General features: G+C 38.2%; 1 protein-coding gene across 1 annotated transcript; it reads left to right on the forward strand.

The window, feature by feature from the left end:
• Positions 1 to 782: 782 nt before the first annotated feature.
• LOC102235707 (E3 ubiquitin-protein ligase Midline-1-like) lies at positions 783 to 33,281 on the forward strand. Its single transcript, XM_023329935.1, has 10 exons — positions 783 to 1,091; positions 13,356 to 14,143; positions 18,789 to 18,884; positions 23,973 to 24,080; positions 26,007 to 26,155; positions 26,435 to 26,562; positions 27,566 to 27,709; positions 30,540 to 30,701; positions 30,781 to 30,988; positions 31,062 to 33,281. The coding sequence occupies exons 2-10, from the start codon at positions 13,424 to 13,426 to the stop codon at positions 31,408 to 31,410; spliced, it is 2,064 nt and encodes a 687-aa protein (XP_023185703.1). The 5' UTR covers positions 783 to 1,091; positions 13,356 to 13,423; the 3' UTR covers positions 31,411 to 33,281.
• The last annotated feature ends 38,808 nt before the right edge of the window (positions 33,282 to 72,089 follow it).

The raw sequence follows: 72,089 nt of genomic DNA on the forward strand, positions 1-72,089 counted from the left end.
TAATGTATGCAAGACTTATGTAAAAATCAAATAATGTAGAAATTAAAATGTAAAAGTAAAGTGTAATATCGCAATTGCCGTATGTATTTAAAATCTGTTCAACAATCTCTTTACCCCAACTGATGGACTTTTGATGCATTTTATACCCATGACTGACATACGTTTTAGTGACCAAGATTTGTATTATGGACAATGTGATGACATTAAAATGGCTTGGTTTAAGAAGACAGAAGGCTATATGCAATCAATATAATCATCCTGTTTTAAAAATAAAGACTGAGTTTATGTTATGTTATGTTTATGTTTCTCTAATATTATCCAGTTCACAATTAAAGAGGCCTGAGTGTGTCATGTTTCGATTTGACAGCTAAGGAGTAAACATTTTGAAGGCTTGCAAAAGTTAGCATCTCTCTAGAATCCAGTTTGTTCTTAATTTAGAGTGTCCTATTTATCCATTGACTTTTCGTCCAAAGTCAGACCAACGTCATTGGTCTGTACCTGGCTTTCAAGAGTGCCTAAATGTGCTACAGTCGCATATCCACATGAGTTTCCATGCAAGCAGACATATTGAAAAAATGAAATAAAATCGGCAGGCAGGCACATTATGTCGCAAGCACATCGCCAGATCAGAGTCCACCTCTCTGTGGCCAGTGATTGGCCTACTTAAAGGCAGGGCAGCTCACTGGCACATTTGAATACAGTGAAACAGGGAGCAAGGAATGAACAGACTGAGGGGGGAGAGAGGAGGGGGAACAGTGAGGGGGCGGTGCACTAGTTTGTCCCGTCTCTCTCTCTCTCTCTCTCTGCTGGGTCTGGATGGAAAAGCTTACACAGGCAGAGGAGGAAACATGTCATGAGAGGTGATGACACAGCCACGGAGACGTACTCACATCCTCACTGCCTCCTGGGATTTCTCCTCGCTGCTGTTTCAGCCGCCACCGTCAACCTTCCTGCATCCCACAGAGAAGAGAGAGAGGAGAGAGAGAGCGTGAGATAGAGCGAAAGAGAGCTGCCAGTCTCCCTATACAGCTCTCCATCTTCCCGTCTTTTTCACTTTGTTTTTGGATGATGGGATTTTAATCATGTGGAAGGTAAGAGCAGAAGAAGTTGTGTGGGTTTTTTCACAATGGGCAGTTTGTGATCTTTTGCTGAAGTTTGGGAGTCCCTGGGGGGTTTCCCGCATGCTATAACCCTCCCGACTGCATTCTCAGTGAAACCCAGGAGATGTGGCAGGTTTACAAGAATGATAATAACAGAGTGCTGGCTTTAGAACTCAACCATTCAGCTTTGTAGACCAGGAGAAACTTCTACAGAAACAGTTGCTGAACATATGTACAACACAAAGTCTGCTTTCATCACAGGAGGTGTGAGTCATTTATCTCGACTCTATACGGCTCCGCAGTCTGTAGGCGTCTTGACAACTTAATTCAACCCCGATTATCCAATTTCTTGTGATACTTTTGATTTTGGGGTGGAGTTTGATTCTGGGTTTTGTGACCCACTTTCATCTGTGTGGTCTCTCAAAACTCAGAACACACATCTGCAGAAGGAAGGGTTATGTATACTGTTTGTGCTTAAACTCTGGTTTTGCAAATTAGTTTTTCTTTTTTTTACCTGGCAAGTCTTTGAATTTTTTTTTCCGAATTTAAATGCAACTTTAGACTGAGTGCATCTGTTCATGTGAATATGTATATGTGTGATTATTTATATTACATTTATGTAGAGTACAGCCCACTTGATTGTGCATTATATTAGCCTCAAAGAAACTCGGACGCTCTGTGCTGAGGCGTGTTTGGTACGCCTCGCTGCACGCGTGTCTTCTGTGTTGAGTGTGTCACAGCTGGGCAACACAAGCTCGATGCTACCACTCATCAGTCTCACCTGCAACGGATCAGAGAGATCGAGAAAATTGTTGCTTTTGAGAATGTCTCAATGAACAACGACTAAATCCAAGAAAAAAAAAAAAAAGCTTAGTGGGATGTTTGGTTTGAAACGGTCAGAACGCCGACCAATATAGCAACGACAGTAGTGTTCCTGTTTCTTTTCCTGTTTCCACAAACATGTCTCAGTGAGACATTGTCAGCCTGGGCGACCTTCAGAAAGAAGCAGAGCGGCACTCAGATCCGTCTCTTCCCCCTCCCTGCCCCACCTGGATATGGACCGTGGGAACTTTGCAGACAATTATCTCAAACAGCCTTTTAAACTTGCTTCTATTCCTTACGGGACTCTTCATGCAGTTTATGTAAACTTATCTAAAGGCTAAGTTACTCTATCTTATTTAGAATCAAGGCTGTAACTTTGATCATTGCTGCTTTGATAATGAGGAAAAAACGGCATATTGCTGATAGCATTTCTACCAAAAATATCTCTTTATCTCACCAATGTGTGGCTAACGTGATAAACAGGGAGGTAAAACTAATGGAATGCTTATCACTCTAAATGCTTATTTTGATCTTCAAAGTCGAACATCTAGTTCACGCTGGAGGGACGCAGAACTGCTAATTGCTATCTAAACATTCCTGAAATGGGAAATACATTTTTTTTTTTAGTTTCATTCCTCTCCAATTCACTTCATTTTATCCACTCCAGTGGGTTTTTTTAATCACCAACCAAGTAAAATGAGTGATGTTGTCATGGTAACTTCCAGAAGTGTGACAATGGGTGCAACTGGTTTATTCAGTAGTCCTGTGGTGGGGATAAGTGGGTCCTTCAGCTTTTTATTCTAAAGTTGGAAGAACTCTCCACAGTAAGTTGCAGAGCAGTGTATACAATACTGCATAATATGCGTTACAACAAATGGCTGCCTTACTAGATTGGCCTTTTGTTTGTCCATTTTGAATAAAGGCCAAGAGAAGTGGACTTCTGTTTTTCACAACACAGTCATACACAATTGAAACAACTTATAATTTACTTGGCAAGTAGAAGCAAAAAAAAAAAAAAAAGCACGTAAAATGTTTTAAAGAAATTTTCTAAGAGTGCCAATAGATGTTGGAAATACATGAATATTCAGTTTATTCATTCACACACAATTCAGTTTATATTCAGAGATTAAAACTTTTCTTTCTTTTTGTGCCATTGCAATAAAAGAGGGTCTGTAAGGTTTTTAAACATATTTATAGGGTGATTTATATAATGTAAGATGTGCTATTGAATTTGAGATCAAGAAATTCAACAGTGAAAATAAAAAAATAAAAAGTCTGAATTTTAAAAAATTAAAAAAAACGTCTAATGACAAACTAGATCTGGTGGAGAAACTGTATGCATCAGCAAATCCCGTCACAGTGCATATGTGTGGTATAAGCATCGTCTAAGTGCTAAGGAATTTTTCTTACATACCCAAATAAAGCTGTGGCAGCTTTATGGGGCTTATGTGGTGATCAAATGATTCATTCTGCAGTGTTCAGTTGAAGGAAAGGCAAGGCTGAGTGCTATTTACTTAATGTTGTGTATTCTCCTTGAGATGCAACAAAGTTATGGTGGTATTACCAGCAGCCAATGTTTCCAAGGTCAATGAGAATAATCACCATAAAATTATGGAAACCTTTTGAATTGTAGACCAATAATCTGTTGTTTTAGGCCCAATTGAGTCCTTAGAATTTAAAGTGCTCAACATTTCACTATGTACAAAAGGTAGTAAACAATTCAGTGAGAGAAAGGCAAGATGCTATTTCCTGAACAATAAGTTTATAGACATTTGCAGAAGAAAACAAAATAAACTTCAAAGTATAAACATGAACAAAATTATGACCAAATTCAAAAGTTCCAATTAATAAACAGCTGCTTTTAAAAAGCATCTCGTTCTTCTTGCAACTGGTAGTAAAGAACTGGTTGGTTCAGGCCTTTTCTGCTATGAATCACTAAATACTCTAAGAAGAGACACACCAACAACTGCAAGCCTGCAAAAAACCTGATGTGCAGCAAAAAAAATCAAAATCCTTGGCCAAAAGAAGCTGCTTGTGCACACTTGGGCTGCTCTGATGCTAAAAAACCCAACTCAAACTTTTGTTAGTTTGTTCAAGACATACATTTATTCTCCTCCATTCAAGTCACACTGTATGTTTTTGACAAGTGGAAATGATGCTGTAGTGCAGTAAAATCAATAGCTGAGAGAGGAAATGTGAAAATGTATAAATTTAACCTTGCTCTACTCAGAGGTGTGAGACTGAGTATCATGGTGTTGACAAACCCAGATTTAGAAAATTATAGCGTTAGCTTCAAGCTCAGTTCTCACAATTTGTGTTTAAAACTTGTATGATATAAAATACAAAGTAGTTATTCTCTGTTGTGTTGACAGAGGTCACTCACCTGAAATATACTTTTATGTCAAAGTCTAAGGAGCAAAACCTGGTAGCTAAGCTAAGGGGCACTAAGGAAAACAAGCAAAGAGTGCAGTAGCCTCAACAGGTTTGGACAAACAAGCTAAACTTGCAAGATTAATATAACTCTGTTTCAACTAACTATTTTCAGACTGCATTTTGGGACCCAAACTGTTCTGTGCAGAGATTACCAAAATAAGTCCAAATTCATTCAAACCAGTCAGATTCCCAACTTTAGTCAGTTGCACCTTAAGTTGCATCAATGTAAAAAATATAGTCTCAAAGACTTTTATGTTTGGGGTTTTAATCTAGTTTCACTTCATACTAGTCTGGCTACATTTGACACTTTTAAATTTTTTTCTCATAAGGAACATTATGAGAAAAAAAAAAAAAAAACAACTATCAACTTTGAAGAACAGTCCAGTTCTTCAAAGTTGGTAGAATACACTCTGTTCTTGGCCTTCTTCTAAAAATCTACTCTAGCCGAGATCAGAAACAGAACCCCACCAAGATTTACCACATCCTGGAAGAACCAAACTTCACTTGATGTAATGCCACACAAATTTCACTTAGTAGCAGAGATCACTGCTTCACTCTCATTCACCCTGAATAGTTTACATCAAATGTATGTTGCGTGGTACGAGCCACATGCGCTGGCCTCATCCCCTTCCAGCACCCTGCTCATGCATACCCATGCCACACAGATCTTTCACAACATTTTATTAGCCAATCAAAGCAGCCAAGATAACTTTCTGGGAATGAGTGCTACATTATCACTTTCATCAAAGCATTACTAAGTAATTGTGGTGATGGAAGGAAACTTCAGCCAACTTTTAAAAGTGTGCGGTGAGGTTTCTGTTCTGTTTGTTTCTCTCCTATTGCCTAAACGCAGTTTATCTCATGTTAAATACAAGCAGGACAGAGTGAATCCCAAAGCTGGATTGTGACACAAGTAGAGTGTTAGGCAAAGAAACGTCTCAATACATATTTTCAGAACAAGACACCATCATTTCCACAATACAGCTCTACTGAATATGGTTAAACCCCTACTGCAAATTTTGGTTTATTGGCTAAATTAAAAACTGTTCAGGTGTATACAATGAACAAGATATGCCAGAATAGTTCAAATTCAACTCAAAATTCTAGTTTAAGGAGTGTAATTTCTCTATACATTGGTCAACTCTCCAGATTGGCCTTAAGAGCATACATTTGCAAATCAGTTGTGCTCTCAGGCACAAGTGATCCAAGAAATCATTGGTTACATTTGTGTACTTGAGATAGAACACTGTAAATACCTGGACTGTCATTTTATTGGATGTTTTTTATCTATCAAGTCAAGAGAAATTCCAAGAGAATACAATGAAATCCAAGGCCCTGAATGTTCCTACAGGTATAATTTCAAGCAGAGTTCACAATTGACAGTTAAAGGAATTGTGGCTGCACCACCTGGTGGGACATAGAGGAATCTGTCATCTGCTGTCATCAGACTGCGAAGGAGACAGGTGGCTACATCAATTGACTGCAAATAAGATCCAGAAAGACTTTTTGGCAGAATATACATAAGGCAAATACTGAACGCTAAAGGGCTCAATGCTTACACTCAAGAAATGCACCACTACAGACCCAAAAGCACAAGAACTGTCAGTTCCAATTTGCTCACCGCAAAATAAGAAAAACGAAAAAGGTTTTGGGGTTCTGTTCCGTGAAGCGATTAATCAAAACTGAAAGAAAATAGAATGGAAACTTTGTGAACTGGCATCTCTGAGGGAAAAGAAAGCAACTCAGTGATGCTCTGGGCCAGCTTTAGAGTCTTTTGGCACTGAAAACCTGCAGGAGGCGGAGGACAAAATTTATTCAATCAAGTACTTGGCAATCTTAGGTGGAACTCTCACACCCTCTGTGAGGAACCGGACCTTTAGAGTGGATGTTATTCCAAAGTGTTGTTATAGAAGTAATCCTAATATTCTTTCCTAAAGCATATGGCTTAATATTTATGAAGTGTCCAAAACCAACATGTTTACTTTATTGCCTCGTGAGTCTTTTTGTCAATGCCATTGAACGTCGAACACCCCAATCAAACATACTGTCAACACCAGACTTGTTTCATGTCCCCTATAATCTCCTGCCCCACAAACATCGCATTGATTTTTTTAGCTGTACCACTGAGGCCAATCTGGGTCATACAAGCAAGATTCCAGACAGACCTTGCCACGCACAAACAATCACAAACGTCTCCCTCCATTATCATCACTAATAGCCTCTGCATCCCAGACTATGACCAACCAATCCTGTTAAAGTGTGACTGCCCACTTCTGACCATGAAAGGCCTGGATTGGTCACAGCCGGTGTGGCAGGAAGCGGATTAGGGATAAAAACGTGGCAGGGTTTCTGAGAACTGAAAACACAAATGTTAGTGTAGCATTTGACTATTTTTAGTGTTGGTAACGTTATAAGACCTGGAAATGAAGAATCATACAACACAGGGAAAGCAAAGGGAGGCCAAGATGGAGAGGAAAAAAGGTGGAAGAGATGAAAGACCTCGAATTCTCTTCTGAGTTTGACATCTAAAGCTAAAAGCTTTTGATCCCTCATCTAAAACTCCAGTTTGGACCTCGTTAGCTTTTGCTCTGGGCATGTTCCTTGCCAAAATACATTTCCTCATCCTGTGTCCCAATTGTACTTATATTACAATATATGCAAGGAAGACTGCAAACTGTATAGAAACAAGTTCTTCTAGCCTATACAGCAAGAAATGCCACCAACATTCTATAAGAAATGCGTTGGGGGGGAAAAACATAGCATCAGGCTTTCCATGTGTTTACAAGTGTTTTTAGAATAAATCCTTTCCTGTAGAAATCAATTAGTATGGCACATTTTTTGTAGCTTGGGTCCGGATTGCACGACCTCTTGTAAAGCCAACTAGTTCTCAACCATGAAGCGGGGTCAAGGGTTAATCTGGCATTAGCCACCCATTGCTTCTATGGAGGCAGATTATGTTATTTCCCTCCCACCCCTCCGATTTCCTCCACAAATCCAGTAAACAGTTGTGGGATCTATTGAGTTCTTCGAGAGATTGATGCAAACAAGGTGTCGAAAGGGTGAAAGGTTGGAAGAGACGGAAGAGTAAAGTTGACTCAACGATGCACATCAAGAGCTGAATTATTTGGTATTTAGGAACAGAAACGTAAATTATTTAGTGACAGTTCTTTTAGTGCATCTTCATTCTGGAAGTAGGTTACATTTAGGGGCAAGTGGTGCGCTTAACAACCCAACACTAAAATCTTTACTTTTCTTTGCAAGGAAGTGCTAATGCATTTGTGTACAGTTAAATCTATCCCATCGGTTTTCACTGGGCAAGGTTTGTTTTAGTCCTGAGACATGACATTATGAACGTTGACAGCCAGATATGTTTATCCTCTGAATTAGATGCCTTTGCCCTCTTCTATCGTTATGCCGTGTGCTCTGCTATATTTTTCCGCCTCCTCCGAGCTGAGCGAGATGGAGAGAGAATTGGAACGCTGAGATCATGAAGTGACACACACAGTGTACACTGATTATGTGAGCCAGGTCAATGGGAATGACCTACTTCTTGTATCTACATCGTGGACTGCCACAGTTGTTCGCATCAAATCAGAAAATGGATCTCTGCACACATGTTTTTTTTAAATTCATACCAAGGTTATGTGGCTTTAGAGTATTCACTGTAATTACTGCCAAGATTTGGGTTTTCCACTCAGTTTACCTTGACAATTGTGAAAAAATATCATAAAAGGCTAAAAGTCCCACTTTCCGCAAGTTAATAGCAATTAAACATGCAAGTCACATTAAATCAACAATATGTAAGCATTTATTATGTGCATTGTAAAACCATGCCAGGCATTCCCTTTTAACAAACACAAGCTCAGTCCCACCTCTGTTTTTGCCCACATTGTGCTTCTGTCAAATCAGTTTTTAGAAAATAAAAGGGTACCCATTAAAATTTTATTCCGGCCTAAACTGTGAGTGGAAGGGAAAGCCGCTACTTTCCCGGATCCACATTTAATGAAAGATTTAAGAAGTGGGGCCCAGACTTTGTGGAGGGAGACGGCCCAGATGTAAACTGGAAGTGAGAACAAAAGTTGAAAGGGGCTTTAATTTCTGAAAAGCTCCGTGGTTCTGTTGTTCTAGTGAACATTTGTTTGTCAGGTAACTTGTGGATTACAAGCAAAATGACAAATGGAAGGTGATGTAGTACATTACACCAAAGGTTGTGTTGGAATTTATAGATAAGAGGTTTTATATATTTCTTTCAAAGTAACTATGGCAACGGCAACAGATTTTCCATTTCTATAAAGACAAAGGTACAGACTTAGAAACTGACAGGTTAATATGTCTCAGTTTTAACCCTGTGGTTGAAATTGAGACATTTTAGCATTTTATTCTGCCATCTCTAAGAAAGACGATAATGGACTTGATACTTTAGTGTAAGAAAAAAATATTTTTTTTTTTTTTTGCTGAAGTTGAAATTCAAGTGATCAATCAAGTGATACAACTGGATTTAAATCAGACATTCTAATTGTCCTGTATTTATTTGAATTAACCTATGGGACTGTATATAGTCATAGACTGGATATAATTGTAAAGTCCCAACAGATATAATTTATGGCAGATATGCTCTGTTTGAATAAACTAAAATTTTAAAAACCTATGTTAAAAAAATACTAAAATAAGTTGTTTCACCAATTTTTACATGAATTTCTGTAATCAAAATTCCCACTTGCAAAGATGATGGTCCCCAACCTAGTCTAAGTTTAAATTCAATATGGTTACTTTCTATGTAAAATATTGCACAAAGTGGAAAAAACAAATTAACCATTCATTTGAACTTTTATTGTTTCCATAAATGCAAAGTATTACACATAGTACTTTACATTTATACTCAAAATTTGTGAAAATGTTTCATTTTTTGTTTCTTGAATAATTGAAAATGCTGAGAAAAGCCTTGTTTTGGTTTGTATTACTATAGTAAGCAAGAAATTCTAACACCAAATCTTAGCTAGCAGTGGCTTTATGGCACAGAAATAAAATGATTTCTACCTTAACATTTTAAAATTGAAATTTTATTGTTACTTTTATGTTTCAAAAAACATGCTGCATTTAAAGCAGCAATCCAGTTTTATTTGACAACACAAATGGCGCAAATCTAACATTAAGAAAGTTTTACTCCATTTAAGGTGGCTTTGTTTGGCCTTTACCAGCAAGTTGCTAGTGGATTTAAGCCCACAGAGTGTACCATTTATACATGGAAATTTAATTTTTCCAGTACCAGGTCATAAAAATGCAGTTAAATGCTCCCTGAAGTAGGAATTACAATCCTGGGTCCCTGTAAATTGAAATCCAGAATTTTTTGAAGTGGGAGAAATAAAATGCTTACTCATCCTGCTTATAGTTTGTTTTATTAAATCAGCCTCACAGGGCACATTCAAGCATATATTTGTGATCTTTTTTTCCCCCCACTGTTGCAACTAGAGCAGAGAAAGTGGGGCGTGAGGTTATTCCCAGATTTAGCTTGCAACAAAACTTTTAAGCTGTGTTCCAAACACAAGCATGGAGACACTGACATCAAAAAAAGGCTAGAAACATTGATTTATGCTTGTGAAAACAAGTTTTTCATTAAGCTCTTGCCTAAACTGGTGTAGTCAGGTTGAAGCAAATTCATTCTCAGGAAAGTAAGCATGGTAGGGGGCTAAGAAGAATATTTCATACATTATTTACATTATGCCTGTCAAGGGATGCATGCTGGGTAATATCATATTAATGTATAAATAGGTATGAAAACAACATGCTAGAAATATTAGCTTGTGATTGGTTATAGAGATAATTTCTGCTTATAGGCAGAAACTGCAGTGAAGAGGAGGTGGAACAACACTAAAGCATTCCTCTAATCAGTTTTGTATTGCCCCCCACTGAAGACTATTGGTACTGACATTGCTGAGGTGCCAGCATGACAGACTAGTCATTTACATACTGTGACAGCTCTGGCAGTCCAGAGGCACAAAGTGATGATGGAAAAAGTAAACAACTTAGACTTTTGTAAAATCATATACATTTATCCCCCCAGCATCCCCACGTTTTTTTCCTCCTTCCCCCCCCGTCTCTCTTCTTTTGCTTTGTACTCAGTCACCTCCCTGCACGGTTCAACAGTGTCACCTACGGTATGGTTAGAGGCATTTCACCCTCTCTCGGCTGCCTGTTTCAATTTGTGTGAGTCTGTGAATGCATAAGAACAAACAGATTGGTTTAAAGTGTTTTCATCTGAATTCAGTCAATCTATTCTCTTTGGTCAATAATGCCTTCAGGATCCCTCAGTGTCAAGCCCAAACTAATCACAGCTCTATAAATTTTTACCATTCCAGGCTTTGTTTGAAAGATTTTTTTAAGCCTTACTTCTGCTTTCTTTCCTTCAATAAAGCTGTTGGCGGTTGATATTACTTGACTGACTGCTGAGTGAACAAAGTGACTGCATCAAAATGTCGCGGGACATTTTCAGCCAATATTTACTTCATTACTGAAGCCCTATTTACTTTGGATTTTGTCAATTTCTGCACAACATTCCCTGCTTCAGTTGTACATATAGCTACTTTAAAATTAAATACATGAAATCAACTTGATGGCTATTCATTGCTCTGTGGAGAAAATGTACTTGTTGTAAATATCTTGTTTTTTACAATTAAGTACAAGAGAATAAAAAATAGAAAAAAATCTGTAAAGGTGGAAACATTCTTTTATGGCATTAAACATTAAATATTTCTTGCAGAAATATATTTTAGTTCCTTTCTGCCTTTTTTTAATCAACACAAAACTGTTATCCGCCTTCACATGGCCTCAAAAATGCTAGCACTGCAAAACTCTCAAGTGGGGTACAATTTATCTGCAGCACTTTTCCCCCTTCTTTTAGATCAGAGGAAACCATGCATGGGAATGAGAGAGATACTCTGAGCTCTTTGCATCCTATTGTCTGACGCACCAATGCTTTAATCTCAGCCGACAGTGACATCTGCTGAAAATCCTGCTTGTTGAGATAAGACTGGACACATTTCCTGCATCAGAAATGCATGCATTATATCACAGAACTGCACTTATCCTGTTACCTCTCTCGTGCTTTATGGAAGTTTGACTTCTGAATAGAAGCAACGTTCACAAAATTGATGTTATCCGACATTTTTGAAATTGCCAGAGGACAGTTTAATACGGCAAATGTCCAAGCATTGTTGATGCTCTGTGCACAACACTGGCACTCTCCAGGTTTGATGTTATCAGTGTTTACTGTTGCTTCTCAATGCAATTTGACCAAAGTCTATCTACACATCCATTTGTGTTGAAATACACTTTTAGAAACAAACAGCATTGTCGATTTAAAACCAGTGTTGCACAAGTTCTCCGGAAAGCTAATTCAGTTTTATACACACAAAAAACGAGAAATGGTTGCAACACTTCAATTCTTCCATAAGAAACAACTTGCATATTATGTTCCTCTACATATGCTTACTTTGTATTGGTATAATTTCTCAGAATTTCTGTATGCCTACATCCTGGAAGAGAAAGACACACTGCCTTAGGTTGAGGAGATAATACAGAATTATAAAAAAAACAACTAAATCAGGAAACATCTATCCAAGCCAAAACTTTACAGCATACAAAACAGGCCAAATCTCTCCCACAAGCTAAAAATGAAAGCCTCACAAAAAACCTTGAGAAATGAAGATACAAAAATCCATAATTTCAAAAAAGGATGTAGAACTATATGTATAGAAATCTGTCCACGCTAGCTGCTGCACTACCATACTCTGTACATCCGTCACCACTTTTATTAGCTGTGCAAGACAACACCGACTCTTACAAGTCTTACAAAATCAACTGATTTCTACCACATTTTGAACAAACTGGGTCAAGAGTTCAAAGAAACAGTCAGACATGCCAAATATTTTACCAATTCTTTCAATTTTAGAGCTTTGCTTCCAGCCAACATAATTTTATTAAACACTTAGCCGTATTGTTTTCTATCTGTCTGTGAATAAACATATTTGAGATGTTTCAGTGGAAACCATGGTTATTGGGAAAGGTGGGGGCGCAATATCAGCACAAACATTAACTAAAACCACCTGACGGCGACAACACGCTGAAATCAAGAGCCAGCTTCTCTGCAGGAGGAGAAAGTCGACACATGCGCTAATTACTAACTGGCTACAGCTGTAGCAGCAGCAGCTGCTGGCACTGCTGCACCTCAAATGAAAAACATCCTTCCTGCTGACATGTTAATGCTGATAAGGAAATCCTTTTCAATTTTATTAAAATAGATTCAAATTTAAGTGTACTCCAAGATTAAAAATGACTTCCAAAGTACCGTTTTGCAGCCACACATTGCAGTGAATTATAAACCAGCGCTGAATGCTAATGAGCAACAGCAGCAGCTTGTGCTCCAAAGAAAATAAATAAATAAATAACTTGCTGCATCATAAATCATTTAAACATAGCTTAGGTTGGCTTTGAGGTTTGTTGTGATGCAGTTTTAAGCACCTTCCAGCCCAACAAACTCTCCTTGCAGCTCTAATGTAATGGGAAAGTAACACACTCTAGTCTGCTGCCAGATGATAATTTTGGTTTAGCTAAACCTAAAGTGTTGGTGCTGGAAAACACAACAAGGATCTTTAAAGAATAAACAGACCAAAAAAGATGTGAGCATTTTCCAATTGTTAATGACATTGCACAGCTTCTGGCTAAGATGATCCAGAGTTCTGCCTATTTTGTAGGTCTGTTTCTTCATTTGTTGTTTGTTGATGGGTTTGGCAGAATCTACAGTTAACTTTTTACAGGCTGAAAAGGAAAAACTCAGCACTGCAATTATTTAGCAGTTGTCAGCTCCATTGAGATATAAGCCCTCCCAAGAAAGCTGTGGAAAATAAGCTGTTTCACACAATTTAATCTCAAATCCCTCTGCTCTTTTTCCCTCTGTTCCCCTTTCTGTTCTCCTGGCGCTATCTCTTTGTCTCTGGCCTCCAGACATCTGAGCGGCTCTTCTGGATTTTGATGACGCTGCACCCAGTCCCGCCTGGCCTCTTCTGAGCAGGATGGACACTCTGGAGTCAGAGCTGACCTGTCCAATCTGCCTGGAGCTCTTTGAAGACCCGCTGCTGCTCCCTTGTGCCCACAGCCTGTGCTTCGGCTGTGCCCACCGCATCCTCGTCTCCCACTGCGCCACCAACGAGTCCGTCCAGAGCATTGGCGCTTTTCAGTGCCCCACTTGTAGGTATGTCATTTCCCTGAGTCCGGAGCGTGGATTAGAAGGACTCAAGAGAAACGTGACCTTGCAGAACATTATCGATAGAGTTCAACGGGCCTCATCCTCGGCTGGCCTCCCTCTGCCGTTGGCTGGTCCCCACAGTGGGCCCAACTCTCCCATTGAGGAAGGGAGCAACCGGCTGGCTCTGGTTCCCGTCAGTGCCGCCATGTCCAGCCCAGAAACTCCGCCGGAACCAGTCCAATGCCAGTTCTGCGAGCAGGACCCACCCCAGGATGCCGTTAAGACGTGCGTGACATGCGAAGTGTCGTACTGCGAGGAGTGCCTCAGGGCAACTCACCCGAACAAGAAACCATTCACAGGTCACCGGCTCATTGAGCCAATGCCTGATTCTCACCTCAGAGGGCTCCAGTGCCTGGAGCATGAGGAGGAGAAGGTGAACATGTACTGCGTCACTGACGACCAGCTGATCTGCTCACTGTGCAAACTGGTTGGGAGGCACAGGGATCATCAAGTGGCAGCCCTAAGCGACCGCTACGAAAAATTAAAGGTATGTGCCTGTTGGCTTATATGGTCTATAAAAAAGAAAAAAAAAAAAAAACTTTCTGCTGTTTTCAGTGTTTTACTTAGTCTAATTATAGATAAGTATAAAAACCCTCCAATGCCCTTTATCGTCTTACACATATAATGAATTTCAAACTTTAATTTCATTCTCCTCTGAAGTATGAAATTTCCTGATATCCTCAGTCAGGTATCTAATTTGATTATCAAGAGAGATTTCATCATTTCATGCTGATTTATAATCTCTCCTGAATAATTAAGCAATTAGCATAATGACTGCGCCACACCAGGAAGCCAGGGAGGTATTCAGAGGCAGTGAATTAGGGGTATGTCTTTAACAAGGCATGGTGATTTTGCAAGGTTGCAGGTTAACAAGCTGGGTGCAGGTTGGCTTAACTGAGAACTGACTTGTGCGTCATAGTGCTAATGGCCGCAGGGGCAGGTTTTTTTTGCGTTGTGCATCCCAAGTATGATGGATTTTGTAATAGCAAACACTGCAACGGTCATCACCTTTACTCTTTTGCTTAGAGTTACATTTCCATCATTTCACTGTCATTGATTTGTGACCCTGCCTTAAGGGTAGTGACCAACACCCTGTATTACCTGACTTTTAAGATACAATGTAATTTTAGCTGATGCTAGAGTGTAACACTACAAAATGGATTTTGTCTAAGAAGTCAGTTTTTTGAGTTTACTGAACACTTTAACTTCTATTTAAAATCTTTTAAAGTATACAAAATACACCATTGTATTGGTACTGGTACTTTTAAGAGTGACAACTTAATTAAATCTTACTAGCAGTCTCACATCCCCCACCCTAATCTCAGATTTTGACATGCTTTAGCTGTTCTTCTGCCATATTTTCCTGGGACATTTCATTATTATCACTTTTTGCCAATCTGCTGAATACAAGATACTTCCACTCTTCACAAAATGGGACAAAAAAAGTAGTAGATTATTGGAATAGTTTCTTTTTTCTCTCTGAGTCTGTTGGTGTGCTTCTGATAAGAACCATGGAGGTTATTGTGGGAACACCCATCCTTTTTTCAGAGATAAAATTACCCCTGTCACAGGAAATTGACAGAGGAGGGTGCTGGAAATGGCTTTTAAAATCCTTAGCTCAGGGTCTTCCGAGTAAAACCCTTCAGGATAAAAGATAGGAGCAGCTGTTTGTATGTGTCAGCCTTGGTACTAAATCACTGGTTTGGTGTTCCCCTTTCTCTGTTTAAGTTGGAACAGTTTGGTATTCTTAAGAGCAGTTTAATATAAAACAATTTGGGGGATTTTTTAGACTACGCATACATAAACATGTTACATTTCACAAATCATCTATTTATTAGAATTCCTTTCCCTGATAGATGGTCACAGAATTATAAACTGGACTAGCTGTGAAGTCTGTTACTCTTGAAAGGGTGAAAAGTGTACTCCATAGTAATTGTTGATGGTGGGTCCTCACACTCCATCCCAGTGGGTGTAGTCCAAGGTGAAAAAACAAGATTTTCAGGAGGTGTTAAATGCCAAGTTTGTGCACATCAGCTATCTGTCTGTGAAAGGTGGTTTTAACTTCCCATAGTTTATTTGATTCTATTTAATGACTGTAGAAAATGTTGAAAAGTGTTAATGGAACACCAACACTTTACTGCTGTTTTTGTGATGCTCCTCTTTCTTATTTGTAAGATGTTAAGTTTGTGTTTTGTGGGTGTGTGTGTGTTTTGACTGAAATACCTTAAGCTTTTTCTCATCGTACTTGTGCTGGCGTATCTAAAATGTGTTTTGCTTTAGGTTGAAGGAGAAAATGAATGAACCCCTTTTTAATGCTTGTTGCTTTTGAGCCAACATTTACTGTAGTGCATGGGTCTCAAACTCGCGGCCCGCGGGCCAACTGCGGCCCTCAGGACGATAGTTTGTGGCCCCCGCCTTAATATGAAAGTTTAATGTTAGTGCGGCCCGCGAGTTTGATATAATTGGCACTTTCAGTGTTGTGTGCGGAGCTGAACGAACTTACCAATCACGGTGGAGTATATTGCTCTCGGGGGCGGGACATCGGCCGGGCCTATTTGCATTTTCTATTTGTCATTATTTGCATGCAGTACATGCGCAATTTCCGCGGCCGCTCCCGCTTCACGTGCTTCAGCATCCAGTCTAGACCCGGAAGTTGCTGATCAGTGTAACATAATTAAGGTTAGGCGCTGTAACGCTTGGGTTGTGTTTAAGGGAGGAGAGGAGGCGGCAGATTCGTCAGGACGGTCAAAAACTCACAACCACACTGGTGCTGGGAATTCCACAGTGTTGTCCTTTAATAAATACGCTCTTCACCAACCTTACAAAGCCCGGTTGAAAGGCTGCTATATTATCAGACATGAAAATTGAGCAGCGTCCAAACAACCCGTAACTAAAAAGTTAGGGAGCTAACATGTTCGTCCAGCACGTTTCTCCCACGCTCTCTACAGAGAAGCCGTGGCGCATACTTCTGACATCATTAGCAATACTAGAGTATCTTAAAGAGACACTACACAATTACGGCTGTTACAGCGCCTGACTACGGCCAAATGTGGTAATAGGCAATCAGAAAGGTTCGGCTGAGGAGACCGTGTGTGTGAATGAGGCCCAGCCTCACCCAGACTTTACCTCCAGCGGCCCCCGGGTAAATTGAGTTTGAGACCCCTGCTGTAGTGTGCTAACATTTTCAGCATGCTTCTGAGCAAGAACGTTAAGTTACTTCTGCTGTTATTTAATCCATAGAAAGTGAATTGCTGACTCCCTGGGGAAGAAAGTTCAAATCTCTGTACACCATTTATGAGCACTGGAACCTTTGACCAAGTAATAATGTGATGGACCTTTTGGTTCTATTAAATTCTGTAAAGAGCATAAAAACTCCTTCTGATTTAAGGTAAAACCTATTCAATAAACAACAAAACAGGCCCAGTATCATTCCCATCTCTCACTCAGGATTGCAGGAATCTAGATGCAGTAAAGACAACTTGCTTGAGTTCAAACTGGGCATCAAATTGGGGAAGAAAGGTGATTAAAGTGGCCTTGAATATGGTCTGGTTGTTTGTGCCAGAAGAGCTTGACTGAGTATTTCAATAATTGCTGATTTAGCATTTTTACATACCACCCTCTCTTGGTATGCAGCCAACTCTAAATCAAGATGCCCATCTTTAACCTGTCAGAAATTCTCTCTTTAGAGTAGAGTAGGCTAGCTGAAATGTTTTAAAATCTTCTCATGGCTTGAAATACAGAAATACATAAACATTAAATGAAACAAACGCGACATCTTTTTTCTAACTAGTTAACTCCTGTCATTTTGCATCCTTGGGTTTTCTATTAGAATAATCCCAGTCCACTGCCTCACGGCACTTTGAAAATTCATTTAACTAAGCAGAGATTAACTGTGCAGTACAACACAGACTTTTTTCTCCCAAAATCTAGCTCAGAGTGGAGGCAGAAAAAAAGGGGGTGGGCTGATAAAAAGAGACAGATTACGCTGCAGGATGATTGACGAGTGATCAAACTGATGGGGGCTGGAAGGCGCTCCAGCTCCAACAAATAGATACAAGCTGGCAACAAGGACATATAATAGGCTTAAATCCCTTTTCTTTATGTTTATGTCGTGGCATATTGCATTGAAGTTCAATACACAGAGGATGGCTTATTGTTGCAATTCTTGTCCTCCTTTGAGAGATCAGCTTTTCCCCCTCTGTTACTAACAGGGTCATATTCCTGTTACAGCAGACCCTTATGTCACTTCTGTGTGCCATCTGCGTATTAAGGTCATCCATTAAGCCCCCCGTGGCACTACATCACACTTGCAAAGGAAAAAAAAAAAAAAAAGAGGCACCATGTCCACCTCTGTGGACGAGTCAGAGCTTTTCTGACACCACAAAAAAACTGTTGATATTTAAAACGTGGCTGAAGAGGTACAAAGCATATTCTATAACTTCATACTTCGGTCATTTTCACTTTCAGCTTTGAAACCATGAAGAACATCTTAAAACTTTGAAAAGAGGAAAAGTGACAACGATGCATCAGAACAGCTTAATCATGCCTGATTTGGCAATTATGTGAAACATGGCAGCAAACAAAACAGCCTGGCTCTGGCATTTAAAAAAAAAAAAAAAAAAAAGCTATGTAAAAAATACAGAAGGATGAATAGAAAGGAGGGGAAAAAGTGAAGGGAGGAGCATCGAGGGGCGGCACTGACGCGCTTGTCACCTGTTTGCCGCTTCGTTTGCCGGGAGCGCTGCTCTCATAGGGAAAGCTTTTTGAAGCCCTGATTTATCGCTTGGCTGGGTTTGCGCATGGCTTGGTGCTCAGTGGAGTGACTGTCCCAGTCACATCCACGGCTAGAACTAGGATCTGCTGTCTGAGGCTTCGGACGGGGCAGGATGAGGAGGCAGTGCAGGGATGAGGGGTACTACCCACGGTCAGAGGTACGCCACCTTCAAAACTTTACAAATTTAGAAATTGATCAGGTTAAAGAACTGCACAATTTTCATGTCGTTTTATTTTAGAAGGTTTCTTCTTGTTTAGTTGATTTGATGCGTCGGCTTAAGCTTTGTTTCCATTTCTATCGTCTTGCATCTGTGTGACATTTCTATTTTTTTAGCATCTCTCATTCTTGTTTCCAACAGCAAGCTCTTGACTCCAACCTGAGCAACTTGATCAAGAGGAACAATGAGCTAGAGTCGCTGATGGGGAAGCTGATCCAGACTTGTCAACATGTCGAGGTGAGTCTCAATGGCCCTGCCGGGGTCTCCAATGACCTAATTTGTCTAGCAATTCAAGTGGTGTCGTTCTGTGTGAAAGAAACTGCTGATGTTTGGTTATTTTTGCCCAAGAGTAAAAATGTGAAGGCGACAAATTTAGAAACTAGACAATTCTCTAAAAATCAGGCCACATCTTGCGATTGCAGTTGTCATTAAAGATTAAGCTCAATATCTGATATAAGGACTGTGAAGACATTCTGGACTCAAAAATAACTGGTTTACTCTAATGCTTCATTTTATGAGCGACTTTGTAATTTATAAATTATTTTAAGAAAAACCACAAGCTGTATGAAATTGTCACTTTCTGTATAAATAATGCGAACATCTATGTTTGTAGCTTGACATTCCTTTATTCCCCTGGTTTAAGTCTAAACTATAATTCATTGCACAGTGATTATCTGCATCTACTCAAATTCTGCATGGAAATTTTGCAATAAATGTACAATAATCGCATTTACATTCTCATACCGTTTTTTAAAAACAATGCTTAAGCAGATTTTCACATTTTTCTGTCATTTGGTTTGGTTTACCATATTTATTCCTGCATTAACAGATTTGTGTTCATGTTTGCATGCATGCAGTCTCCTTTGAAAGCAGTTCTGTGCCAAGCCTGCCCATTCGCATCACATTGCACCACTAAGATGCTTTAAATAAAGCAATGCCACAGGGTTTTAGAAAATATGGAGGGCAGCGTCGCAGCCTGCCAAGACCTTTTGCAAAGTAGAGGAATGTAAAGGATTAGGCAGTTTAATATTTTCAGAAGATTAAATTACAGTTGTGTGCTTGTTTTGCATGCATATCAAAGTGCAGTTTATACAAGATAAAGGGAATTTTAATGAATAAAGGATAGAAAGAAATGGCGGTTCTGTGATCACAAAAGCACAACTTTGAGAAAACTGTAATGAAAATACAGCTACAATAATTATATATATATATATATATATATATATATATATATATATATATATATATATATATATATATATATATATATAATTATCGTATATTTGCTCCATAAGTGGATAATTTGTAGAAAGTACAAGTTTCACCTAATTTATAAACCACTATTTCTTTTTTAAAATTTCCTTTCATTAATATGCATTAGATGAAAGCATATTAATATTGAGCATGTCCCTCAAAATGAGAGAAAAATGAGATGGGATAATGTTCAGCGATGGTGTGCAACATAAATACAAGAAGGAACATAAGTCAGACATATAAAAATACAAAAATAAATTGTAGTTATGAAGATCAAGGAGACTCTGCTTGCATGCCACTAATGAGCTTTCTGAATATTTCACATCAGATTATCCCAAAACAGCTGCAAAGACATGTCTTGAAAAAGATTGCCAACTCGCATCCTGTTCCTCTGACTCACCAGCTCAGCTGCACCCATAATTTTGCATTCCTGCTGCACACTAGATGCGTCTGCCTTTTCAGCTGGCATCTTGTTTATAGCTTTTCCATGTTAGAACCAACACCAACCCACACTCCAAGCACGCTCGGGCACTTATCACATGTTGAAAAATGGGGACACAGTCTAGGGGTTGCTCTGGGAGAGTGGAGTGAATTAATTTAACACTGTTTAATAAATATGCATAGACTCACAAGGGTCATTTTAGTTTTCTTTTTTAAATACAGTACAATAAAGGATTTTACACAAAATCCTTAAGAACATTAAGTCATGATTCATAATAATTATGTCAAAATTCACAGTTGAATAGATATTTTTTCCCCCCACAACAACATACGTTATTAATCCTCATACACTATTTACGTTACATTAGTGAGGCTTGAGTTACTAGACTGATGAAGACCCCCTTTTAGGACTCAATCACAGATGGGTAAACGTCAAGAGAGGTGCTAATCCTAATCTACACAGGCAGATGAAACAGACTTGACACAAATATGTGCATTTTAGCAAATGTAAAGATACTCAGTTTGAAACTTTGTTTGCACATATTTAACTGTAGCTGATATGTTTTTGAATAAACTCAACAGAAAATGTGTATTTTGTCATACCATGATGCATTAAAATAACAAGGCCTTTCTAAAGTTTTTATTTCTCAGATTTTCTCTTATTGATTACAAACATTAGGTTTTATTGGGATTAGGCCAACACAAATTAGCACGTACTGGTGAAAATTTATTTTTTTTAAATTGAAATCTGGTCCTCAAATCCTTAATTAAAAATATAGTCTTAACTATTGCCTTCATAAGTCACCCAACAAGAAAAGAGTCCACCATTGTGTGTTATAATTTCAGTACAAAAGCAGCTGTTCTGTGAAGGCCTCAGGTTTGTTAGAGAATATAATAATAATAATAATAATAATAATAATAATAATAATAATAAAACAGAGAGAATCACAGAAGTGTCATCAATTGAGAGACTTCTGCTCTGCTTTGTCAGTATAGTTTTGAATTCTTCTTTGGGTTTATTTCACATCTCACTTGATTCTTTTGGTTCTCTAATATTATGCTTAATGATTATTCATTCATTTATTCATTCGTGTACTTATCTTCAGTTATTTTTCCCTGTTGTTCCTCTGTTGTGTTTACATAGTCTGTCATTTTGAGTCGTTCTCCCTCAGTGCCACAGTTCACAACTACAGCTCATGTAATTGATTAAACTCACTTGTTTTTCCCCCCCACTAATCACACCTCCCGGTATACATGTTCCTCCAGTTTTTACTACTTGCTGGATTCAATTCTCCAGTTCATCATATTTCCTTCGTGGTTCAGTGCCATTTGGCTGACTGTGTTATTTTGGCACCTTAGTTTTCCAGCGTGTATGTTTTTTGGACTTTGTCTAAGCTACACTTTTCTCAGGATATTGCTTGCATCCTGCCTGTGTTTGGGTCCTCATTTAGCACAGGTTAGGCTATAAAACAACTATTCCAAACTTTGTGCTTCTTATGGAACTTTGTTCATCTGATCTTCTGAACACAGAAAGAGTTTCTCACAAACCTGCCAACATGGAATGAACTAACACAGGGCAAATATTAGAAATATCTGTTACGCTGTGAAATACTTTGCCAAGCACTGCAGCAGCAGAATTAATCCAACAGTAAAGTGATGGTGTCTCTTTGTAGAAGAGTTCTTCCACATGCTCCAGGCTAAGATAATTTAAGACGCTTTGTGTTTAAATGAAACACTTAATGTTTCTTATAGCCGACAATCTGTCACACTGAATATATCCTCCATGGGGCTTTGGCTTGCAGTAGATACTTTACATCTGTACAAGACATGATGAATTTGGTCACAACTGGAGCACTGACATATTTTAGGCTGCAACATGGCCTCCTGAATATTAACGGATGTTGTCTTAATAGAATGTGGAATGTTTAAATCTTCTCAAAGAAAGAGTTAGCAAGAGTTCAACCATAAGTTACACCTAACCTTCAATAGTTGCAGTTTCTGGTTAATGTGTGGCATTTATATATATATATATATATATATATATATATACACCCACATGATTTTGAGTACCAAATCCAAGGTGCAAGCATTTCACAAAGTGCAAAGCTTTACATTGGTGTCAAAGAAACCAATTAGCAAAGTTGTAGCAGCAGCTGCTGAGGCTTCCTCGCTGGGCAAAGGAACCGTGGTATTTGCTCAGCATGTTTCACATTAACACAGATGTACTCCAGGTGGCAAATTGTTGCTTTTGGCAACACAAACCAGGAAAAAATTATATAAACGCAGTAAGGAAGGACTGAATACTTTGAGACTTTCAGTCAAAGTCCTTTACAAGCGCGTTTGGCTCAGTGTAGGAAATAAAAATTACTTCCCATGATGTAATTATTAAAACTTTTGTCAGCACACAGAGAGACTAAGTTTGAATGAATAACTGCACTTTAATAATCACTTGGTAACTCTCGCAACAGACTTCCCTTTTATGGCTCCCTGCGCCATCACTTGGTTGCAGCAAGAAAACTTTACAAGGTGCTTAAAGGACCACTAGGAAATTACTACAATAGGAAACTGTGAGTTATGCCAAGTCCAGCAACCTTATAAATGGACGAACAGGTTTCACAGCCTGCTCAGTGTGTCAAGCTACCTGTGAAGGGAATCAAATGCTGGAGAGAAGTACGCCAAATGCTTGTTGTCTTTGGTGGAAACGACACACAATTGCTCTGAATGGTAATTATCTGAATTTGCAAAATACCTCCAACTAAATTAAACAATTTCTCTCCTCTAATTTCTATCATTTTGATCTGGATTCATAAAGAAGAATACAAATCCCACAGACAGTTCTTCTTAAAATATTCACTCCTCAATCTTTGTCAAATCTCAAATGTTTATGTACAGAAAGGAATCTGGATCCCCGTTTCAGTCTGTTGACTTATAAAATGCAACAAAATAACATCTGGACAACAAATAACTCCTCCTGTTGCATATGTCATTCTTTGAAGTTGATCAAATTTCCTTTGAGCTAATTTTTTACATAGAAAGTATAGAAAATCACTAAGTCATCAGTTACTAAAGAAGAAATTAAACACTGCTGGTACGAACCAAACTGAACTAGAACTTGAATGATACCAAGTTTTAGCCGGTAAATGGCAAAATCATGAATATTACAAGTAACAGAGGATTTAAATATATTAATCTTAGCGTAATTAAATTTTATAATACAAAATAAGTGCCAAAAATCTGAATCTTTTCCCCTAATATTCCAATTGTCTGAGATACTCCCATTTTCAACCAGGAGAAACACTGGAATTATTTATTGCAAAAACAGCTCAATCTTAGCACAAGGTCCCATGTAAGTCCTAGAACGGTGAAATCCACACACATGCAGACGCCCACACATATTTGTGCTGTTAAGATAACACGGGTAGTTTTGTTTTATCACTCAAGGCAGAAGCAAAATATTAAAAAAAGCCTAATTATTCACCAAGTTCTTGCTTTAGTATAAGATGGATGAAGAAAAATGTTTTCTTGGTACAACATATCACACCACAATATAAATGTACACACTCTGTAAACTTTCCATGTTTCCCCGTCTCGTCTTTGTCAATTTGATGCCATCTGTGAATTGATTTTCAGGTAAATGCATCACGCCAGGAGGGCAAGCTCCTGGAGGAGTGCGACGTCCTGATTGACATCATCCAGCAGAGGAGGCAGATCATTGGCAGCAAGATTAAAGAGGGGAAGGTGAAGTGAAAAAGTAGAACGGTGTGACCTCAAATAGCACACAGTGTTTTTATTCTGTCCTTAAACTGTTTAAAATTTCAAAAGTATAACAAAAAAAACATGAAAATCTTAAATTATTGAAAAGCCCTTGTTAAGAAGGGCTTGTATGAATTCTGCTTGTATTTAAACAAGCAGAATTTGTGAGTAACTAACAAAAGCTGAAAAAAAGAATACAAAAGAAATCCTGGAATACATGGAAGGTTTTGAAAGACCTGTGGATTATCGCCTTACAGTTTAACCAGAGTGTGATTGGGTTTAAGATCCTGTAATGATGGCCTAGCACACTACCGCACAATGTTCTGGGAGAGATAATTGTACTAAATACTTAGTTTTTCTTTTAAGGCTCAGACTGGTTTTGATAAATTTGTTCCTCAAAGAAAGAAAGTGGCTTTTTGTTTTTACTCAGGTTGTCTTTTGAAAGCATACACATTTGTTGTTTCACTTCAAATATTACAGTATGAAAACCCCCCCAAAAGAAATCATTAAGGGGGCAAACTCTTTCACAGCGATGTATGTTTACACGATCCTTTAACTGCCAGCAGATGGCAAACTACTTAGATGCCTGAGATTCAAACCCTTCTGAACAGACGGGAGGCGGCAGATTGGCCAAAGAAACATCCCACAGCATATGGAGAAGATGTTTGCTTGTACTCTCAACCCAAATGATAATTTAAGCTCCATGTAATGAGACTTGGTGTGCTTCAGAGTTGTTGTTTTTTTCCCCAACCATCTAACTTCAACAATCTCAACATTTAGCACTGAATGAGAAAGAATGTGCATAGACGCTTGGCATTTTTGTCATGAACTGGATCCAGAGGTTATGGCTATGGTGTAATCTTTCCTGGGATACAGTTTCTGTTCCGTGTTTATTTTGGTACAAGCCAAACTGCTGATGAAATGTCGTTTGACCTCAATCTAACCAGTGACCTAAATCTGCCTCTTAAAAAGCAAAGAGAATGAAACTGGACAGCAAACGAGAGAAGCTGAAGTCTCAGATTTGCATGCAACAAAAATCACCAACATGGCTGATTTAAAAAAATGTTAAGAAAGTTTGGGATTTCACCATAAAAAGATTGCTTCATTACATTTTGCACCAGTTTATTTGTACGTTTTCCTCACAAATCTTGCTCTTATAATCCCCTAAAACCTTGGTTGATAACACAATGTAAACTAAAGAAACCAAATAATTTGTTTGGTCCTTCACTGACAAACTTGAATAAATGTGATTTCTTGGTTTTGATACAAAACAAATTTTTTTTTCCATCTTGTCATAATGAGGTAATTGTGTGTAGAATTTTGAGAGCAGAGATTAAATTAATATAATTTGGAATAAAACGTAACAAACTGTGGAAAAACTGAATCACTATAAATAGTTTCAGGCTGCAGGGTATGTTTGGCTTCTCTACACATGGTAGAGTAGCCAAACAGTTCTGTCAACAAATGAGATATTGATAGGATTTGTTTCTAACCAGTAGAATTTTGTATTATGGATATCATATTTGGAAAAAAAAGAAGATTTGAAATGCCTTGGTCTCATTGTTTACATGACAAAATTTGGCAGTCAGCAGGTGCTTGTACACTGTGTGTTTACAGAGTACTTTACAGGTTCACAACTCTAGAGACAAGAAGGTTAAAACCAATCTACTCCAAGTCAGTGTAAATTTAGCTAAAAAAAGATTGATGTTCTTGAACTTGTACCATTTTCTACCTGCTCTTATACTGATATAAATGAGAAAACATCAAGAAATACAGAATGTCCTAGTCTTGACCTTTTGTGCAAATGTCAACATTAGTCTCCATGTAGCCACATAAAGAGCTGCAGTCTTGCCATTTTCCATTCGTCTTAAAAGCCAATCTGCTGAAAGTTCTCCATTTCAATGATTTCAGGCTCAAAGGCTTCGGAAGCTTGCCCAGCAGATTTCCAACTGCAAGCAGTGCATCGAGAGATCCTCGGCCCTCATCACACAGGCCGATCAGACACTGAAGGAAACGGATCACGCTCGCTTCCTGCAGACGGCCAAGAGCATCAATGAAAGGTCAGGCTGCCTGGCAGAGATTTCAACTTGAGCCTCACCAGCTACAAAGTATTGAGTCCCAATCGAGCGTTTTGTGGACCGATTTCAACAAGTTGGGCTTGTGTGCTAAATTAATTTTCCTACTGCTAAATTCAGGAACTCTTGTGAATCTGATTTTCATATCTGAAGTCTATTCACAACACGTGGTCCATGCTTTACATTCTGACCAAAGAGTGAATATTAGCACGGATGAAACATAAGGTGTAAAATCCTTTTCCATTTCTATTTATAATAATCTAGGGTTTCCATGGCAACAGCATCAACCCAGGTGCTGATTCCAGAGATCCACCTGACAGACACGTTTGACACGTTTGCTCTGGATTTCACCAGAGAGAAGAAGTTGCTGGAGAATCTGGATTACCTCACAGGTTAGAGACATTTTACATCAAGAATGTATTCACAGCCAAAAGGAAAATCTGATTTTTTTCTGAATTCATTAACCCTTGTGAAACTTAGACTTTACAGAGAACTAATAAAGTTTCTTTCAAGTTTTAGTTTAATTTTCCTTAATTTAATTTCATTCAAGTCTGTCTTTAAGTATTGCTTTAGTAGTTATACTTCATCCAATTAACTCCTAAATTAATGTCAAACATTACCTTCCCCATCTTTCATTTGCTTGGAAGTATCAAAATGTCACTGTTAATTGATCGGCACACTAGGGACAGAAGAAAAAAAAAAAGAACGATGGGGTTTGTTGTGGATTTGAAGCCTGGTGAAAATGGTTGGCTCATATTTATTCTCTGCGACGCATGAGGGCTTCGCTGGAGGGTATTTCACTCAGTGAATCAGCCTGAATCACTCCACTATGTGCAGCCACTCATGACAGAATGCTTGGGAGTGGGGAGCAAGTGACAGGCACAAAAAGAGATAAGAAGTGACTTTACAATCATTTCAAGCTGGGCTTTTGTATCTTTGTTTTTCTACCTCGCTCTGTTCTCCTCCTGCAAGAAGCTCAATGGACTTAACACAAAAGGAGTCATTTCCAACTAAATTCCCATAACATTTGTTTTCCCTACGAATCAATGCGTCAGTGAAATAGAGCCAGCAGTTTCTGTGATTATACACTAAGTGACTAAGATTTTGTGTTTCTAATGAGGTTGTGCTATGTTCTGTTCCCGCTGCGTTAATGTGATTTGGAGATTTATTTCTATTGCCATTATTATTGAACCTGTAACGCTTGCATCTCAAAATGAGTTTCAACCCCCCCATAAAAGTCCTAAATTAGATTCTTGTGCAGATAAGGGAGGTTTATTAGACTGAATTTTATTGGAACTACTAAAAACTGGTGAATCACCAGCTTGGGACTTCTCTCATGCAATCTCTTGCATCTGGGGGTGCAAAGATAATGTTCCTGCTTTCGGTTCTCTACAGCTCCAAGCGCTCCATGCATAAGGGAAGAGTTGTGCACAGCTTCCTATGACACAATCAGTGTCCACTGGACATCTGATGATGAATTCACAGTTGTGTCCTATGAGCTGCAGTACGCCATCTTCACCGGACAGTCCAACATCGCCAGTAAGTGCATTATGGACATCAGGTCCACATTATGTTCATTCTAACTGTAGTACAACTGTAAGTATTTTATTTCCATATTGCCAGAATTCATGTCCAATTATACAACGAAGGAAGAAAAATGCCTTTTTACTACGAGAATCTAAGGCCCTATTTACATGACATCAGGGCAGTAAATTGTCAACATTTTGGCCACTTGTTTACACGGTTTTTGGCTGGACAAAACTGCAAATGTTTGACAATGGCCTCCATACGGAGACATTTTTAGAAATGTAATATGAATCATGTCTGTGTAAACATAGATGGAAAATATTTGGAAACAATGAGGCTTGAGCACTCAGGCCTCGTTTTCACATGCACAACAGCAGACATCCAACTTCTGTTCGTCTCGCTGCAACTCTTCAGATTATCTGACAAGTTAAAGCAATAGCTAACAAAAAATATTGGTACAAATATTTACCCTACATGATATTTTTTTCACATTTTACAAGCACAATGTATTTTATTTAGGTTTTATTCAGATTCTGTGCAACAAACCAACCCAAGGTAGCAGAAACATGGCTTGCAATGTCTTTTAAATAAAAACCTCAAATGTGGGGCAAACGTATGCATTCACCTTTACTCAAAAAAATATACACTGAAAACATTTGAAAGTCATGGATCATCTTCCATCATTTTCAAAATCAAATGTCGAATTACTTTGAGCTGACAGATTGTATGTGCGCCATCTGTGCAGGTAAAGGATTACAAATCACATCTCACATGTATAAAGAAAGACTGTTTTCTTTAGCAAAACATTCTGCTATCTGGATATGAAAAGCAGTTTTGTTTTATTTTCCTGTGCAAGAACAGACGAAACCAAGAGGATGGAGGCATTTTTGTCACGATGACAGCTAAGAGAAAAAAATAATCTAGTATCAGTCACTTAAAACGGAGAACATTTTATGGAACAATTACCTTGTAGTGTATACTTACATACACATCAGTCAAACACCCACAGACCTTAGAAATCTTGAGTACGGCTGAGTGAGCAACAACTACATGGAGGAAAATGGGGTCAAGGCACCTGAAGACAAGCTCCCCTGCTGCCTTTCAATCAAACCACCTCATCTCTGTCTTTCATCTGCTCCAGATTTGAAGTATTTTAAAGATTCAAAGACTTCTCAGGAAAAGTTTCCATTTCTTTAGTGCTTCATTTTCTTGTTTTATATTCTTGACAGTTATCTAATAAAGCATTCCTTTATAAGGTGGTCTCTTTTTCCATTACAACCCTCATTATTTTAATGCTTAAAGAATATTAAAAAAAACAATATTTATCACAGTAATGTGACTCTTCATTTCCTTATTGCTGTCGCATCCCAGTCTCTTTTTTTTCAATAATATGTTATGTTTACCGCACTCACTCTTATCACATTCACTAATGACAGAGGTGTTGCTTTCAAAGTCGGGGTCAAGTGGCAGATAATATAATAATTATAATATATAATTATAATTATATATATGTAATTCTCCCTGGACCCACCAAGCAGGAAGTTGAAGTCTTGTAAATATAAACTATTTGCTTCTTTATTACAGTTTGAGAATGTTTAAACTGATGTGTTTACCCACATTTGAAGGTAGCTGCAATCCGCAGTCAAACAAATCAGGTTTTACTTTAAGGAGGTCATCGGCTCGATTTTCATGCAAATGTGCCGAAATATAAATTGTTTTGCATTACATTCCAGTTTATTCTAGCTAATGATATCCTTTTAATCAAATGCATATGTTGATTTATTAGTCAACTAATAGATGAGATTGTAGCCAATCTGTAGTTTTTCAAACCAACTCAAGACAAAATTAATGGTCTTAAAGTTTGCTGTTGTCTTCAACTGTTCATATGTTCAGTAAAGATAAAAAAAAACCCCTAAAAACTAAATGTGTTAATTTAAACTTGAACTTGTCAAAGCTGCTAGCTTAACCTTAGCTTTTTATTTGTTGTGATTGGAAGATGGTGTCCATCTTACAATGGTGCAGTTGCACTGGGACTGGTCAAACATTTTACCTCAAGTCAGAAAATATCTTATTACCAGGCTCGTCAAACAGTGAAACATCTTTACCCTGGTGTAAACAGTGTAAAAAATTATATAGTTTACATAATATACTTTAGTTTTTCACCCAATGCAGACTTTGTGATAAAATTTGTTATGGCTTTTTAATAACAGGAATGCTGTCAAACAATTCATTTAGCACACAATTTAAGCTTAATCGCAAGGCCAGCATAAGCATGCTATTTTTAGTTCAATTTTCTATTCAACTTTATAAATCACATTGTAAATATGACAGGAAGTTTGCTCTTGTGGTCTTTGAACACATTAAACGAACCATGAGGAGCATGTTTTGACTATTTTCACTTCCGAGTGCCTAGCAAGGAAGTGAAAATGAAAAAAAAAAACAACCATGTCAATCTCTCAGGAAAAGAAGAAAAATGACATGAGGAGTATATGTACGCTCACAAAAACACTTTGGCCTTGGAGGCACTGTGGAAAAGCAGAGGTACCATTAAATAAACCCACACTGAAAACACTCGCAGCAGAAAGTATTGTGCTGGTATGAAGCCAACGAGGTGTGAATTGTTTCCTCTTGTGCCTTTTCTTACCCTCTTACCTGCTCCCACAGCCAAGGGCTTGCACATCCTTTTCAATTTAGCACACTATGCTGTCACATAGCAGTACATTGATCTTCTGCTGGCTTTTTTTTTAAAGGAAATTGTTTTGTGGACTAAAAGTATGCCTTCAGTAGTAAGTGTTAGGAAAGTTTCTTGTTACTTTATAACTGCTTTCCCTCTTCCACCTAGGTCTATGTAACTCATTAGAAAGTTGGATGATTGTTCCAAACATCAAGCAAAACCACTACACAGTTCATGGTTTGCAGAGCGGCACCAAGTACATTTTCGTTGTCAAGGCCATTAATCAAGCAGGAAGCAGAAGCAGTGAGCCGGGGACTCTAAAAACCAACAGTAAGAAATCAAACATTTTCCTCTGTATGCAACAATAAAGTTCAACTCTTAAAATAGTCAAAATGTCTTTCATAACCAGGCCAGCCATTCAAACTGGATCCGAAATCTGCTCACAAGAAGCTCAAGGTTTCCCATGATAACCTCACAGTGGAGCGGGATGAAACCACGTCCAAGAAAGGCCACAGTCAGGATCGGTTCACCAGCCAGAGCAGCTACGGCGTGGTGGGAAATGTCTACATCGACAGCGGGCGTCACTATTGGGAGGCTCTGATTGGAGGGAGTACATGGTAGGAAACATTTCTACAGCACCTAAGTAAATGTTCTTTGTTTGAATCTTAACTTGCTTTTTCTGATAAAAAGGTACGCTATAGGCATTGCCTACAAGTCCGCCCCCAAGCACGAGTGGATTGGCAAGAACTCGGCTTCTTGGGTGCTCTGCCGCTGCAACAACTCCTGGGTGGTTCGTCACAACAGCAAGGAGCTGGCCATCGAACCCTCACCCCAACTGCGGCGGGTCGGGGTCTTGCTGGATTACGATGCCGGATATGTGGCTTTTTATGATGCCGTCGGTTCCCAACACTTACACACCTTTCACGTCTCCTTCATCCAGCCTGTGTGTCCCGTGTTTAATGTATGGAATAAGTGTCTGACGATACTCACTGGTCTCCCTATACCCGACCATCTAGAGGGACTAGAACCTGGTAACTAAATGGTACAAAAACACAATGAAACTCACAGAAAGTCACTACCTTCTAGCTGCACTGGGCAACACTTATTCAAACTATGCTTTCTGGGTAGAGAGCCAAAGAGTGAGTCATCCTCTTCTGCTACAGTTAGCCACATTATATTCTGGTCATGGACGATTATGTGTCCAGAAGTAGGGACAAAACAGAACAATATAAACTGTCTTTTCTGACCTCAACCATAAAACATGCTTGAAAAAAAGAAAAGAACAAGTAAGCATGTCTGTGTTTGATCTATTCTTCATATAATTTCTAGCTTATCTGGATCGTCACAGAATGTTTGTTTCCTGGTATGCCACTAAAACTACTCAGCATATGTTCACAGTTACCCAGTGCAGCAACAGTGCCTTGAAAAAGTACATACACTCCTTAATTTCTTTAATAACGAGACAGCTATAGTGATTTTTTAAAAGATCATCTTAAAATAAACACTGTTCACCATTTACTAGTTCGGTAACTTCTGAAAGCAATTGGTTATACTTGATTTTATTTAGTTGCGTTAGTGCTAATGAGACGAATACAACTGCATGCCACACTTTTTAGATTCACATTTTCTTAAATATTTCTAAAGTTCTGCATCTTCTTTATTGCACAGTGCAGTCATGTGCTATGTTGTATCGGTCCATCATTTAAACTTCAAAACACACTAAAGATTGGGGGTGTAAACATGAAAAGATTAGAGGGATGTAGAAACTTTAGCAAGGCACTGCATAGAGGTGTTAGTTTCAAGCTTTCCTAGAATATGTTTCAATATGCTACTAATATGAGGTCGCTTGTTTTCCTGAATCCTTACAGCTCTGCAAAAAGCAGAGGATGGATTTCATATTCTTTGTGTTTTGACAGAGATATTTGAACTATTGCAAAAAGGAAAAAAAAGCCACAACTTAATTTTTTAGTTTTTTTTTTTGTTTGTTTATTATTTTTATAGCTCATCTCAATGAAAATAGCACTTTGAAATTTCCATAAAGTACGCAAAGCATATACGAGTACATTTACTTTTTAATCCGTCTTGGTTGCTGTGAAATCCAGAACATGTATATTTTGTACATTTGTTGTACCCCACAAAGCCCTTTTTATTTTTTCTCAGTTCATTCAACAAGGAACCAAAGTACCCATGGCTGTTCAGATGAATTTTATTCTATGATAAAGTTTGAGATATTTTTTAAAAAATAAGAGATGAATGGAAAATATTGATTGCTGTATTCCCAATATAGACTTTTTTTGCACATTGTTTACACTTTATTCATGGTTTGTAGCCTAAAATGCTCATCTTTTTGTGCAATTTATATGCATTCATACTGGTGAGATGTGTTCTGTCTGACCTAATGTGTTCATTTTGTTTTGTGATCCTGAGTTTATGTGATGTATAATAGGCACGTTGTCAAACAGTTGTATTCCCAGGATATTATTAAATACAAAGGTAAAAATTCACATTGCCGTATCGATTTCTAGTAACTGAAACAAATTTGTGACATTTTCCACATGAATTTTACCCTTAATAATACTGCTAAAGAGTTCCCTCTGCAATGCAAATGTCAAAAAAAGTTCTGCATTTCTCAATTAGATCAAGTTTTGTACACAAAACAATTTACCATTAACCATATGAAGAACAACTGAGGTTTTTGGACCATCTCTTTGGTAATCCATTGAGCAGATAGATTACCAAATCATCCCATCATCTAATCCAAGATTAGTGCTTCGTTTAATGTGTCCTTTTAAACTTTTTAAAAATGGTGATCTATGTTCAGTCTATGTAAACACTTGTGAAAATCAGGTGCAACACTGTTTCCTGGGATAATAGACAACAGGAAATAAACTTGTTTTTGTTTTCACTTCAGGTTTGTCGTTTCATTTGTGTATTTGAGCAGCTTTGAGACGGATAAATTAATAAAAACATTACAGGGGATCCTTCAAAATCTGGTAATGTATGGAAAAACATCAAATTTTACATTTCTCATGTGTTGTTAGCTTGAGAAAATCACAAAAGAAAAATTCAAGCAATTTCAAACATTTTATGGAAAAACTGAGGGGGACCAGCAGGATTTGAAAACCTTCAGTATAGAACTATGCTGGAGGCTAGGCTTTGTCCATCAAGCCATCTACTAATTTTTTTCATCTGTCAATGTGACTGTCAAAATGTCGACAAAATTTCAAAATTAAATTTGACCATTTTTGATCCGAGTTAAACAGCGGCACTGATTAGCATCATGTCCTCATTTATACACCCAACATTTTGTCTGAGTAATCTAGTCTGCACTTTGGTTGACATCAAAATGCAGAGTTCACCCTAGTTTGGGAATTTCCTGCACCAGAGGAAGTCGTCAAGTTTATTGTGAACTTCCTGCACCCAATCAAGGCCTCTTCCTGGCTTTCAAGGAGTGATTGTTGTCAGACAGCAGGGGTTCATCCCTAAACAGATATGCTCTGGTGTTAACTACAGCTTTGTTTGTCATTCACACAGCTCAGTGTGTTCTCTCAGAAAGGATTGCCCAAAAGAATATTTGGCAAACCTCAATTGGTGCTTCTTGAAACACTCATTAAACTATTACTTATAGACATGGGTTGTTATGAGATTTTATAGTTTTAAATTGACTTAAGCAAAAACACACAACTAGCAATTTAAGTGATTTTTGCACAAAATATACCTTTATGGCCACATTGGATTGCATGTAGTTACAGGATAAGAAGCTGATATTACCTGTTTGTTTTTTGGGGGGTCTATCTGCTCCTCTGTGATGAATGATGCTGATTTTATTTAAATGTCTGGATTGTGTGTGTTTTTGTGACTTGAAATATTTCCAAAGATTCAAATAATTCTTGCTCATGGAAAATTACCAGTCTTTCAGTCAACAAACTGGCAGCAATGGATGAGAGAGGGCCAGATCTGAGTTACTCTATGTTGCATACAGCCTGAGAAGACTCTGTTCACTCTGGCACTTTCTAAAAAGAAAGCAATTTTGATTTCTTTTCAAAGACAGTACTATATACTGAAACCAGAAACTAACCTAATCAGCAGAAGCAAGAAAACAGTAAAGAGAATGCTACAAACGTGACACCTGTAAATGCTCTTGGCATGTAAACTATGTCCTCAGAGCATAATCCTCTCGAAATTAGCTTAGAATGCAGCTGTGTGTAATCAGAACTATCAGGTGTAAAAGCTCCGTTGAAATTACTTGGAGACTTGTAGAGAATTTAGTTAGCATGTGATTGGATGAAGCTTCTTTTAAACAAAGCATTTCTTAAAGTCAGTGAGTGACCAGGTGTTACCAGTGTTGACCACTGGTGCACGAGACACCTGCCAGTACTCTATGTCAACTGGTACTAATTTCTGTGTATTGGTCCCCAAAGAAAAGCTTGGACCTTGCAAGATGGATTTCCCTGTGACACTGATCTTAAAGATTCAACGAATCCTGCTGCTTTGGAAGGTAACCCTGTGCCAGACAGGACACAGGATAATTATTCATTGCTGTCAAGTTTCACCTTTGACCTTTGATGCATATTATAATACTTAATCTCTAAATTCTAACTTTTTCTTCCAGCTCAACATTATTATTTTGCCTGCTGACCTGCCTGTATCCTCATACAGTATCTCTGTGTGACATTTTGAAATAATCAATATACTAACATAATGCATCTTGGAATTTCGCTGCTCAGCTGAATCATCCCGCAGAGGTTGAAGACCTACCGTTTTATTAACCTTTTCTTTATTGGGGAGGATTTGCTGAGCTCGTGTTGTTCCTCTGCACAACCTTGGCTCTTGTGTGCATCCACATGACAACTAATGTAAGCGTCCAGCTACTCAAGCAGCCAGAGCTCCCTAAGGGCACTTTCAGTGTGGTTTAACAAGACACAGATAAAGTGACTCAGTTTCTCCTCATGGGAATTTAAACCGTTGACCGTCCTTCAAAAGGACCGCTTCACCCTCCTTTAGGCAAACACTGTCCCACTTTTGTGCAAAAATTAAACCAGAGCTGGTTTAGTGCGTCGCTGTTTTGTGCTTGTACAAACGCAGCTGCACTCGTCCAGGCAATCTGTCAAGTCCCTCAAGATTATAATTTTTTTTTTTTTTTTTATAGCAAGGCCACCACCGACGGAGACCCCAGAAGGCAAACTCTGGAAACTTGCACACTTTGTCATATGTGTCAATAATTCGAGGTCTGTGCTTTATACTATGTGCTACAAAATGCTTTTTACTGTATGAACCTTTTTACCTTTACCACAAACAGCAACATACTTTAGTGTGATTTTATGCGACAGACCAATGCAAAGTAAAACATAATTATGAAGGGGAACTAAAACGACATGAAAGAGCGGTAAGTAGAAAACAATTGTTTAGAGAAAGGTCTTAGAAGTCCCGTTCTGCAAATGTGGAAGAAGATGCCCCAGTGAGATGGAAGTACAATAAAAAAAAAATTGGTTTAAATTCAAAAAGCTATGTGTGGGGCAAAAAAACGATTGTCGACATCATCCCTATGGTAGCCTGCTAGGAGGAATTATTTTCTTCAGCAAGAAATAAGGAGTTGATCAGAGTTAATAGGAAGTTGTGATAAATACAGGACAATCCTGGAAACAAATTTATTAAAAGAAGTGGATAAATTAAGACTGGAAGGAAGGTTAGCCCTTCAGCTGGAAAAAAAACCTAAATGCTAGCCACACTTTTCAGTAGGTCATTTGATGAAACATTGAAAAGCTTGCACAACTATTGCCAGTTACTTTTCCCTATTTTCAGTTCACACAAAATCTCAACAACGCATTGAAGTTTATGGCTGTAATGCAACATGCTTAAAGGTTACCGGTTCTGAATACATTCTCAAGGTCCTGCAGATTGCATTTCAAGCTAATGAAAATGATTCAAAATAAGTGAAAAAAAATTGTCAGTGTTTGAAAAGAAATTACAAGAAAAATAGCAAAAATTAGCACGCCAACTGATTATCAAATGTTCTTCCAAAGATCCATCTATGGCGAAAATGCAATACATCAGACTTCTACACAACCTAATTAAGGGATAGTGAAGTATAATTTTTAATTACAAACTAAGTTATTAAAACTTTTAAAACTTCATTCTCATCCTCATTTCCTGCTGGGCAGTTTTTAAGAAAAAAGAAGTCCTTCCTCTGAGTATCCAGCAGATGTCACTATTAGGATTCAGGAAAATATGGACATGTTGCTGAATAGTTCACAATAATTTCCATCAGAATGTTTAGATTCTTTTCACCATGGCCTGAATATAATAGCAGGTAGGTTTTGGAAATTAATACACACCATTTTATGTGAAGTGTTGGAATATGGATCTATGAATGAGTGTGTTGTAGATAAGTGTAATGCATCAATTGACATTCCATAAGAACTTTTATTTACATTTAAATATTTCACTAGCAAGAACTAAAATAGATAATTTCAATTAATTTGACTTCTATATCTTTGATATGCTCTGATTTGATCTTCATCATTTGAAATTGACATTTCTTCTCCATCACTCCTTTTAAGTAATTATTTTCCAAATTTCTTACTTTTGATCATCACAAAATTCATCTGGTCATATCCCAAGACAGGAGTAAGAACATGAGCCACACTCATTGTATCCGGCAGGTTTTGAGAATGCAATCTATACGCAATTAGGAATTTGTCCATCAATTTCTTTATTCCTAAAGGGATCCCAGTTACTTGGCTCAATCGGTTTACATTGTCCATTTTAGGTCTTGCTGGAAGCTTTGAGCAAAACACGCCGAACTTACAGCAGATGACCATATCGAGCAGATTAAGTTTTAAGTCCAACTGAGGAATTATTTCCACGTTTTTGGAAAGTTTTTGACAAGGGGAAGGAAAAAAAAGCTTAGGTTGGATAAAAACAAGTCATATTGAAATAATCCGTTATCTTTAAAGGTCAAGATGTCTATTGGTCAATAACCAGTGCTACTTCTGATCTTTTTTTTTTTTCTTTTGATTTCAGGTACATTTTCATGCCACCATCTATTGCCCCGTAGTCCAGTTCAAGAGCGCAATGTTGGAGCATTCATCTGTGGACAATAGGTTGACATGGACACCATGACTGGCCTGCGGCCCCAAATATTGTGTGTTATGACCAGCATCAGTGAACCTTGGTGGCCCATGACCCTGTTGCAGATTTATCTCTGTTCCTTACTTGAACTGCTTTTGATGGATACTGACAACTGCTGACCAGGGACACTCAAAGGTAGCAACAGATCTGGAGATGTTCTGACCCAGAAGTCTAGTCGTCGTTATTTGTCAAGACTCTCTTAAATCCATTAGCTACCCAATCTTTCCTGCTTCTTACAAATCAACTTTGGGAACAAAATGTTTATGGCTGCACAACACATCCCATTGATGACAGAGTCTCACAGGGTTATTCACTTCACCCATGGATAAAAAGTAATGTCTGTTCTGTATATTTTATTTTTTTATTTTATTTTATTTTTTTTTTATTTTATATTTTATTTATCCAGCAGTGATATGCTATCACTGCTGGAGCAATCAGATTTTTACAATCTGATGCTGACTCCTAGACGTCTGACACAATCCAAGCCAAAGATAAAGAATGATTTATGGCTTTTGCCTTTAGTGATGCTGCATGGGTTTGGGAGGTTTTCGGCCGACACTACTCAGATTTTTTCTGTTATGCTGTTCTGTTTTTTGCTTTTGTCACACCCAGAAAAATCCAGCTAATTTAATAACAGACTCAAGTGAAGGAAAACATTTTTTAAAACAAATATATTTTGTGAAAAATATAATTAACTTCAACGTATAAAGCACTACTGGGTCAGTGCTTTGGGTTTTGGTGAGAATTTCTGTCTTCTCAAAGCTGCAGTCGGTGATGGCAGATGACTGCTCACACTTTTCTGCTGGTGGTTTGTTCCTGCTCTCACTTGTTATGCAAGGTTAAGCCAGGATATACATATAAAAGAATGATAATTTTACTCTGGCAAACATATATTAAAACTCACCTATAAGCTTTGGTGTCATTTAAGAAAATAAATAAATAAATCTCCCACTGAAAGGACAGCAGACAGGAGGGTATTAATGAATATGACGCCCAGCTCAGCAGAGTACACTTGCCAGCTGCTACTTTTCAAATGAAATTCAAATCTTTCTTGCCAAATCTTATGTTGACTTGTGCTTTTTTGTGAAATAGTTTCTATCACTTCTGTACTAATGTGTTTAATCAAAAAGCTGCTGTGTGCTTCAATCTTTAACTCTTATCTTTGTCTGCCAAGGTGCCAATTGCCTTGACACAAAGTGAATCCATTGACCTGGCAAAGCCAGGGGCAAAATTCAAGTTAAAATGACCAATTTGCAACATATTAATTATGCAACTTGAAAGTAAATTTTTTGACTGATGAAAGCCATTCTAAATATTTATGACTAAAACAAATTTGCATTTAATTTGCTTCCATTTTTATTCTGTTTTCATCCTTTTTCTGGCTGTCCTGTGGCCACAAGCAATCTCTCTTCTGAATTTTTCCTTTCTTGATCTTTAATTTTTAAACTTTCATTTCCTCCCAATCACTCATTCCATCCCTCTTCAACAGCCTTGCAGTTTCATCCAGACAGTCAAGAAGCCAATTAGTCTGCAGTTCTCAATCATAACATCAGCCAGGATGCAGCAAAGTTGGACAGACAGGCCTTTAGCGCCTTGCTAATTAAGAGACAATAATTCATTGCACTGCAAATGGGGAAGGGCTTTTGTGCTCTCAGCTAATTGGAAGAGAATGTAAAAGGGGAGAGAAGAGAGCAAGAGCAACCAAGCAACAAGAAAAGATAAAGGTATGAAATAAAGGTATACTGGCTGGGTGTTAGGGAGGTGTTAGAACCTTGACTGAGAAAAAATTGTCATTTCCTTTTAGAAGTCAGTTGTTTCACAAAGTATCAGGCAGTTAGACTGAAAACACTCTGAGGACAAGGATGTGTTTTTTTTGTCCTTTATGCTGGACAAGATTGGTGACAATTGTACATATTTTGATCACAATTTTTTGTCTGATGTTTTACAACGCAAAATCTGTCTATATATTAAACCATGCAAAGCAAAAAATGGGAGCAAAAACCAAATTGTGGGACAAGCAGATTGTATAGACATCCAGTCCCTGGAACACAACCTCTAGTGTGTCTGGTGGTGAGCCTCCGAGGTGAGGCCAAGTCCGTCCCCTCAACGCTAAAGTTGTAGCAATTAATGATTATCCCACACCCAAAACACGCCGTGAACTACGTAGATTTCTGGGCATGGTTGGCTATTACCGGAACTTTTGCAGAAATTTCTCCTCAGTAGTTCAACCATTAACCAATCTACTCAGCCCAAAGACTGATTTTGTTTAGTCAGAGAAATGCCAGAATGCTTTTGAAAGTGCTAAGTTTCTTCTTTGTCACACACCAGTACTAGCTGCACCTGATCTGAGCCGACCTTTCAAGCTGGAGGTGGATGCCAGTGCTGTTGGGGCTGGTGCAGTGCTAATTCAGGAAGATTTGCAGGGTTTAGATCATCCTGTTTGCTATTTCTCTCGCAAGTTCAACAAACATCAACTGAACTATTCCACCATTGAAAAAGAAACCTTGGCTCTGTTGTTGGCTCTTCAGCACTTTCATGTTTACCTTGGTTCCAGTAGTTTGCCGATTGATGTATTCCCAGATCATAATCCACTAGTATTTTTTTCTCGCATGTATAACCACAACCAGCGCCTTATGCGGTGGGCATTACTGTTGCAAGAATACCATTTAAATATTCGGCATAAGAAAGGGGCAGAAAATGTTCTTGCAGATGGCCTGTCCAGGATGTGAGTATTCTTTTGTTTTGTGTAATCAGCATTTACAAAACTTGGTTTTGTAATTTAAGAGGGGGGGGGGGGGGGGGGGGGGGTGTTACGGCCCCTGGCCTCTTGAGGCTGTCAAGGCTCTTTGTTTTTTTTCTATTATGCAGGATCAGCTGTGCGGGCACAGCTTTCTGATTGGCTGCCTAGAAGCTGCAGGAGATCAGCCACCCCATTGGAGCAGCAAAGCCAATCAGACGTTGATGAGACCCACCTGCATCACATAAAAGACGTCTGAGTTCATTCCTCCAGAGGGGCAGCTAGCAGGAAGAGGTTGTGTTGTGTAAAGCTGACCCCCACTTTCCGTGTTTGGTGACTGTTTGTGGACAGTTTGAGCAATTTTGTTCTTGCTTCTTTTGTTAAGTAGTGCATCTGCTTTAGATAAACCTTGAACAAGCTAGGGGCTTGTGTTTGGGAGGTTTTGGTGCTCCCTTTTGTCCTTTCCTTTTGGTTGTTTTGAGTTACTTTAGACTGATGTGTTTGCACATCTTGTTATTTAATTTGCACTCAGTGTTTTCTGCATTTGTTAGTCCTTTACTTTTGTTTGATTGGGTTAAGTTGTATTGTGTTTTGGTTCTGTGAAAATCTTCATTTTGTAATAAATCATTTTTTCATTCCACTTTTTTCTCTGGACACATTTTTATGTTACCGCCCCTGGACCCCTAGACCATAGGGGCGTAACAGCAAGTCAGTTGTAAGAGGTACCCCACCCTAAGCAAGTACAAAGTCTGCCAAGTGGCATGGCTCAGTGATGTATGTCTTACATCTTCCTAGGCAGGATACAGAAGTCATTCCTACCCAATGTCAGTACTTACTCAACTGGCTTTTACATCAGGGGAAGTGATGACTCCTCTCTGGGCTTCAAAAAAATATCAAACTTCTTCAAATGATCCATAAGGGTACACAAGCCACCCTGTAAGCACCCAGCAGTGACAGTACATAGCCAAAGATGGAGACTAGAAAGCAGACTAAGTAGTAAATTAAGATTTGCCTTTTGGCTTCAATACAACAGTCTCCCTTCAGGAGTCTTCTGGATGTTGGAACTCTTTCCAGTTGCTCCAGAAGCTACACCAAACCAGTTCAATGTGATCAACACGCCTGTAACCAACAATTTTGTCTTCATGACTACTTCCATGATATGAACATCCACAAGAACATGTAATTTTTCCAGATTTCTTGATTAAGTTTAGCTAAAAGCACCAAGTTACTCTTACTGACAACAGAGAGAATGTCATAAGTTTACATTTGCTTCCACTCACCTAGATTAAGGTTTGCACTGAAGGCTCCCATTGGCTCTTGGATGAAACAAGACTGTAGCATCACAAATCCATCAACAAACTTAACAGTCGGCATGCAGTGCCCCCCACATATCCATCTTTTGTTTAAATGGAGTGGCAACAGAGTTATTTGTTGCTGTAACACAAGGAGCTCCCTTCCCTCACCATCATTCTCACTGTGTGTTAGCAATATTTTAAGTAAGCAAGCAAATAAATAAATAACATTTGAGGGCGTTTTACACATCTCTACCTGGGATGCCAATTATTTATCTAAGACACTGTGTGAAATTTCTTTTAAAGCATGTTTCTTATTGAAATAAACATTCATTCTACGACATTGCTATTCCTCTATTATAGTAGGTTGTTTTTCTAAAGGTGCTGTGAAGACCCCCTTCAGACTGAGAATAATTTCCATGGGAGAGATTCCAAGAAAAAAAGTCGACTGCCAAAATGTAAGAAGAGAGAAAAGGAGAGTGGTTTTGTGCGAGCAAGACAAACAGCAAAGAGACAACGTGTGATATTCAATGTGTTTGTTTTTGAAGGAGAGAGTTGGGAAGGGAGAAAAGGTGAGAGAAACAGGCCCATTTGTATATGAATGTGGAAATGTTTGCAAGGTTGTAGTTGTGTGGGTGTGTGCATGCTTATGCCATTGTTTGTTCTTGCCTGAGTGCATTCGTGGACAGGGGAGCGGATATGACGGGCCTGTCTGTTGTCTCCACAGAATAATTGCTTATGGATTACCTGAGGCGAGTCCCACTGCAGACACTTAGAAATGACACACCCAGGTGACTCCTTGAATCGTGTTAATATCCGGTCTGAGCGAGAGTTTGATTTTGCTTTTCTTTTTTTGCCCCGTGTGTGTCTGCAGCCTCCCGCGCATGCTGGTTATCTTTGTGTGAGGGCGTTCGCAGATCCACGGGGATATGTTGTCTCTCTCATCTTCCTGACTCACACAGAAGTAATTCCACTATGTCAGAGCTGTTTATTATACAAACACCATAGACTGTGTGTATACACATCACCAGGAAACACATATGCCCTTCAGATCCATCATCTGTGCCTCGGCTCAGTTCCATTTGGTAACAGCTGACAAGATAAAACAGGAACAATTTGGGGCAAATTCCAGTGACACTTAAATCCCAGGTACACTGCTCAAGACATTTTTTCTAAACAAATATTTCTCTCCTCTGCTTCTGGAAAAAAAAAAATCTATGGATTCCAATAAATCATGCACTATCTACGGCATCAGTGGCTACAAATAGTTATCAAAACCTACATTACAAGCAAAATGGTGACAATTCTGATAATAGCTAAAGCTATGCTAGGCAACACAGTCTACCAAAACAAATTCTTTTGAGATTAGAAATAGTGATCGTCTTCTCTGCAGTTGAGGACTCTCTTAGCATCTTTAATTCAAAAACAAGATTTAGTTTTTCATCAAAGAGATAAGGGGTCAAACTGAAGATTGTGTTTCTAAGATCAAAATTTATGGACATACAAAAACAAAATCAAGACAAAAAAGTACAATTTTAAAAACTGTTTAAAAATCTATAGAAGGACACAATGAGTTTCTGCAACACCCCAAGTCATCCTGTGGACAACAGAAAAATGGATTGAGACAGATGCTCAGGCGGACTACACAAAAGTAAAATACATATAATTTGAGTCACTCCTCATGCACCTAAATTTCCTTGCAGGGAATCCCTGGACTTGAGACCAATATAACTTACTGAAAAGTTATGTTTTAGTGAGTTAGTAAATCCAGCAACTAAAATTTCAATTGCCACATAAAAGCCAATACACTTAGAAAGTAATCATTATTAACCGTTTTAAAATTTCTTCCTAAAGCTGACTCAAACAAATAGAGAAAATGGTAAAAACAAAACCTCATCCTTCATCTGTTTTGTAATTTAGTCTTTTTTCAACATCAAATATATCTATTTGCCACTGCATTTCATTTTCTACCACAGAGAAAGTGAAAGTTATAGCTAGAAGTCTCTCATTTGATTGATCTCTTTAGGAGTGTGTTTATGGCTATGGGATTTGATAGAGTCTCAGTCTTCCTAGGACACTGTTAGTAATGAAAGGTACAGGTACCATTCAATTACATCCCTCCATAGACTCAGGATGTATTGAACCAGGGCGGGCCTGAAGTAGATGAAAGGTGACAGGGATAAGTGGAAGACACGGTGGTCACTGTATTTTGAGAAGCTTTTTCTGTGGTTGATGGATCTCTTTTTTTAGCCTTTTCTTGAGATACTGTAAAAATAGATTTTAATCATTTATTAATAGAATAACGGTAGTTACATGATCTTACTATCAATGGCCATTTTCAATGCATTATTATGCAAAAAGTATGCATTTTTACTTTTAAACAAATTGACTTGAGTTATGAGAAGATATGGATATGTTAGCCTGAATCTTTTTTTAGGAATCTTATAGTAAAGATCAAAAACAATTTGATGTTCACCCCTCATTGGTTATTCAGATGAGTATTGAAAGTGTATTGACCATGACCATTTTGATTATTTTGCAAACAGAGACTGAGCCATTGACATGTCATATGCCAAAATAAAAATTAAGCAATGCTGTATAGAGATTTACCAGGATAGTTACTTTTAATATAAGAACAAATACATAAACATTTGTAACTGTACAGTAGAAAAGTTAGAGCAGAAATAGCAATCATGGAAAAGTTCTGAGAGTTTAAAAAAAAACAAATTCTGTTCAAGAAAAACTTGAATGTTACATATGACCAACATCAAACTAAAGACTGTGGATCCATTAAAAAGCATGATCAGATACTGTACAGTATATCTACTCAATATTTAATTATGGCTTTTTCAGCATGAGGTACTGACTCAAACAGTATGCCGTGCAGTGAATCAGTTTGTGGCTCTGCTGAGGTGTTCAGGAATCCCAAGTTTCTTTAATGGCAGTCTGTTCTGGCATCTCTGATTTTCATTTAATCAATTCCCAGCAGAGATCTAAAACTCCAGCCGGAGTACAGATGCCCTGCAAATTTAGATGCATTCCTGATCTAACACACCTAAATCAAATGGCTTGATTGTTTCTTCAGCATGCAATTATGTTCTACTACAAGCCCCGCTATTGATATATTTGACTCGGGTGTGCTGAATCATACCCACATCTAAAAGTTACAGAAATCCAGCCCTACTGGAGTGGAGTGTTTGATCTCTGCCATAGATTATTTGTATGGTTTGGGTCAGGAGGAGGACAACAGTCAAACTTAGCAATACCATGTTCATAAACCTGGACTTGGTACTTTGGACAGTGTGGCCAGTAGCCAATTCCTGCTAGAAAATTAAATTAATCCCCACAAAGCTTGTCAGCATGGAGCACCCTAAGATTTTCTGTTATCTCACTGCATTGACATCATACTGGACACAAACTGTGGACAAACACCAGCTCTTGAAGCTCTGACTCCACCTGTAGTCCACACATTTGAAATCATCCCCACCCCCAAACTCTATCATGGCCTTTGATTAATCTTCTCAAGACCACAGTTATCCTCAGTTGATTTTGTACTTTTTCCATCAACATTCTACTGAACGTTCGATTAATAAGCATGCATACATCACTTTGGACACACCCCATCTTCAGCAATCAACTTTTGTAGCTCACCATGTCCAGTGGACTCTGGTCAATTCAGTAGTTCTGAATTAAAGCTTTTTTTTTTTCTTTTTTTATTAATGTAATATTACAATTTTCTTATGCTGAATTCAGTTTTTTTTTGTTTTTAACAATATTAGTCAAACTAATTCCTAAATTGTAATAACATAATAAATAGTAATGCATTCTTGTTCATATGTATGTATGAATCCCATTGTTTTAACCAAATTATGTTTAGTTTTTCTTCAAGTAATTTGTTTTAGATCACAAGTGGCATTGTGACAAATAGGAGCCTTAAATATTTCAAACAGAATAGCAAAGAAACAAGAATAGTACATAGTATCAGTTATGAAAAAAAGTATATTACATCATTATTGCAATACAGTATATGTTCTACATCAGGGTAGGCTAATTTCTGACATACCCGTATATGAAGTAACATGTAAAATTATTAAATGGCTAATTGAAATACCATTTGTGAGATGGCATCCACTGAATGTAAATATAATGGTGCATTACGCTGTAGGTCAGGATTTTGCATGCAGTTCCTGTATTCAACCAGTAGAGAGCGATGTAGACACTGGAATAGAACTTTGGTAAACCCCTCCTCTCCTGAAAACTTTAATGGAGCTGAAGCTGCATGTGTGTGTTCACATGAGTGCAGGCACAGCAATGTGTACGAGTATCTGTTGCAGTACCAGGCTGCAGCCCCCTTCAGCATGCTGAGAGCTGGAAAGCCTCAGCCTGACATTCACAAACAATGGTCACATAACATAATACGAACAAGATGCCTGGGATTCATTTTTCCCATGTGCAACAGTTTGTAGAGCTTCTTTTTGTTTCCCCCTCCGTCCCTCCCCACCCATTTCTTTCCATCTCCAACATAAGACATGGCCCATGTCTTATGGGCCATGCAAATGCGCAGATCCTTTTTACCAGCCTGCATTTTAACCAGATTATTCCGCATTAAAAATACCTTTATATCTAAGTCCCAAATCAGACATGTTGACGTAACAGAGAGCAGTTTGGGTTTTTTGGAACGCTCCAGCGATAACCTGGGGTAGATTTGAGGCTCAGTGCATTTTGGGCTGCAGTGTAAACATCCTAAGGGTACTGTTTAAGTCAAACATCCATTTGGCTTAGTAATTTTATGGGTCAACTGTGCACCAGGGGCAGGGAATAAATACTGCGATACCACCCTGAATAGTAATGCACGCACAAACAGTAAATCTATGTCCTCGTGTGTTTCTCTGCCTATTAATGACAAGTCCAAAAATTTTCTGAAATTCTGACAAGCAGGATTAGAGGAAGAGCTTCAGCAGGGTGAGTCACAGTGTGTTGCGAGTTAAAAAGAGCACAGTGGATGGTTATTTGTAGTGATGGTATAATTCTGAGGAGGAATTGCAGCTCAAAGAGAGATGGACATGGATGGACTTGAGGTCTTCCATTTCTCATTTCCTCGAAGCCGTTAGGAAATCAACGCTGACAGTTCAGTAGTTGACTGGTAGGTTTGAATAATTGCCAGAAGCTATGATTAGATTTGCTGGGTCGCTGAAACACGCACACTTATTGGGTCTTTTAATAATATAGAATTATGGTCAACCCCAATGTGTTTGCAATGTTACTACCACAAACTTGTAACAGTTTAAAGTCTTTTGCTTCCTCCAACATGTTTCTGTCCATGCTGGAAAAAAAAAAAAAAACATGTCCATATCATGGTGTTGCCACCACCTTGTTCCACCATGGTGAGGATGAGTCTACACACAGAAAATCTGTTATTAATAAAACATTTGATTTATTGTGGGAGTTATAGTATTGGAGAATGTTTTGTTGTGTTCTCACAGCTCTTCCTACTTTCGCTCTTGCTACCAGATTGTAAACCAATCCTGCATTTGAGAAAGGGAGTGGAAAAATGCTTGTGCAACTCTATATTTGCTAAAATTTCTGTGAAAAAGTAAGTTTCCCATTTGCATACACTCTGATTTATGATCTGTGCAGAGACTGTAAGGCAGTTAATTTGGGATTGGCAATCTGGCTTTAGATGCAGACATAATAGGCAATCGGTTTGGGGCCCACAGAATCTGATCTAGGACCAACTTTACTATTTTTAATAGTTCAACAAAACTAAATTGAGGATTTCTGAAAACTAGAAAAAGCTAACATCACTGTTCAGATTGTTACAGTTTCTTGGTTGCAATGTTGATTTCATAAGTTTGTTAACAACTATCTATTTACAAAGATATGATTTCATGCAGTTACTGTTTCCCATGCAGCAGGGTAATAGAACCGTTTTCTGCGACTGTTCCATGTTGGATGAGTTTTATTTGAACAGGAGAATGCATTTATTGGGCATTGGTTATTTGCAGTGATATATTGGTAACAAATTGGCAAAAAAGACTATGAATATCACGCCAATCATTATCACAATAAATGTAAGAAGTTTTGTAATATTAATGTTAACCCCATATTTCCCATCCAGGTTTTAACAGCGACTCAGATGTGTTCTGAAGGCAAATGGTTATACATAATTTGATTTATGGGTTTCAGAGTGAAGGTGATAAAAAATAATCACAGTCTTTAAATTTTTATATTTGCAATATAAAAAAAAATATTGTATGCACAAAAGATATTAAAATAACATGACAGAAATGTGAGAAACATCCAGAGTTATCACTTTTACTAGGGCATTGTAAGTCACAGCTGCCTCCCAATCCGCCCACTGGGAGTGAATTGAATCTCTTGTGAAAATATTCCTTTCATTAGATTAACTCCTACATCACACTCACACATCTTTTAATAGTCATAGTTAACAGCCACCGAACAATTCTCACCACAGTGGTCATTAGATTTTTTATTTTTTTTTATTTCCAACTCATGCCCTCTGGTTTTCATTGCATTGCATTTGTTCTTAATAAAACGGCTCAGATGTGCGTTGTCTAAACAGATCTCCAGCAGCAAAGTGTTATTCTCTTTGTCCTTGACTTTGTTACTTTTACAAGTCAGAAGATCTATTAAACACTCCCCCACTACACACACACACACACGCACGCCAACACACACAGTCTATCTCCACAAGGACTTTTCATTGACTTCCATTAATTTTTCATTCATTTCTGTAGCCAAACCCACCAAATGTGGTAGAAACATAGGACACCTTCCACTAATTGGACACAAGTTTTATTTTTGTAGCACTTTTCTTTTTTTAGTTACTTCAAATAGATGAATGTCCATTCTGGTTTTCATGCTTTAACCCCAACTTGGACTATAAATCTCAGTATTATCATGCATCATATGCTCAGATTTATTTTCAAAAATAGAATAAGAAAGTTAATTGGTAAAGTAGAGTACATGGTTAATCCTAACCTAAAAATAGGACTTTTTCTTATGGAGCTCAGGCTTTGAGCTCCATAAGGAGCAGTTGGACCTCACAATGTAGTACTTGATGGAAAAAAAGATGCCCTGCTAGGTGAGAAATGCTAAAACACACAGGTACACACACAAACAGCAGGGAGATGTTTTCTGAGGTCAAGTGATTCAGTAAATTAGCAGGTTCTTTGGTGATCTCATGTAAAAGAATGAATTATCAAGTGAAGCTTGTGAAATGTTGCCAAGAACAGTGATGCATGTTGACAGTACAAAAGAATACAATTAACCGCAGGTGATCCCGACTGCTACAGTTTAAGCATCGAAGCAAATAGCTGCTTCCATCAGCAGGATTCCAACCATTTAAAAAGAGTTACGAAAGAGCAGATTCATCAGGTGTGGTTGTCGTTGCAGAGAGGAAGTGCACTTAATGCATGTAATGTATACCCCATCATGGACTTCTGCTTGCAGTTCTATTACACTCTTATTATTTTTGCGCCAATGGCCTTGGCGTCTACATCAGAGCGCAAACTGTGTCTCCTCTCATCCTTGGAGATGTTACTATGGGGACAAAGGCAGTGGAAGGAATGCAGGCTGAGGGTGTATTGCTGCGCAAATGAGTCGGTGTGTGTGTGCGTGTGTTGAAGCAGATGTGATGGCCTTATATGCAACGCTCTGTAATGTAATGAAATCATCTCCTGGATGGATTGTAGCTCAGGGCGTATAGCTTGCAGCTCCGTGAAAGTACATTTTCAAATGATTTGAGAATTTCTGGAGCATTTGAGGCTGAGCAATGCAGGAAAGGGTGATCTGTGCAATGATTGTAGTGCCATTACTGCAGGGAACAAAGTCAAATTGCAACTCGGAGGAGAAGTCTTGATTTTGATGCTTGATAGCTTAACATTACCTGCTTCGCATCCAATAGTCCAAATAAGTTTACATTAAAAAGTAGTCAGTGTCTTGAAAAAGTGTAGCATCTACAGATCTGTAGTTTACATGGATTTAATGTGAAACACCAAGAGAAACTGTTTCTTTTCAGTGCACAAAAAAAAGCCTTTAAAGTTTGACATGCTTTTGTGCTTTGCCCTCCTCCAGTCATTTTGGGCTGGTTTCTAACAGCTTTTGCACATAAAGAGACTGAACCTTTTCCTCCTGGTCTTTGAAAAATATCTTAAGCTTAGTCAGATTGCATTGAGAGCGTCTACAGACAGTACTTTTATTGTATTCTGGTAGATGCACATTTGAATTTGTACTTGTACTAGCTGAATTACTTTTTCCAGCCAATTCTGAACAGCGGCATCCACCCTGAGCAGAGGTTTTTGCCAAATAATGGCAGCTAAAATCATGCGAGTGAGCACAGAGCATCATCTCAATGGATTTCACTATGTGTGAGTTCGGTCTCCTGCAGCCTGCCAGAGTCTGGGTGAGGCTCTTCAAAGAGCCGCGAGAACGAGGTAGGCTGAGACTGAAACAGGGGAGAATTGGCTCCTCTGTACTAATCAGGTCAGCGGATGAAAAGGCACAGCTTGTGAGCACCACACAGCCAAAAATGATCATTATAATAGGAAAAAGTTATTTAAAAAGCAAGTGAGTTTTAAAAGAAATGTGGATGGCTTGCAGCTAGTAAAACCTACCAGAGTTTGCTGCGCCTAAAATATTCGCAAAGCATGCTGAGCTGACAATATGACAGTTAAGAAAAAATTGACAAAAAAAAAAAAGGGAAAAGATTTTGTGCTGAAAAACATGGCCTTATTCTGGGTTTATTCACCGTCTTCCCTCCTGCGTGGATGCCTTTGAAAACAGGGATCTAGCCACTGGTCTTAGCTTTCCTTGAAGCTTAGAACGCAAAGTTTGAAAATCCACATCTTGTTGAAAGAAATATTTTATCCTGCCATCTCCAACTCCTCGTGATGTTTTTGGTTTTCTGGCAAAAAAGATGAAAAAGATCAGTTGCACCAGGCAAAAGAAGATTATGTTATGGGACTGGAGAAAGAGGAGGTGAAGCTGCACACAAAATAGTCAGCAGTCAGGGAGACAGTTTGTCTTCTATAAAAGGTGGAGTTTTAATTTTTAAATCGTTTCTCCCCCCATCACTTCTGTGATATATAGCATCAAACAAGCTTTTCAACAAGAACACTGCTTTGGTCTATTGTTTGACTCAGAGCAGTTGCTAAGCAAAATCTTTGCTTTTGCTTAGCAAAAGCAAAGATTTTTCTCTACATGCCAACAGTTCTTAGCTAGAAAATGTCAAATACCAAGAAGTTAACTATAATGTTTGAGAACAAAAAGGTAAACAATATAAAAGATGAACTACAATTGCTTTGGGTGAACCTTTAGCTTAGCACTGTTTAAATTCTGCTAAGGATAGATTTTGCTTATTTGTGTTCAATATAGACATTGATTTTAAAGCATTTTTTTTGGCTTTAAAATCAAATGGAATGAAAACCATGCATTGTATCTGCAAATATATTATCAATAAAAAATTTTAATTGCTAGAGTAGCTTTGCTAGTAGTTTTTATTTACTTTACTTTAGAAAATCAACTGGTTAGTAGTTTTAAATCTGCAACAGATGTTGTACAACAGAAAATCACACCAAGTTAAGCAGAACTAGAAACAAATAACCCACACACTTAAATGAAACAAGTATTCTTTGATAGCCAAGGTCATTTGTAGCAGAATAATGTGCCCTATCACAGGTAAAATTATTTATGGACAATTTGGAAGTGTTGACCTTGCCTCCAAATTAACTCTCAATACAGTAGAACATCTGCGGGATGTGCTTGACAAACAAGTCACATGCGTAGCAAAGCTTACCCTTCTGGGTTCTTGTGAATTCAACTAAACCGGTGGTTATAATCTTATGCCCGATTGGTATCCGTCTAAAAGGGTTAGAACTTTACCTAAAACAAGTTTTATGAAAAGAACCACTTATTCTGCTACTTGCATTGTTCAGTCAATAAGGTGATGCCCCATAATAATCAGAGAAATGCTAGATCAATATTTTTCTCAAATTGTATTTTAAAAATAGAAAAGGGAAAAAATGCAGTACAAAAAATATGCAGACATGTTTTATTTTTATGCTACAGTAAGTGATGGGAATGGTCATTTGTTTCAGAAAAACAAATTATGGGTTCATTTCATCCTCACAACAGCTGGATAATTGAAATATACATATTTGCATAACCTGCTCATCAACTATCATCATTTAATGATTTATATTAATAGCACTGACTCCATTGTGTCTCATCACATCCAAACAAGCGTCTCTTCATACTCCTTGTTGCTGTTGTGGCCCTTTAAAATGAATGCAAGGCATAAAGATTCAAACTGAATGCTGAGTTTTTCTTCTGCTCCTAAATAGAGCAGGTGGATAATCACCACAAAAAGCTGGGTCTCTAATGATCAAATCTTTGTGCGGGCCATTATACTGCGATTCTATTGAAACACCATCAAATATCCTGTCACAGCCACCTGATATGATGATTTCAATTACTGGTTAGATCTGTTCAACACTGCAATAACACTGCTTCTGAATGTGTGTGTGGGGGCAGATGATGGGTGGGATGCAAATTCAACAGTTACTGTCAATCAACTGCAGGTACATCTCAAAAAATACATATTTTTAATTACATATCTAGACTGACACCCCTTACAAAGAGGATAAGCCATCAAAGGTCATCGCTTAAAGGAGCTAGTTGTTCACAGTGTTACAAGTGAAACGCTGATTTCAATTTCAAGTAGAACTTAGTGCCTCCTCACACTGCAAAGGGTATCAAAAGGTTGGCCAGAAACTCCCCAGATCAGAACCCCATAAAGAATCATAAAGACAAAATATTTTTAAAATGAAGATCAGAGACACCAGGTAAAGAGTCCACAGAGGACCAGAAGGCCACTGCACAATTTTATTTTATTTTTTTAAAATGAGATAAAATATTTGAATATTGCACCATATTTAATATTTTCAGATGAATCATGATCAGGATACTGCTACATTCAGTTTGTGGGAGCTCATTCAATAAAGGGAAAAACTGGATGCATAATGTTCTTTACAGATACAAAGTGAGCCACGGCAGAGTGCCTGGTAATGCACTACTCAATCCACTTATCAGTTGCTTTCCTCTCATCTGAGATTTGGAGACCTAGTACAAAAACCTGAAGTCATCTTGATTAGATACCTGAATCACATTAACTCACTCCTGACAGTGTGGAAGTAGCAGTGGCTCTTCATCAAGCTTACCCAAAATTTCACTTCTTCAGCTTATCTCAAAGAATGACCTGAACTTCAGTTCATTCCAGCTGCTTGCATAAGGAAGATAGTTCTTCCTTGTGCATAACTTCTGAAAAGTGTAAAGAAATACCTTTCCTGTTTATATTTCACACATCGGAAACATAAATGTCAATATTCAGTTCAAAGTACAAAACAAAATTTAGAAGAAAACAGACTGAAGTAGAAGTTATGCTCTGGGCTATGAAGCAGTATGTATAGCCGTAGTTCATAGTTCAGGTCCTGCAGGAAAGATGAATGTCAGTAAAACAAGAAAAGGAGTTATATTATTTTAATAATGTCACCAGGGAGGCCATGGCACAGCAGGAAGAGGAGTAGTCCTTCAAAAACAAGGTCGGCAGTTTAATCCCCAACCTCTCCAAGTTGAGTTGTCCTTGAGCAAGGTGCAGAACTCTTCAATACACAGAGTGCGACTGCACAGCAAAGTGTTATATATGTACAGAATACAAAACACATGAGAGAGAGAGAGAAACAAGTTGTGAACTCTTTATAGAGCTACTTGGATATTTTAAAATTACCTATAGGCACAACAATTTTCTATTTTGATGAATTCCATCCAAAGCAAAACTTGACCAAATATGTGAATCTTGAAATGGTGCAAGAACAAAAATGGTTTCCCAAAACCAATGCAACAGATGACTTGGCACACAAGAAAATACATTTGTTAACAACCAACTAAAAAGATCACAAGGTATTCAAGACCAAAAGTCCAACCATAATTTACTAGCATCAGACTCAAAAACATCTGGGATTTGCAGCAGGACAATTATCTGAACCACGCCAGCCACTCCGTCTCCGAGAAATTAATTGGAACAAAGGTTTTCGGAGTGGCCTTGTCAAAATCTGAAATTAAATCCAATCGTAATGATGTGGCATTAAATTAATTCTCAAGCACTCTGCAATGCGGCTCCATTAAAACAGCTCCCACAAAAATGTATTTTGTATTTTTCCTGTTGTCCTTTTCAAGTACTTCACAGCACTGGCATGCAAGAAAAAAACAAATACATTTTAACAAGATCTTATCCAGTTGAGACTTTAAGATAATTTAGTCAATCTCCTCAGATGCTCCTATATACTCCTCTTTCCTTGTTCCTCTGACCATCCCATACCACCCACTCTTGTTTTCACCCCAGCTTGTCTCTGAGGGATCAATTGTACAACAAACTCAATGAATTCTTTGCCAGAGCTTGTATTTCCTCAGCGAACATGGTTGGTCTTGAGCTTTAACTGAGAAAAAGGTGAAAAAAGGAAAGTTGGGGGGTGGCAGACAGTGAGGACCTGGGAGGCTGCGCATATTTAGCAATGGGCTTTGACGAGGCTTGGCAAACATAGGTGCTGCATCGTGGAGTTTAAATGAAAGATGCCAGACGGAAATGAAAGGGGGCAGGAGATAAGATCAGGAAATACAATAAGGAGCTGTCTTGTAAACACACCATGATGCCGGCAACAGATAATAAAAAGAACAAGCTGATGAAGCAGTACTTTTATTTTGTTTGACAGAGGGGTGTGTCTGGGTCATTATCTGTAGGGATAAGTTTAGGGTGTCTTGCCATTACGCTGACGCCAACATTACTCGTTTGAGGAGATTAAGAGTTCCTTGTAATTTTTCAACAATTCCTCCCATCCCTCTATCTTTCAAAACTTGTATAAAGTAAAGCTAGACAGATTATATCTTAAAATGCAAACACAAAGAGAGAGTGTTTATATTTTCTAGCACTGGAACTGCGAAATTAAAAGTTCCCACTGAGACGAACTCAAAAGAAAAACACCTAATAAGATTCATGAGAAGAAAATGTGAGTAAATATTGAGCATTAATATTGATTTTATTCATGCATTCTGTAAAAGGCTATCATAACAGTTAATTAGCTGTACTGGCCTTATGCATTATGTATGTCCTCCATTATAGAACAAAAGAAAAGATGGCATCCCGAAGACACGCCTTCAAAATCTCAACAGTGGTATGAATAAACATTCTTTTGAAATTATGATATGTGGATTTCTGTTCCCAGGGAGATTTCCAGAACAGAAGGGCCGCGCAACCGAATAAAGTAGATCACGTAACATACACCAAAGGATGTTCCGGCACTTTAATGAGTGAAGGGGTTTATTAGAACCCTTTCTAACGAAGGGAAAAGCCTATAGATCAAGAACGTGGCTTTAGATTGTTCTAATTGCATATGTTAGAATGCATTTGATTTTTGTTGAACAAGTTTCTGTTTGAGCTCCACCAACAAACAGAGTTGCAGTATAATAATCACTAGTAGACTGCAAGTGTTTCCGTGACTTCATTTCACAGATTGAAATTAGATTTTGTAAATAAATTCTTTCTTATTCATGTTACTTTAATACACAAATTCACTTTCACGCAAAAAAAATAAATAAAATAAGTGTCGTGTGTGAAACCAACTGCTTGGTACTGGTAAATTAGCAATAAATTAGCATCTTAATACTGTTGTAGTCTTGTAGAAAGACAGCAGAAATGTGGTGTAATCAGTCCTTGTGATCCAGCATGTTGAAGCTATGCAGTGGGTACCGACTCAACCACCATGACTGACTGGGGAGAGACAGAAACTTTGCTAACCACAATTTCTTAGTTCAATTAAACCAATGAAACTTGAATGTGGCTTGATTGCTTACTGATATGAAGAAACAAGTAATCACCTGAATAAAAATTATTTACAATTTGAGGTAGGCTAAAATAATGGTTCTCAATGCCAGTTCTTAGGGTCTACAGCATGCCATCAAATGCTACAGAAGCCCGTTAGTCTCCTATTAATTTAAGTCAGGTGTGTGGCAATGGGGCAACATCTAAAACATGCAGGATATTAGTTCTTGGGGATGATGACTGACAACTGAGCTAAATGTAGAAATTCCCCCCAAAAACATCTAAAGTGGTGCTGTGAACGTCGAACTTTAAGATCTGAACAAATCATCATAACAGATTGAATCATCAGTTCTGCTCTTCGCTAGAAGTTGATGCAACACAACAAATCATTAATTCCAGGTGAGTCGGTCCCAGTGAGTTTTGCGTTTGCAGAAACGAGCATGTGAAGACCTTTAGGTGACCAGACCTTTCAGGACTTTACACTCTATATCAAGCCACTGAGGAATCTGCATCAAAGTTGGACGGCTGCATCATATACCCACCTGGAATCATGCTACAACTGCTGGGTCATGAGTCTTGAGTCAGTCAGGTTTCACTCGACTCCGGATCCCACTACTCCTGCCCACCAGTAGTTTCTCTATAGTCAATCGGTTCTGGAAAAAAATAATTTCTACACCCAAACCAAACAATTTTGTCAATAAGGCAAAAATCTAAAAGAAATAAAGTTGATTCAGGGATAATAACTGACACTTGAATGCAACCTTAATTAGATAAACTACTTAATTTAATCTCTCCCACTGTGCCTCCACTTCTCTTGAAAACAGAATGCTCCATAAGTGAAGTTTACCATGCATTAAATAAAGGCCATTTTATTTAAGGAAAGAAAGTAATTTATTCTTTAATTTACAGATTCAAGTTAGATTGGGTTATTCATATACCCCTCCTCCTCCTACTAAAGTTACTTTAATTTGTGGTTATCAAACAAAATAAATCCTTTAAGTATTTACAAATTAAACCAATATTATTTCAGACAAGTTATTTGTGAATCCAGTACACGATGCAACTTTCTGAAACAAAAACCCAATTAACACTAAAGCATTGCTGAAAAGGCCTGCAGCACAGCTGTGTTCCAAGGGAGAGCAAAAAAAAGGTAAAAAAGAATAAATATTTAATTTATCATGAAAAAGTGAACCTTGCATTAATTTCTACAGCTCTAGTTAGTGAACAGCGTTACCAAATTAGTTCAACATCAAAGCTGCTGTTCATGGTGAAGACAGTGGGGTTGAGGTTACATCATGCAAGCTTACGGGGAATTGTGCAATTTAGTGTATTGAATTTTAAGTCATTAATTTTTATAAGCTCAGCACGCTGTGTTCTCTAAATCCAAATACACCATTCCTTTCTCTTGCCCCTATAGAAAATGCTTAGATATTCATGCAGCATATTCATCTTACATGAACCAATAAAGCAAGGACAAACATGATTTTTCTGGGATATAGATTAAGTTAAACTTTTATAACATATATAATCTAAAGGACATCTTCGGGAAGCGCACAGAATATTCAGAGATGTGACGGAAGAAGTGAAATAGATTTTTTAGGTCATAAAAAGCAGGCATGAAAGTATTTGTGTGCAGAAAGTAGATCAACAGAAAAACCACAGAGCGATGACAAATGAAGGAGCCCACGCTGAGCGTGATACATGGACCTCATTGTACAGTACAGGCAACAACATTCATGTATTTAATGGGCTGTTTAATTAGCTTTTAATCATGTTTCCCCCTCATTTCATCACAAACCTACATATAGGTAAGCTCCAGAAAAATACCTCTATGCGTTTTCTGTCATATTTGCATCTCATATGGAGTTTTTCTTATGTCAACTACAAGGAAGGTTCTATTTGCATTTAAAAAATATTCACATCCAGTCAAATGTCTCCATATTTTGCCTAAATTAGCAACACAATTGTATTTTCTTTTGATTTTATTCAATATACAATACCAACAATATAGTGCATTTATAAGTGAAAGAAAAGGAAGGCAGTGTTTTAGATTTTTACACGTATAACTCTTAAAAGTGTGGTGTGCATTTTTATTCAGGCCTCTGAAATAGTACTTAGCAGTTAAATTGCAAATAAAAAGACTGAAATTTTGGCCCTCAGTTTGTTAAAAACATAAATCACAAAACTTGCAAAACAGATTGTGTGCTCAACTCTTACCACAGATTCCTAACTACATTTATGTTTAGACAGAAATAATGAAACACACTCAACTCTCAATGCCAATTACTGTTACTTGTGTATTTTGAGTGACTTTTTTAAGTATTTGGAGTTCATTTATTTAAGGTGTCAAAATAAATTGCATAGGAAAGCTCTTTTGGAATGGCTTTCATGTTGCAACTCCTGCAGTCCAGTAACATAAATTAATTTGCTTCTGAATAATGTTCTCCTGTGTGCTCCAATGCATAATTAATTAAGTAGACAGCCATTTTATGGTAGGTTTGCAGTCATGCTATACCCTTTCCATTTTCAGATTATAGATTGATCTCTGCTCTAGGAGATGTTCACAACTTGGGGTACTGGTTTTTGACCTCTCTCTGCTTTAAACTTCCTCCACAACTTTAGCTTATGGCTGAAACATGAAAAAATTTGGACAGATTTTAGAGGCACAAATAATTAGCGTAAAGCAAGCTACCTTCTACAGTTGCACAATTTGTAGAGTCACAATTTCCGGAACCCTAGGTGCCAGGCCACCTTGCATTTTTAATTTGCTTCGTCTCTGGGACATATAACACAGGCCAGGTGTCGAAACGAGATAAACATACTGCTCCAAGGGTAATTATAAATTCCCTACTGAGGATGGGGTCACTTCTTCATACTCTAAAAAGGACATAATAGCTCATCTCTTGTATAAAAAGTATCAAACAAAACTTCCTCTTTTTTTTTCCCCAACTGTGGGGAAAAAACTCTGCCTTCTCCTAGAGTGCCTATTAACTCCCCAAAGTCACTTTCCCTGTCTGACTTAAGAACGGTTTTAGCAGGATTGTTTCCGCCTCATTTCCTAGGCAAGATCTGAAACCGACTCCCATGTCAGACCAACCTGCGCTGACAACCCCCTGCTGGAACGCGCACACACACACTAACTCACACACAGTGTCAGGAAATCCAGCGTGGCTTGAATCACCTCCCTCGTTTCTCCATCTTGATTGACTAGCTTCTCCTCACAGCCTGCCAACCCTCCAGGGTCATTTACGCAGCAGAGAGAAGAAAGAAGATGGTGAAAAAGACAGATCAGAAAGAAAGGGCCCAATAAGGGGAATGAGTATCAGGGGTGATAAAAAAAAGGAAGCCAGTCTCATGTCTAGCTGTCAAAAAAAAAGCCCCCTGCTTTGCGAAGCTGCAAACCTCGTCTTCTCTAGAACGACCACCCACCTGTCTTCTCCACACCGAACCATTTTTTTTTATTTTGGGAGGCAGCCCTTGATACTTTGTTGCTAATTTGTTTTATTTTTTGAAGTTTAGTTGAAATTCAGCAGGAAAATGAACAGTTTGTCAACCGTGCACCTCAGGCAAAAGAGAAAGGAAAATGATCAGGAAGTTGTGGAAGATGACATTCTGGTGTGCTGCAGTTTTTAGCATTTTTGTCATCATGGAAATAAAAAAAACAGCCATTTTAGGTATTCGCGGCTGCATAAGTAGAAGCCACAACTCTGAATAATTCCACTAAAGTTCAAGCAGGTTTTTTGCTCATCCAGCAAATAGTTGTTCTTCAAGTTCTTCCGCTTCATCTTGTAGTTTTGTGCTTGAGGTAATTATGGCACACACTGTGTGAATACTCATTTCTATTTCAGCTTTCTGAACATTGAAGTCTCTTGAAAAGACCTGCATTTCTTTAGGCAGTGCTAAGGCAGAAAAAAGTACTAGTACCTGTATGGTAGAAAACCTTCATGAATAGATTACCTGACTTGACAAATACAACTAAGGAATGCAAATCACTCTTGCATTATTTGTTTTATTTTTAATTAATTGAGCAAAAGGGATAGGTCTTCATCAAGATTTGGAAGTGTTGGTTACAGAGGAGTGACTGGGATGACAGATAGCTCCTCCAGATGTCTAAGCTCATGATTCTCAACTGGGAAACGTTAAACTAGTCCGAATGGGTTGGTGAAGGTCAGTCACTTCTGAAAACACTGTTTCTCATGAGTGGCTGTAGAATGAAACAGAAGATGGCTAGACTATCTGAAGTACTGCTCCTGTCTGTGGTGGTCAAAAGCCAAAATGTGAAGTTAATCGAGTTAGTGTTCAATAGTCTAGGCTCCAAACATAACTGATAGTCATGAGATCTCATTGCAGATCCAACACTGGCTCTAGGGACTTTAGAGTTAACCCATACAATGTACCTATACTACATTTTAAATTTAATCTCATACAAGTGGAAATTACAAAAAAATAAATAAATCTCTATCTCTGTGATAGTTGATACAGGCCACATGAAGTAGTTGACATGACATAAGAAGCTTTGCTCAATGGTCTTGGCAGTGTCCTCCAGTAGAGGAAGCACAAATATGATTAGAAATGTTTACCTTTTTTTTTTTCTTCTTTTTTTTGTAGGCCATGGCTAATTACAGACACCTTATCGACTTAATTACACATCATTCATGGGATCAATTACCAAAGTAAGTAATTAACTTATTCAGTGTGTGTTTGCCCCGCTGTCAGTGGAGCTTTTGTCCCTGGAGGTGTGGTTTGCTGCATCATTAATCTGAGCGCCTTGACAACTACAACCTGACCCACGTTACAGTATGTCCACATCAAACCTGTATTATTTAATACAGGTGAAATCTGTCAAGATTCCTGGTGTTTGTGAAGAAGTCACTTATCAATTGTGGGGATTTTTTGGTAGATTTGCACAGCTCTAATTAAGAAACCTCCGGCAGATGGACTTTTTCCGAGCAAAACCTTGTAATAGTTTAACGTTTATGCTTTGGACTGTTACTTTAAGGCTTAAAGGGAAACCAACTTCTTGAATAGGCCAGGGTAGAGGCATATCATATGCTGTCACTGTTGGAACAGATGGACCAGCCCTTCAACGTGATACCACAGAGACAAAGCGGCTGGTTTTTATGTACCGAAGCTTAATGAGAGTGAATGAGGGAATTAGTGGCAGGTGTGCCGGGATGAGGAGGAAGAACTGACAGGAGAGCAGAAGCATGACTAGAGTTCAGGCAGTTCAAACAACAAGAGGTGTCTCTTACAAGCCCCTCCTACACCTTCCTTTTGTTTTTTAGAGGTCATCTAAAGGTGAAAAGAGACTAAAGGAATAGAAAGAGACAGTTGAGGTGCAGGGTCATTCTGCTCTAGTTTAAAAGCCTGTTTTACAAGCCTGTCTCTACATGCATAGAGACAATAATAACTTGAGTTTGATTATGAATCAAATCAGTGCATAAGATCAGTGCATAAGAGCGTATGGTTAGGGTTACATATAGGAATAGTTTTGGTAATAGGTTAGTAATAGTCATTGGATTGGTAGTAATGACATCTGTGTTATTTAGCCAGCTTTTTGTGAAAATATAAGTGAATAGTGAATTATTTCAAAACAAATGTCAGTTTGTGGATTAATCTGCTTTGGAAATGTAAATAAATGTCTCACAAACAAATAGATTTTCATTTGTTATCAGTGATGGAACCTTAGACTTTGATACGGTGTGAGCTGACCTGAGCACTGGGTTTTCTGTGTACATTTTGATCTTCACATTGGAAAGCCAAAGGTCACATTTCCGGACATGCCCACTGCATCCTCAAGCAAAAAGTTGGGAAGAAAATAGTGGTAGCCCCTTTTTCATGCTGAAGCATTGGTTCTCTTCATGGCTGCTGCTTTGATGCTTCTATGTCATTTCACTCAGTTAGGAAACTTCCTGAGCATAAAAGGTGATTTGATTGCTTTGACTGCAACATTTGAAAATGAAAAGGGAAAAAAGTAGCAAATCCCAGTCTTTAAAGGGGACACCTGCAAGTAAAGTAAAGTATGACTGTAAGTCATACCAAGAACTTCAATTTAAACTTCACAAATTCAAATTAGAAGTGACATTCATAAATTGTACAGACCCATCACCTACTGTATATTTGTACATAGATAAGTGTTTGTTAGTAATGTTGATGATTAAAGTCGATAATCAAAATTCAGTGCAGAAGTACATTCCAAATCGACAGACAACTTATGGAAAATTATTTAATACAGAAAATGTACTCAATATTGATCAGGGCTAGTTTTGATTGAATAATTGTATTTATAAATCAGTCTGTGGCTCTGCTGACAAAACTTGGAAACTCTGGTTCTTTTAATGGAGGATATTTTACAACCCTCTGGCCAAAGGCAACATGGTGACAAATCAGCACACACACATTCATACTTTAGGGGATTTAACCAATCAACCTAACAGTAATATGTTTTCTGACAGTGAGAAGAGGCTGGAAAACACACAAAAAAATCTAACAAGCAAAGGGAGAACATGCAAATGTCATTAATATCAGATTTTGAATCTGGAACTGGAAGGAAAAAAATAACCACTGCCAGTCTGACCAGCTGAAATGTAACTTCAAGCATAAAGTAATCAAATATCACAAAACCAAAACACCTAAAGTATTACACACTGTGGGAAATGTATAATCAAGGTCAAAATTTTGATTCATTTTTCAACTGAATTTGTAAAATGGTTTCTATAAGATTCTAATTTCTGAAGTTTGGTGACCATTTCAGGGCTTCTCTTTGTCTCTAATGCAGGTGTTCTTTGACAAAATCCAACCGTCTTATTCAAAGTTCCTAGACTGTAGCAGAGAGAGCGGAAAAAGCAACAATATTGTGACAGTTAAATTAGATTCCACACTTAATCTTAGAACCTTGAATACAGCCAGAGCAAACTGAATACTAGTCTCAGAGTGAGAGGAAAAATAAGACAAGTGCCACATGTTAATAATGCAGGAAATTAATTAGCCAGCAATAATTTGATGGGTAAAAGTGAAACTAGTTTGAAAGAAAGAATGAACCACATGTTTTTGCAGAATTATTTCTTTAATTTCCTCTCCTTCCTTTTATCACAGCACACCAGTGTCCTGCTGATAGCACCAACATCCGATAGAAAGAAACAAAAAAACAAAGGGAACCAAACAGGGAAGAACAGAAGAGCACACGGAGAAGATTTACCTCTGTGTGTCCTTTGTTTTCTCAAGGCACTTCGCTAACACACAAAAATTGTTGACGCACGGAAACGCATACTGAGACGCATCCCACAGGCTTATTAGTACACGGAGCATCACCGGGATTTCAGGAGTATTTATCCTTAATTAGAGCAGACACACACGCAGCACGAATACCAGCTCCTCCACCACACTCAAGTTTTATTCAATATCTTTTGGAAAGCAGAGTGTACGTAGCGATGTGTGCTGAACCTTTTCCCCCGCCTTGCACCGATCTGCCATTTCCAAACTCCAAGACTATCTGAATAATATGGTCGCTCCATTAAACGGCAAAACCAAACACAGTGCTCATGTTTGCTGAATTAAGTGCATTCCCTTGCTTCAGATGTATTCAATCCCTCTCGTTGAAATGAATTTGAACTTTGCACCTCGGAGTCAAATAAGAATAGGACAACAGAATCTGGAAGGAACAAAAAAAAAAAAAATTATGGCAAGACATCTAGTGTCTTCTTGGATTTTTGGAATATAACAAGAATGCTCATTATGGTCACAATTGGGTGCAGCGGATGGTGTAATTTGTGGCAGGACTCTACCATTTCCAAAAGCATCAAAACGTCAAGCACATGTTGGTTCTGTTTGTGTGCGAGTCTAGCTGGTTTGTTTAGAGGTAGCGCGCCCACTAAGGAGAGTTGATACACAATTGGCACCCAATGTCATTGTGACAAAGACAGACGCCCACTTGATGCTGAATCATCTGTAACATGTTGCAGCCAGCAAGAGCCAACGGACTCTGCATTTTGCTCAGAGAAATTTAGATCCAATCCCAGAAGGCTGATATATAAATATGAAGGGACAGACTTTACCATGAATGGATCAACAGAGGAGACTGAGATAGGACATAATTCCACAAAAACACAAGGATTAGACTTAATTAAAAATATAACACAAGCAGAAATGTATTTATGCTGGAAAGCTTAAAACACAAAGCAATTCCCCAGGTAGGTTGACTCTAGACAGACTTACTGAATGTTGTGGCAATATTAGAAATTTGCAATTTTAGTTTAACCTCAACAATAAAGATGCCAAGGTTTTACGTAATTTTAAAAATAACTCTGTACTTGACTTTTCACACCCTTACAGTGTTAAACTGAAATATAACATCAAGTCATCTTAGGTTAGAGATGCAGATGGAACCTTTTGGTTTCCAGATTGACCTGACCAAAAGTTACTAAGGTATCAAAGCCTTAGTAACTTTGATACCTTTGATGCCACCAATGATTTAGTTGAGCAATCCTTTATCCAGGGAAAGCATGTGGAAACTATGATAAGAAGCAACTTCCTTAAAGAGAAAAAACCTCTCACAACCAATTTCACTTTTCCATAGATGTGGCATTTAGGGATTCCTCCTCAGTCAGTTCTGGCTAAAACGGCTCTTTCCTCTTTTTTGGAACCACCTCAGGAATGGTAAGTTGGACCTAACCGGACACTCAATAACAGCAGATCAATTTTGCCTCTCGGCTTACGTCAACATCTCAACTATCACTTTCATTGTTTTTGTGGAAGAAGGTGCTTTGGTAGCTTTTGATCAATCATTCCTCTGTGTGGCAGCAAATACAAACATATGGAAATATTAACTTTCTACTCAGACTAGATAACACAATTATAACTGGATTAGGAATAAGATACAATGATATTACATTGTATGCAATGTAATGTAAGTTGCATACACAGTATGCAAAGGCAAAGACAATTTCAACAACATATGTAACAGCATATGTTGCTGCAAAGGCTAATACTTTGTAGGACATAGCCCAGAAATGCTTTAAAAAGGCCATTTAATGTTTCATCATGTCTTGTCAGTTTGTTTCTACCCTATACTTTTTCCTCAGTATCCTCCACTACTCCGGGCTTACCCTCCAATCTTTTATAGCTATTGTTCTCAACCTCTGTATTTCCGCTCCACAACCTTGCTCTGTGAGCCGAGCTGTCTATAGAATGTTAAAAGCGTCTAACACTAATGTCCCTGCAGAGCCCACTGTCCTGAGAATGGAGGCTGAGTTGAATGCTAAAAGAGTCTCGACGGAGTAGCAGGATGGCTGCCTCTGCTGAGACCTGTCTTGGCGTGGCATCCTGCGTCCGTGCCGGTTGTGTGTGGAAGTGATGTAACAGATGTGAAAGGGGAATGTATGTGTCAAACAGCAAGACTGACAGAATGACAGTGAGCAGATGACGGCGTGTGTGGCGGTGGGTGTAAAGATAAACAGGGCTATAATAGGAACTGCAAATGAGGTTTCATCTCTGTCTCTACTTGTATACCTTGTACTTTATCTGAAGGGACCAAATAAAGAAAAAAACCTCTCTGTTTTTCCTTCTTAGTAGACTATGTGGGTGGATGTCTAGTTTAAACATTGGCGCATTACCCTGATGCTGCAAAGCATAACGACCTAGGTTGAAAATAGACTCGACCACACAAGCTTTCATTTTATGGCTGCCAAAAGGTTAAATCTGCAATCAAAATATTAACAGAGTGCCCATCACATGGCTCACAGCATGCTGACACGCAACCATATTGCCAGGCGAATGACAGGTGTTCGGTATGAAAGATCAAGTGGCTTTAATGAAATCTAAATTTAATTAATGGAGCGCGTGTTGTGTAATGACAGACTGCCACTGTTGCACTCCAGTGACTGTAGAAGGATTTGTTCTGGAGCTGGCCTAAAGGTACAACATGGATCTTTGCAAATGTACTCGGTGTTTCTTAGTTCTGTTATTTCATCAATGCAAAAAATGAGGAAAGACCAAAAGCTGGAAAGCTCAAGGTGCTGGAAATGTTAAAAAAAAGCTGTTAATCAAAAAGATGATAGAATTTATTTAAGGGTGTCCAAGAAGTAGAGACCCTTAAATACAACCATGGCAGGCTTTGCATATATTTTAGCATGCACTGTATCAAGTTTTTTTGATACAGTGCATGCCAAACAAGAATCTAAAAAAGTTTCAAAAGTAAAATTTCCTTGATATTGGCATCCTTCGGCTGAAGTCATGAATTTCAGAGACTTTACAAAGAGTAGATATATCACTATAAAAAAGGTGTCAGTCAGTAGAAGGCTACAAAAAAACATACAATATGGAGATATCAGGAGAAAATAGGAGACTATAGTGGTTTTTCAACAGCTGAATTACAATTTCTGTACATTCATTACATTTTATCATCAACCACAACTTTTAATATTCCTTACATGTGAACCTACATTGGATTGGTGCAAGTTTATCCAAACTTTTTATTCATAAGGGGTGAAATTTGTCTAATTCAATACAGACTTGGAGAACAAAAATAGGGTCTTTAAAAAGGGAAAATATGCAAATGTTTGTTTGTGGAGGTTACTAAATAAAAAATGGTAGGAGGGGGCATCCCAGGCAGCTGGTATTGGTGACAAATGCACCTCCCCTCTAGGAATAAATAGAAACCATGGGCGCATCTTACAATGCACAAATGCATGCTGCTAAACAAACAGCTGCTGTGTCAAGCTCCATCTAAATACAATCAGGATGCACTCACCAAAAGCACAATTTGAATTTCTCTCGCTCGGTCTTGGCTTTTTGCCATGGCTCGTCAGCACTTTAGCAAAAGGGATTTTCACGCACAAACACAATAAAGCCCCCAACAGGCGTCTCAGGTGGGCAGGCGAGCTGTAATCCTCTTTCCATCTAAGCACCTTTTTACCGAAGGTAGAGGGGAGAGGAAGAGCTAAGAGCCAGAATTTGTCACCCGGTTCCTTCTGCTCCAGGAGTATTTGCATAGGATATACTCAAGGTGTGAAGATTTATTTAATTGGTTATCTTTTCTTTCCCAGCATCATGCTGTGGGGACAAAATAAACAAAGTTGTGAGGTGCACTCAAGAAACAGATTAAGATTTCAAGCCTTTTGATAAATGTGTCAGGGTGTTCACACTTGCATTGCACACAAGTGGGGGGAGGGGGGGGGGTAAATTCGTTGATGGAGGATGGGAGGGTTTCTGGGTGAGGCGGTGAGGCTGAGACAGAAACAGACACTGTTTAGTCGAGAACACAGGCCTCATTTAGGTTACCGCGGGATTAGGCATGCTGAGCTGCAGGGGCACAGGAATTAAAATGCAAATGAGGACGAGGATTGCACACGAGGAGCGCAACAAGACGAGGATAAAATGGCATGGTTAAGGATGGGCGCAAATTGTGTCGGGGGTATTATTTATGTTGTTTTTGTTCTTAATTACTGCCGCTTTGGAGATGTGACAGAGGTTGAACCCAGATGAAACATATTATACAACAAAGGAATATTTTTTTCCTAAAATGCATTCTTGTCAGTACAATTAATTTGTAATTCAAATGGTTGGTATGATTTACAGAATTAGAAAGAAAAAAAGAGCCAGACTGGTGCTTTTAGAAAGACTTGGGGGCAGTGATCTAAGTCTGCCCCAACTTAGAACTACTTAGATCTAATCAGTTAGATCTAACAATCTGAATTCTAACAACTGGACCAAGATCCAGTTGTTAGAATGTAGCGGTCATAAAACATTACCATAGTCACTAAGTATCAAGAAGAAAGTCAATGCAGTGCTTTAAAGTAAAATATGGTCAGCAAGTCCTGAGTCTGGTGTTTTTTGGGTTACTTTTGGTTTTCTTTCAACTAGTTAGCTATGAAATTTACACTTTTGAAAATGATAGCAATTTTTTCAGGAAAATGCTTTTGTGGAGCGAGCAATTAAAAAAAAACTTCCAAAATCCTAACAATGCTACACAGGTTTTGGTTAAGGCAGTGTATGTGGGCAGCAACATCAACAAAACAAGGAGTTACCAGCAGAAACAATCTCAATGCAGAGCCGGAGATGAGATTCTGCAACCAGTGGCAATCCTATATCTCTACTCTCAGAGACTAAGTGACATCCTTGAAAATGACAATACTTACCCCACAGAGAGGGGCTTTTCAGAAAGTACCTCCAAAATTTGTGAATAGAGAGTCAGAATGATCTGCATGCAGTCCTGATGTCAACCCTACTGAACAGTTGTGGGGTTAGTGTTGGACATGCCGTTAGTGGTGTACTGACCAAGACAATCATACCAGCTGACTTGCCAGTAGTTTTCTTCCCCTCTTTATTCAGACTTCATTCCTCCAGTACAAAAAATATATCAAACAAGAGTCAGTTGCAAAATAAGATGTTTAGAATTGGCAGAGCAGATTTGGTCAGCATCACTATCTTGATCATTAATGAAGGTATTAGTGCATTCTACAAAACATGTAAGTCTTCCCCAAACTCTTCAAAGGCTGTAGCTTTCCCTGTTGCATGTGGTCTTTCTACCACATTTTTCCTTTCCACTCAACTCTCCTGAGATGCCTAACGTAGATACAGACAACTGTTTATTTAGCCATCAGTCTTTTGCTTTCCTTGTGTAGTTTGTAAATGACTGTTTTCAGGACAATTGTCAAGTATCCCATCTTAATGCCATTATTATGTAAGCCATAAAGTAATTACCAATCATTTTGTATTGATCTTTATGCAATATTAACAATTCTGAGAAAATGGTTGCATTGACAACAATTTAGAGAATCAAACATTTGGAATATATTACCCTCTGTGTAGTGCTACAAATAGTGCTGGTTTCAGTTTTCAAGACTGTCGATAACAGAAACAAAATCAGCAGAAGAGAGCAGAAGTGGAGCTACAAGGGATGATTGGCATGTAATGGGACGGGATCATTCCTCTACAGTAGTTAGAGTTTTGCAAGTCAATGCAATCTACCCACATTAGGAAGAAGAAAAACCTTCCCGGCCCGGTGAAAACTCTAGCTAAGCCACTGAAGGAAAGTTGTGACCTCCAATTTTTCAACTTCAGCTCTTTGTTTGAATCCCTACTAGATTAGCCATCATTGAATAGAGGCTTGACATTGAGAAGGGTATGTAGTACCGAGGCAATTATAAGTTTCCTCTGCTTGCATCTGCCCTCCAGCTAGAAACACAGGAGCAAATTAATCATTTCAAACTGGTAAAAACTAAAGGGTAACCATAATCCTGCACATCATTGTCTATATGTAAACACACCGATGCACATGCAGGAAGCCACTTGTCTCCTCCTTGTCACCTCTTGTGTCCTCTGACTAGACATAATGAAAGGTAATGAACGAATCCATGACAGAAAAGTGACAGTGCACAGACAGAAAAGGGCAATTCTCTCAATATGTTCATAAGTTTCAGTGAGGCCAGGAAACGATGGAGAACAGGTGGAAGGAGCAACAGAATGAAGCCAGTGAGACATCCAGCTATTGGTCCATTGAGTACAGCTAAATATTCAAAAAAGTTGTACTTCCTTTAAGATCAAGAGAAATTTGTAAAGATCTTAGGGAAAACAACTGGTCTACATAAAAAAATAAAATTAAAATAAAAAAATCTTCTTAGGTACTATCCATACAAATATGAAAATGTGACAAAATAGTTCTTGGGTAATTGCACCTCCCATTTAAGATAAGTAATTTATTTACTAAGCTAGTGCATGAACTGCAAATACTGATTATCTCCAAACCCAATTGTTAAATCTTAATGCACCGTTAAAGAAAAAGTGCATTTCTTTTAGAAACTGGTTGAAAACTATAACTGTCCTGGACAACGGACGAGATATGCTCTGAATGTTCTTTGATTCATTTTAATTTATGGCCAGCCTAAAGGATCATAATATGGATTTCAATGTTTTTAGGAAATACATCAATTCTTGTCTGAACAAAAACATTTTGTATTAAAATTAAGGGGAAAAAAAAAAATCATTCAGATGACCAGTTTAAAACAGATGTTTATTGATCGATTCTGATCTAACAAGTCTATTTATTGCATTTGTCAAATTTAAAAAAAGAAAAACAAACTGTATGAATTGAAAGGTATGGTTCAAAGAAATTTTTGATGTTCCAGCTTAACTGAAGCACCCCAGGGATGTGGGTTTATTCTCTCACCCAGCAGAACCCCTCCAGTAGATGGCACAGAGTGCTCTGCTCCATGCACAAGGACACATGCAAATAAGTACTGAGAACAAGTCATGTACTGGCTTTGTACAAAGCCAATACTTTGTTTTATGTATGTGCAGCAAAAGAAAGTGCAAGAAGGCGGGCAGAAATGGAACAAAATTGAAGGGACGATGGCAACCAGCCACTTCACCGGTCTCAAGCTCTGCAATCACATGATGCACAAATGCATTAGCAACAGAAAAAAAGGCTAGCATGGAAAATTAGAGCATTTTCTTTAATGGTGTAGAGTAACTCAAAGTGGCCATCCTGGACTTCAAATTCAGAGGCAAACAGGCCTGTTTTGTGCATTCAATTTTTTTGTTTGTTTTGTTTTCACAAAACAAAGGGTGTGACAATTTCAAACTGGTATTCAAAAGGGAAATTAACTGGCAATATCTCATTTTTCCCCCCACATTTTTAAATTTTAGTTTGTCTAAAAACTAAATTTTATCAAAAAATTAATAGGTATTATTTGATATTGCCTGACAACAATAAACGCTTAGTGAAATGCAAACTTCAAATCAAAGCAAGCCAATCCTTAGCAGATCTATGGCGTCTTATCCCTTGCAAATGTCTTGCACTGTTAAAAACACAAGAGTTATTAATTCTGAGGAGATTTTACATAATAGAACAAATACAAAGAAGAGGAAAAAAGCACAAGAGCTGCAGACACCAGCTGGTCAGGTGAGATTGATCTGTCCCCAGGAAAATGTTAAGTCATCTTGCTTTTAAGGAAAAGTTTCATAAAAACACATTGGTTGCAGAAAGCCATATAAGTGCTAATGAAAGTTTTCCACAGACCATGTAGGGGACAAAGCAAATTTATGAAAGAAAGTAATCTGGTCAACCTCTTGGCCAGTACACTGAACAGTTTTAAAAAAGTTACATAAAATCTAATAAATGAGAAAAATGTAAAAACCAAGAAAGAGCTACCATTTCAATCACAAAAAAAAGTGTATTAGATATTAATATAACCCCATTTGATCTGGCAAAACATAACCGCTGCTTTGAATCAAGAGGCAAAGAGCCAGTCCTGTAGCTGAAATCCTCCAGAAGAGCTTTAATACCACTTTACAGGTCTTCATTTGTATTCAACGCTGCGTTGAGATCGAAGCTTGTGCTGTCCTGGTGTAAGCAACAGAGATTTGCGACGGTGTATTTGTTGGCTCGGCCTAATCCATCGGCTTTCCTCAGAATGGGAGCTCGTCAGATAGGCCGACAGTCACACAGACTTTTCTCAACAAGCTTGCCTTGTCAGATTGCAGAGACACAATCAGGCATTTGCACACACTCACTCTTTCCCCAGCAAGGGGTCACATACCCAATCAGGTACACAGAAATAAATACACCCACATGGCAATGTAGTGGTGTGCTCAGCGTCTGATGACAGTATCGGGCGCTTGTGTGATTGAGGTGATGGATGGTGGAGACAGGATGGGGGTTGTCATCAGCTTTGAGCGACAGGAAGCTGCGGTGGAGGAGGTGGGGGTAGTGACAGCTAAGTTCAGGGCATGAAGTCGATCTCTATGACTGTCTTTGTGTTTGCTTCACCTTCTCCCTCTCATTTCCCACATTTCCTCTGCATCTTTCTTTTGCCTGCCAGATTTTCTCAACCTTGCTGTCTTCTTTGTCCTGTCTGTCCATCTCTGTCTCTGACAGTATCAGTTTTTATTTTTTTGTTCCCTACCCCCAGATGATGGGTGGACTGATTATGTCCCTTCTTTCCCAAGTGAGACAATACATCAATAATAAAAACAACAGGAAGCTCATAAATAGGGTTTAGAGAACATGCACCCAATTTCCTTTGACAGTGGGGGGAGGTGTGCTTTGGTATGTGTATGTGGGCATGAGTGTAAGTCACTTTGACAGGTACCACAAATGAGGCAATATTGCCAATATTGACTGGTGTGGCAGGCCTGAGGCCCTTTGCTTGCTAAGAGGAAGTGGTTATCATAAATCACAATTGTATTGGGAGCTGATGCTCCAGAGTTTTAACTGCTTTTAATAAATAGCTGTTGTAAATATTGTACACACATGCATGAAAGGGAAACAAGCCATTTTAAAGTTAAGACACGCTTAACTTTAAAATCCAGTAACACTTAAAGGTCAGACTAGGTAGAAAGACCAAATACCTTCCTATCTAATGCTTTTGCTAGCTTCCTCTGTGAGTATACCAAACATGTTTTTTGGTGTAAAAGATTTTTATCCTACGTATTAGTACTATTTTTGCTTACTGCAAAATGAATTGTATTAAGAGTTTATTGCTCTTGGCTGACTGGAGTGGTAGATGGTGTGGTGTTCTCCTGGATTATCTGCTTAAAGACTCAACATGTTTTGTTTCCAGGGATGGAATCATGTGGTTATAGCCCAACTGAACGAGAGACGCCTGACTAAGACAAGAACATCTTAGATATTTATCAAGTGGGAGCACTTGAACTGCTGTCACCTA

The sequence above is a fragment of the Xiphophorus maculatus genome, chromosome 24 (assembly GCF_002775205.1).
Source record: "Xiphophorus maculatus strain JP 163 A chromosome 24, X_maculatus-5.0-male, whole genome shotgun sequence".
Lineage (NCBI taxonomy): Eukaryota > Metazoa > Chordata > Actinopteri > Cyprinodontiformes > Poeciliidae > Xiphophorus > Xiphophorus maculatus.

Coding starts and splice junctions, on each gene's coding strand:
- LOC102235707 (XM_023329935.1), top strand. CDS start 13,424: ATGGACACTCTGGAGTCAGAGCTGACCTGTCCAATCTGCCTGGAGCTC. Junction 24,081..26,006: donor GCAAGATTAAAGAGGGGAAG/GTGAAGTGAAAA, acceptor CAATGATTTCAG/GCTCAAAGGCTTCGGAAGCT. Junction 27,710..30,539: donor CGGACAGTCCAACATCGCCA/GTAAGTGCATTA, acceptor TCTTCCACCTAG/GTCTATGTAACTCATTAGAA.